The 72,089-nt window shown below is 41.4% G+C and overlaps 1 protein-coding gene across 5 annotated transcripts; it reads left to right on the forward strand.

Annotated features, from left to right (window-relative positions):
* The first annotated feature begins 19,950 nt into the window (after positions 1–19,950).
* MXRA5 (matrix remodeling associated 5) lies at positions 19,951–51,017 on the forward strand. 5 transcript variants are annotated; one of them, XM_019485413.2, is made up of 8 exons: positions 19,952–20,622; positions 24,998–25,186; positions 26,438–26,656; positions 32,568–32,697; positions 32,932–33,322; positions 36,237–41,345; positions 42,874–43,774; positions 48,410–51,017. In XM_019485413.2, exons 3-8 carry the CDS (start codon positions 26,469–26,471, stop codon positions 50,319–50,321), a joined length of 8,631 nt encoding a protein of 2,876 aa, XP_019340958.1. In that variant the 5' UTR covers positions 19,952–20,622; positions 24,998–25,186; positions 26,438–26,468; the 3' UTR covers positions 50,322–51,017. The 5 variants fall into 5 exon arrangements, with proteins under 5 accessions (XP_006277618.1, XP_019340958.1, XP_019340957.1 ...); XM_006277556.4 differs by lacking the exon at positions 24,998–25,186 and having other exon boundaries at positions 19,951–20,622; positions 48,413–51,017; XM_019485412.2 differs by lacking the exon at positions 24,998–25,186.
* The last annotated feature ends 21,072 nt before the right edge of the window (positions 51,018–72,089 follow it).

Genomic DNA, 72,089 nt, shown 5'->3' on the forward strand with positions numbered 1-72,089 from the left:
AAACTGTGAAATAATGAAATCGGCCCTCCTTTGTTCTATGAATAAAAAATCCTAAAAGTTTATTTAATCTGATCATAGCTAGAAGAAGAAATTATCATACTTAAAAAGCAGGTTTATCTTATGATATAAGTGACTCATACACTTAATTAAATCAAATATATCCAGTAAAAACAGTGTTATAAGACAAATTTGAACTATAGAAGCCAATTAATTTTTGCACAGTATTCTGTTGATGGCTGTCGCAGGGCACCTCGGTGCCCCTGCTCCTAGAGTGGAGAAACTGCCAGGGAGCAAGTGAGCGCGCCCTGGCCTGACATAACGAGCCCAGCTGAGGCTTGCTCAGGTAATGAGCGCAGCTGCGGGTTGCCGGAGCAACCAAGGGGAACCAGCTGCCTGTAGGAGGCAGGGCCTGGCCCTTATAAAGCTCAGGGCTGAGGCCAGGCTGGCAGTTCTCTGCTAGTAGCCTGGGAGGCAGGAGCTCCCTCAGCCAAGATATGGGGAGAAGCCCGATGGGCAAGTACAGCTCATGATAGCCCTGAGAGGATTGGGCACTATGGTTTAGCCAGAGGGCTTTATGTTTGTGTTATAGCCAGGAGGTTCTAGTTTACGTTTGGCTCTGTTGTTACACCCAGAGGCTTGGGTGAGGCTGTAGGGGTTGGAGGAGGCTTCAATTACTCGCACGCCAGTGCGTGAGCAGCTGGCAGTGAGGAGCGCGGCCAGTGGGTCGCGGGCGCAACCCATAGGTTGCGGATGGGGACCGAGACCCCGGATTGCGTGTGGAGGAACATAGCCCCCGGCCCCAGGAAAAGGGCGGTATTATTGAGTAGCCCAGTGCAGGCACGGCGAGCCCCAGAGAGGGGGGAACGCCCTTGTACAATATTGAGTAGCCCTGTGTGGGCACAGCGAGCCCCGGAGAGGGGGAACGTCATTGTGTATTATCAAGTAGCCCAGTGTGGGCGCGGCGAGCCCCAGAGAGGGGGAACGTCATTGTGCTTTGCTGAGTAGCCCAGTGTGGGTGCACGGGCATAGCGAGCCCGGCCGCAGGCTAGTGCGGCAATACCCCTCAGACCAAGGCAGGGCGCTGCGGTTGCCCCTGAGAAGACAGGGAGTAGCAGCGCAGTGAGCCAGAGTCAGGGAGGGTATCCGTGCGGTTGGCCCATAGGACCGGAGGCCCGCTAGAGAGTCCCGGAGCGGAACCATACCAGCAGGGAAGGCCCAGAGTGGGCCAGACGAGAGTCCCAGCAAGAGGCTGGGCATGAGAGAGGAGGCCCGGGAAGCGGGCGTATAGACCGAACAACGTCCATTACATCTGCGAGGCTTGGGGCGTGGTATCAGGGGAGGTAGGAGCCACGCATAGCCCATAAGGCTAGGGCGCTTGGGTAGCGCCCGTTGCACGGGGAGACCCACGAGGGGTCCAGGAGCTGACAGGCCTGAGGAAACACAAGGCAGCCTCCCTACTACATATTCAATCAAGACGTGGCGGGTGAGAATGGAGGGTGCTCTTGGGCCGGAGTAGCGCAGTGAGAGGGCCTTGAGGAAATCACGGCCCTCCGCGAGGCCCCCGCTGTGACAATGGCATTCCTATTAAAGTCATAAAGTCAAGTATCTCAAATGTTGTTAAACCATATAAAATGAAGAGCAAAACTTTCAAATGTGGCATCATAGTTATGTTTCTAAATCAGTTTTTAGGGACCTAAGGTAACATGGCCTTATTTTTCAAAAGTATTGAAGTCCAGTAAACCTTAGAGACCTTAAAGGATTGGATGTATGAAGAACCTCAGTAGGGTACAAAAGTTTTACTTTGGTGCCTAACTATGAATGTGAACGTTTTGGCAAAGTGATTTGACTGCGAATAGGTATTGTCATATGCTTAGGTGAAAATGGCAATATTTAAGAAGATCGTGTTATGTCTGTGGTAGAACTTTCACAGAATATCTTCTGGATTTTTTACTTCTAGTTTATTCAAGTTTTACAACATAAATTGGTATCTGTATGCTCACATATATATATTTTGATCTCCTTTTCTTTTCCCAGTGACAGTTTAAAATTATTTGTATATTGAGGGGAAAAAAAGATGTTCCAAAGTATTTTTAAAATCCCCAGATTTTAGTAATGGAAAATCAAAATGTTGCAACCAACTGCCTTACTTGTATGGCTCCCTATGACTCCTGGCCCTGTTCAATATTTATATGCAAGACCTAGGAAAAATGGTGAGATTTAATGTACTCAAATATTTCCAGATGCTATAGTATTTTACAAACTATAATAGCAGCACTGTCATCCTCTTATTCCAATGTCTAGTCAAGACCAGCACATGAGTGAAAAAGATCTGGCTGGAGATAAACCCAGTTGCATTGACATTTTCTAATGCTGGAATAAAGAATGTAGGACAAAGCTTTCTTGAGGACTAGCCCACCTCTAGAGCTAATTCCCACAAATCTTCACAGCTTCCCAGTCCAAATGTGAAGTACATTTTTGTGGTCCTGTGTTTCCATAAAACAACACCTAGCACATCCATTTCTGGCTATGGGACAAACATTCTCACAGTTTTTTCTACTGGAAGAAGAAACAGAAGGAAAGTTGTTTTGAGAGGCCTTGATCTTTTTGAAGTTTTATTTTGGTTTGATTTGTTTTTTTTTGTTTTGAAAAGATGCTTGGATACCCAGGAGAAGCATGTGGTATAAGATTTGTCTAGAAAAGAATGGAAAGAAGAATTTGTGTTATTGTAGACTGTGGTGGGTGTGGAGAGATTTAATTCCAGCACTTTTATTTGTCCAATCTGAGCGCTGTACAAACACATAAAGTAATGTAAGGAATGCAGCTTTCTGCCATGACTTATGATTAGTGCTGTCATCACCTCTTGCCAGAAAGGCAGGAGCCAGAATTCAGGTATTGACAGGTAAAATACCATTCAGATTACTTTTAAGATCTGATGTTGCTTCTAATCAGATTTTACTTAGATCTGTCTGTATTCTTGGAGACAGCAACCCCTTCTCACCATTACCATCCTAGGCAAGAACCTAACTTAGAGCAGCTACTAGTCCTGCAAAAAGAAGCAATATCTTATCTTCCTGTACTTTAAGATGATATCAGGTAAGAAGCAGCCGTTTATCATAACACAAATCTTGTAACGGAAGTACCTGTATAAACAAACTTGTCTTCCTTTCCCTTTGCAACTGGCTTGCTCACTTGACACACAAAGTACAGCTGCACTTTGAAACATTTCAACTGTTACATCTGTCCTACTGTTGGTCTCTAACAGATACTCACCAAGCCCATGGTGAGCCTGTCAGTAGGTATATTGCACCCATGCTGCTGTGGCATTTACAAGTGGGAGGGTGTAACAGAATTTATCCTGTGCTCCTCATTCACATGGTGCCATGAAAACTGGCACATTCAAAGCATCAATTTTACAAACCAAAAATTGAATAATGGCAAATACACATGATAAACTATAGCTATTAAACAACCCCTCCAGGCACATGTGCAAGGAAGTATGGGATATGTGTGACAATATACAAGTCATACAAATCTTGGGTACACATCTAAATGTTCTTGCAGATTTCTGAAGATATGAAGATACCTAAGTGCTATTGATTAATGATAACTAGATGCCTAAGGGCCTTTTTACACATTACATTGTAATCTGCTCAAATGTTGATGGGTGTTAGCACTAGCTTGAGTTTGGAGCAGTCACATGTTCAGGCCAGCAGGGGCCTGGAGAGCTGAAAGGTCAGAATCCCCATTCCCCAATCACAATCCCAGCTTTCTGCCTGCCCTCTGTCCCCCAGGGCTTCCCCAGCACCCCCACCACTGGGCCTACCCCCCTGTCTCCTGGGGATCCCCCTGTCCCTCCCCACTTACTTGTGGCTACCTGTGCAGCCTGTCCCATGGGAACAGGCAGGGAAGGGTTAACCTGCTGCCCGGTCCCCACCACCACCACTGTTGGGCTACTTTTCTCTGGGCTGAGCACACCCAGACAGCAGCAACGCTGGTGGTGGAGACCAGGCAGGCAGTTTTAAACATTCCCTGCCTGCTCCTCTGAGATAAACAGTGCAAGCAGTCACAAGTAAGAGCAGTGGGGGCAAGGCAGTGAATGGAGATCTGGAGTGTTAGGGAGAGCAGGTGGGACAGTGGCCCTGATCTGGGCCAGTGGGAGAGGGTGGGTGGTGTATTAACATTAAGGTATAGCGTAGAGTGGCTACACCTTAGCGTAACGCCAGCTGGTTAACATGGATCAAAGATAATTCTGACCTGGAGTGCAATAATTTTGAGCCACATAAGTAGCGCTTAAAATTAGTTTCATGTGTTAATGTGAGGATAATGCAAGTGTTAAGAGCTCCAGGAGGTGTCCAAAATTACCATGTAAGAACTTAAGCCCTAAGTACTTTTAGAGGTCTGATTTTACCTAACACATGATGTTTGGTCTGGACTGGAAGCAATGATACATTTTTCAAACGTAGAGAAGGATTGAGACTAAATATACAGGGAGTCCTAAAAGACTTATTATAAGTGAATCCCCATATTGTCTGCCCTTAACTGTTGTCCAGAGAAACCCTGATTTTTTTTTTTTCTTTTCTTCTCTGATGTCATATGGCAAGAAGAGGAGCTCAAAACTCACTTTAGAATCCCTGAAAAGCTTCAGATTTTTGTATTTAACAATGGTATCCATATTGGATATTATTGCTAAATACTGGTGTGAGGTTGAGATGCACTTTATGAATGTAGGTCTCAGTAACTAAAAGGTATCTGCCAGAATTTGAAACAAAACTGCTTTTATTTGCTTATAAACAATCAGGGATTGACACTCTCAAAATCAGAAAGTGTGAGCCTCACAATGAGAAGAAAAGCATTTTTCTACTGATGAGTCAGTCCCTGTGGGAATTTATACACGTACCTTTTTATCCCATGACGTGCTGGGGATCTGTCGCTTCGGATGCGAGCTGATATGAAATGCAGTGCACAAGGCAGTTGTATAAGAGACGAAATGCGCATCGGCACTGAGAAAATGGCAGTGGTGTGCTTTTGAACTAAAGCACCTCCAATGTGTTTTAGTTCAAAAGCACACCGCCACCACTTACTCAGCGCTGATGAGCATTTCACCACTTATACAACTGCATGCGCCACAGTGCTGGGCACTTTTCAAAATGTCCTCCAATGCAGCATGTGTATAAATGCCCTATAAACGATGGAATATACTAATACCAGAAAACACCTTCTTTGCTCTGTATGTGCCAATCAATTCACAAGCCAAGTGAGTCCCACCTTCCATCTTATCCACCCAACTTAATTACTTCTATTAAGAAGAGTGAATATGATTAAATGCATCCAACTTCATAAGCACCTTAGGGCTAATTCTGACCCAATGGCAGTTGGCCAATGCAAGGCTCTCTGTTTTCTGTAAGCTCCATGAAGAAACATGCTTTCATACTTTCATGGCAGGAAATTAATGATTCCCCATGCAGGCCAAAAAATAGCTTCACAGTGGTGGAGAAGAATGCTGGTGCTGCCTATATCTTCTAAAAGGCAGAATGCAACATCCCACTTTATAATTTGGATAGGTTGCATCATAGCTTTGTAATTTGGTCACATATATGGGGTGGATTCTGCTAGTCATGTGCTTCCTGTTTAGAGACTTATATGAAACATATTTGCCTGAGCTTTATGCAGAAAAGATCGAATGTGACTTTTAGTACAAACCTGTTTTGAAGTGGTTATGATCCTGTTATTCAGAAAAAAAGGTGACATTATTTATTAGTTGGTCTATGGCCTTCTACAAAACACCATGCTGTCAATACATATCAGAGATCATTTTCTGCCAGAATCTTCTCTTTGACACATGAAGATATTTAGGTTTTAAAGCATGTAAAATTTACAGCGAAATTCTCTGGACAGACCTATAATTCAAAAGCCAAGCTTACCGTAGTTGAAATCATGTATAAAATAATAAATGCTCCTAAATCTTTATATTCCAAATTGTATTTGGGAACCAATTTTTATAACTAAATTCTAAACTCTGATAAGGGTTTATCATTCAAACAATTGCAAAAGTCAGGCGATTCCTATAACACCATTAAATGAATTTAGGGCTAGAATGGGGCTCCCACCCTCAGGGGTGCAGTTAGGAGCCCCATCAGCTGATCCAGGCTCCCAGCCCTGGGGACATACCATGCAACCCCCAGGCTGGGAACCATCAGCTGATCTAGGTGTGCCCCCATCAGGGCTCCTAGATTTGGAGGCTCCTGCAGCTGGGAATCCAGATCAGAGAATAGGAGTGCATATGCACCCCAGTAGCTGGGAGTCCCATCAGCTGACAGCTACTTGTCAATGCAGACAGAGTCCAGGATCATGATCCTGAGCTCCTCCCATACCCATAATAAACTGTGATGGGATCTGATTCTCAATCCCACCATCATACCTCCTGCCATGCAGATGTGGCATGGAACAGGAAGTGTGATTGTAGGGATTGCACATCAGATCCGATCACACCTTTAATTGCACATCTGCCAGGGGCCCATACACATATCTCTAATCAGCTCTTCAGGACTGCAGATGAGCTCTAGTAGACAAGCATCACCCTTCATAGTAAAATCTGCTGCAAACAGCTAAACAGCTTATCTTTAATTTAGCAACTCACTGTGGATTAAGCAGGGTGTGAACTACTCAATACATGTGATCCAGGTTCTACTCAGTTATAGTGCCTCTCCATTAGTTTGGGGGAAAGAAATATTAACCTATTTGCTGTGAACTAAAAATCTACCCTGGGATGAGCATGGACAAAGTATACTTTCCTTGGTGTTATTTTTCCCCCACAGTAATTCTATACAAACTTGAGGAAATTATTACTCTGAGTAATTCTATACAAACTTGAGCAAAAAAAAATTTATACCAGTGTAAAGGCTAATTACACTCTGTGTGTGTGTGTGTGTGTGTGTGTGTGTGTGTGTGTGTGTGCGTGCGCGCCAATGCCCTAACAGAATAAGGGATCCAGTCACTAAAGTAAAAAAATCATTGGCAATCCCTTGCAGTTAAGGATGATTGTCTTCCATGATTGCTTAATTTGTGGGTCCAAAGATGGCTGATAAGGCCAATTTGGGATTAACAGATTACATTACAACTCAGGCATGTATGTCCATGTGGGGTGGGTGGCTCTGAGTTCTTGATATGGTTCATGAGATGCTGTTTCTACCTCTCCTGGTTTTCCATGTCTTTGTGTCATAAGGTTTCAAAATACTGAGATCCTTGCAACAGACTCTTCCTCCATTTGGGTTTGTTCTGGGACATTGTCACCCACAAGTTGATGTTGCTGTTGCATTTTTTCAAGTTGGCCTTAAAGATGTCCTTGAAGTGCTTTCTTTGCCCTTCTCTTGAGCATATGCGTTGACTGAACTGGAAGAATAAAACTTGCTTTGGGAGTCTGGAATCAGACATCCAGATGATGTGGCTGGTGCAGCGAAGTTGACGTTGGAGGATCATTATCTTGATACTTGTGGTGTTTGCTTGAGAGAAGATGCTAATGTTGGTGTATCTGTCTTCCCACTCTATTCGAAGAATCTTCTGCGGGCAGCATGGATAGTACTTCTCCAGTGACTTGAGATGTCTCATACTGTCATGGAGCAGGTAAAGAATGGTGACAAATTTCACTACACATCTGTACTTCAAAAGGATCCACCACAGAACTTCTTGGTTGACAGAGTCAAAGGCTTTTGTGAGGTCAAAGAAAGCCATGTAGAGATGTTTGTTTCTCCTGGAATTATGCCTGCAGCTGGTGAGCTGTGAAGATCCTATCAGTTGTGCCTCTTGATGTCCTAAACACACACTGATATTCTGGGACAAACACTTCAACAAGTAGAAGGAGATGGTTCAGAAGGGTTCTCACAGTGATCTTTCCTGTGGTGGACAGCAACATGATCCCTCTGTAATTTCCAGTCTGACCCGTCTCCTTTCTTGAAGTTTGTCATGATCACGGTATTCCTAAGGTCATCTGGGATTTCCAAATCCTTAAGATGGAGGAATGGAGTTGTGATGTGAGCTCCTCTTCCCCTGATTAAAGATTTCAGTGGGGATTCCATCAGCTCCAGATGCCCTATCATTTTTTATCTATCTGCTTGATGGCTTTCCTTACCTCCTCAAAGACTGGAGGGATTCCAATATCACCTCTGACTCAGTGTTGTGGAATGGAATTGAGAGCACTCTCATCAAGAACAGAGTCTTGATTAAGAAGGTCTCAAAATCCTCTTTCCCACAGGCATTGATGGCTACCCTTTCCTTGATCAGGTCTCCTCCATCCTTGGGTCCCAAGGGGGTTGCTCTTTGAGTGCTTCGACCACAGATGGCTTTGGTGGCACTGAAAAATACACACATCATGGATGTCAGTGATATGTTGAATCTCCTTTGCTTTGTCTTCCCACCATCTGTTCTTCATATCATGTATCCTCCTTTGGGCCTGTCTTGGCTTGTTGGTGATTCAGTTTCTTTTACTTGTAATTGAAGTTGTTCTGTCAAACACAAAAGGCCTTGCACTTGCAGTTGATTAAGTCTTGGATGTCCTGGTCATTCTCTTCAAACCAGTCTTGATGTTTTCTGGTAGAGAATTCAAGTGTCTCTTCATGGTCACTGATAACAGTAGATTTGAAGGCACTCCAAGTGCTTTGACTAAGATTATGTGTACACTGATAGTTGTAGTCAGTCTTAGTCACACTAAATCCTGTACCTGCCAACCATCCAAGATGTAAACTACTAAGCTTGACCCCAGGTTGCACTCCAACCTCGGCCTGGAAGTTGAACATCCAACTCTGACAGTGACCCTACTTACCTGCTAGCCCATCTTTCTCTACAATGTTTGGAACTGTTGAAGGGTCCGGATAACATCATAGAGGACTATAAGGCCTTGGGACACCAACTGAAGAGGACAAGAGCGCAGGTGGTATTTTCCTCCATTCTCCCGGTAAGTGGATGGGGTAGGCGTCATGAGGCCTGCATTGACATGGTTAACCGGTGGCTTTGGAGCTGGTGCCATGAGGCAGGCTTTGGGTTTTTTGACAACGACCCATGTTTTTGTAAGAAGGGCGTGCTGGGGTGGGATGGGCTTCACCTCTCCCCTAATGGCAGACATATCTTTTCCTCTAGGTTGGCTGATCTCGTATGGCGGGCTTTAAACTAGCTTCGCCGGGGGAAGGGGCTGCTTCGAGTGGAGAGGATGCTTCACCAGCACACAGGGTGACGAGGAAGGGAAGCACAGGTAAGTATCAACGTCCAAGGAGCAGGGGGCCACAACTGTCCTGGGAGTGGGAGGAAGGCACGAACACCCTCAGGAGGCCTCAGGTGCCTCTACACTAATGCTCATAGTATGGGGTGTAAGCAGGAGGAACTATGCCTCCTGATTGCAAGTAAGAACCCAGACTTAGTAGGGCTCACAGAAACCTGGTGGGACCCTACTTACAACTGGGCGGTAGGCATTCAGGGGTACACCCTATATAGAAAAGACAGGACAGAGAGGAAAGGTGTGGGGGTTGCACTCTGTCAAAGAGCACCTCACATCATCAAGGATTAGCTTTGGGTTAGAGGAGGGTCGGGCAGAGACACTATGGGTCAAACTACAAGGGGAGCGTGGCGAAAGGGACCTTGCGATGGGTGTCTACTACAGACCACCCAACCAGGGGGAAGAGCTAGACCAGGACTTCTCCAGTCAGCTTATGGAGGCGGATAGGTCAAGGGATGTTACTGTCATGGGTGACCTAAACTACCCAGACATTTACTGGGAGGAGCAGACAACCAGGTCTGACCACTTGCATAGGTTCCTGGCTGTATTACAGGACCTTCACCTTATCCAGGAAGTGCACAGCCCCACTAGGGGTAACGCCTTTCTGGACCTGGTCCTGGCCATGGGGGATGACCTGGTGAGGGGACTGCAGGTCCTTGACCACCTGGGCAATAGCGATCACCACCTGCTGGATTTCACTATCCAACACAGGGTGTCTAGGGCTCACACCAAGGCTAAAGCCCTTGACTTCAGAAGAGCCAACTTCAATGAGCTTAGGAGACTAGTGGGAGAGGCACTAAGGGCCCAGAAAGTACAGGAGATGGGAGCTCACGAGGGATGGTCATACCTTAAGGGGGTGATCCTCCAGGCCCAAAGGATAACAGTCCCTGAAAGAAGCAAGGGGGATAAGAGTGCTCAGAGACCCCCTTGGCTTAACAAGGGCATTCAGCAATGCCTGAGGACTAAAAGGGAGGCATACAACTAGTGGAAGGGAGGAGCTATCACCAAGGAGGAGTACTCCTCCTCAGCCTGGGAGTGTAGGAGGACTATTAGGAAGGCCAAGGCAGAGATGGAACTCAGGCTAGCATCCAGGATTAAGGACAACAAAAAGTCCTTTTTCAAGTACATTGGGAGCAAGAAGAGGGCACCAGGCAATGTAGGGCCCCTGCAAGACACAAACAGTAATCTGGTGGCCATGCCAGACAAGAAAGCTGATATTTTTAACAGTTTCTTTGCCTCTGTTTTCCTGAACAGGGACTGGGATATCCCACCTACCAGAGGTAGGGACAATCTTGGGGATAGCTCTATCAAGCCTTCAGTCAGTGCAGATGCAGTTCAGGATCTTCTGGAAGGGCTAGACATTTTTAAATCTGCAGGTCCAGATGCCCTCCACCCAAGGGTGTTGAGGGAGCTGGCAGGGGTCATCGCGGAGCCTTTGGCCCGGCTGTATGAGCATTCGTGGCCAGGTGCCAGGGGATTGGAAACTGGCTAATGTGGTCCCTATTTTTAAGAAGGGGAGGAAGGAGGACCCAAGTAATTATAGGCCTGTATGCCTCACCTCGGTGCTCGGGAAGCTCTTGGAGGGGATCATCAAGGAGCATATCTGTGTGGGGCCTGCAGGGGAGATCATGCTCAGGGGCAATCAGCATGGGTTCACCAAAGGCAGGTCCTGCCAGACCAACCTGATTGCCTTTCACGACCAAGTACCTAAATCCTTGGATGATGATGTCACTGTGGACATAGTCTTTCTAGACTTTGAGAAGGCCTTTGACACTGTCTCTCACCCCATCCTCATAAATAAATTAAGTGACTGCAGCATTGATGCCTGCACAGTTGGATGGGTAAAAAATTGACTGATGGGGCACACCCAGAGAGTAGTGGTGGATGGGTTGTACTCAACCTGGCGAGATGTGAGCAGTGGGGTACCCCAGGGCTCAGTCCTTGGGCCTGCACTGTTTAACATCTTCATCAGCGACTTGGACGAGGGGTTGGAAAGCACTCTGTCCAAGTTTGCTGATGACACTAAGATGTGGGGTGAGGTGGACACACTTGAAGGGAGAGAGGCTGCAACTAGATTTAGACAGACTACAAAAGTGGGCAGACGAGAATAGGATGGGGTTCAACGTAGACAAATGCAGGGTGCTGCACCTTGGGAGAAGGAATCCACAGCATACATACAGGCTGGGGAGTTCCCTTCTTGAAAGCACAGAGGCGGAAAGAGATCTTGGAGTCATTATTGACTCCAAGATGAACATGAGCTACGAATGCCAGACCGCAGCCAGCAAGGCCAACTATACCTTGTCATGCATCCAAAGGTGCATCTCAAGCTGGTCCAGAGAAGTGATACTCCCCCTCTATGCGACTTTGGTCAGGCCACAGTTGGAGTACTGCATCCAGTACTGGGCACCGCACTTCAAAAGGGATGTGGCCAGCCTGGAGAGGGTCCAGAGGAGGGCCACCCGCTTGGTGAGAGGGCAGCAGGACAGGCCCTACGAGGAGAGACTAAAGGACCTGAACCTGTTCAGCCTCAGCAAGAGGAGGCTGAGGGGGAACGTGGTGGCTGCCTACAAGCTCATCAAGGGGGATCAACAGCAAATAGGCAGAGCTCTTTTCTCCCTAGCACCACCTGGGGTGATGAGGAACAATGGTCATAAGCTGATGGAGAATAAGTTTAGGTTGAAGATCAGAAGGCAATATTTTACAGTTAGGGTGTCCAAAATCTGGAACCAACTTCCCAGGGAAGTGGTCCTCACCCCTACCTTGGGCATATTCAAGAGGAGGTTGGATGATCACCTGTCTGGGGTCTTGTGAACCCAGAACTCATTCCTGCCTGTGGCAGGGGGTCAGGCTAGATGATCTGTTCAGGTCCCTCCTGACCCTAGCTACTATGAAACTATTAAACTATAATAGTACCCGAAAGCTTTCAAAGAAGAATTTTTCCAACTATTTGAGTTGATCTAATAAAAGATGTCGGATTTATCCAAAGAACCTTGTCTGCTTATGTCCTTTGACCAACATGGCTACAACCTACACCCCTGGAATTTATCCTCACACTCCAGGGGGCTGAGCAGTAACCCCATAATTCCCCATCCCTGACTTTTAGCCCTCCTGCACTCCCTCCTCCACCTCTTTTCTCTCTTTTGCCCATGACTTGAGCCAAACACAGCAGGAAAGAAATGTCATTTGCAGACCAATTCCTAGAAGAACTGTACTTTACGGACACCTTTCGTGCAGGTTGCCATGACTCATCTGGCCCTCTGACTTCTATTCTATCCTGCTTATCCATGTGAGTATTAATGATGCCAGGAGCAATTCTGAGCAGATCAAAAGTAACTTTATGGCTCTGGGCACAAGGTTGAAGGGGACGGGGGTCGAGGTGGTCTTTGACCTTTGAAGTCAAGAGTTAGCCTCAGAAAGAGGCAAACACCTCCTAGAGATCAACACATAGCTGTGTAGATAGTGCTGCCAGCAGAGCTTTGGCTTCTTTGACCATAGGGTGGCAGTCCAGAAAGATGGACTGCTGGGAAAAGATGAGGCTCACCTGATGAAGAGAGGCAAGACTGTCTTCTCACACACAGGCTTGCTAAAGAAGTGAAGAGGGCTTTAAGCTAGATTTACAAAACCCCAGAGATAAGTAAAGAGCATGGAGACTTAGAAAAATCTTAGTAAGTGAATGCAGTAATGGAAACCTTAGCAACATTCTCAGGGAGAGGATAGGGTAGTCATATACCTGAAATGTTTATACAGTAATGCAAGAAGTATGGGAAGCAAACAGGACTATTGACTGTCCTAGTACAATCACAGTATTATGATGTAATTGATGTAATTACAGAGACATGGTTGGATAGTTCATATGACTGGAATATGGATATAGATGGGTATCATTTTTTAGGAAAGATAGGCAGGGGAGAAAAGGAGGATGTGTTGCCCTATATATAAAAGTGATGTACACATGATCTGAGGTGCAGTACAAAGTGGAAGGCACACCTGTTGAAAGCCTCTGGGTAAAGGTCGGATGAGAGAGCAGCAGTGGGGAATGCCAGGGTGTGTGGATGATACAGGCCTCCAAACTAAGAGGATGAAATACATGAAATATTCTTTAAACAAGTGATGAAAGGTCCCAAATCACAGGACTTGGTTCTCATGGAGGACTCTGGGACATCTGCTGGGAGGAAAAAACAGCAGTGCACAAGCAGTCGATCAAGTTCCTGGCATGTGTTGGGGATAACTTTGTGATTCAGAGTTTAAAAAAACTGAGGGGGGAGCCTTCTTGACTCTCTACTCATAAACAGGAAGGGATTGGTTGAGAATGTGAAGGTGGAAAGTAACTTGGGTGACAGTGGCCATGAAATGAAAGAGTTCAAGATCCTAAAGGGAAAAAGAAAGGAGAGCAGCAGAATAAGGACATTGGACTTCAAGAAATCAGAATTTTACAAACTCGGGATGCTTTGGGAGACAAGTCTGAGAGGAAAAGGAGTCCAGAAGATCTGGCTTTGCTTTAAAAAGGCTCACTTAAGGGTGCAGGAATAAGCTGTCCCAATGAGGCATAAAAATGGGAAGTGCAACAAGAGACCAGCCTGGTTAGACAGCAATCTCTTCATGGAGTTGAAACTCAAAAATGAATCCTATAAAAATGGGAAACTTTGTCATGTATTAGGGAAAAGCATAAAAATATAGCACAGGCATGCAAGGAGAAAATTAGGAAAGCCAAAGCATAATTTGAGATGGCATACAGAAGGCAATCCAGTTACAGATGATGCAGAGAAGGCTGAAGTATTCAATGCCTTTTTCACTTCAGTTTTCATAAATAAGGGCAGCTACAAGATGATAAATGCACTTGGCAACAGAGTTAGGGAAGAAGATGAAGTGCCCGTTTTTAAGGAAAAGATGAACGAGGATCTGGAGGACTGCAGGACAGTAAGCCTGACCTTTATACCTGGAAAGATCATGGAAAAGGTCCTCAAGGAGCCCATTATAAAACACCTAGAGAAGAACAAGGTGATTAGGAACAGTTAGCATGGATTCACCAAGGACAAGTCATGCCTGACCAACCTGATATCTTCCAAGATAAAGTGACAGGCTCTGTGGATGAAGAGAGAGAACAGTGGACATGGCATATTTTACTTGACCAAGGCTTTTGACACCGTCTCCCACAACATTCTTATTAACAAGCTAAGGAAATACAGACTATATAAAAGTTCTGTAACACAGATACATAACTGGTTGGATCATCATACACAGTGAGCAGTCCTCAATGACTCAATGTGTGGCTAGAAGGAGGCATCAAGTGGGGTCCTCCAGGGGGCTGCCCTGGACCCAGTATTGTTCAACATCTTCATTAATTATTTGAAAGATGGGATTGGATTGAGTGCACACTTATCAAATGTGTAGATGACATCAAATTGGGAGGAATTGCTGATACTCTGGAGGACAGAAATAGGCTCCAAAATGACCTGGATATCCTGGAGGAATGGTTCACAATCAGTCAGACGAGATCCAACAAGCAGAAATATGAAGTCCTATATTTGGGATGGAATAACCTCATGTACAAATACGGACTAGGGAATGACTATCTAGGATGCAGTCTTCAGAGAAAGACCTGAAGGTTATGATGGACTATAAGTTGAATATCAGCCAACCATGGGCTGCTGTTGTAAAAAATAGTCAACAGCATCCTGGGTTGTTTAAACAGGAGTGTCACTAGCAGATCAAGGGAAGTGATTCTTCTGCTCTCTGAGCACTGGTATGGAGTACTAGAGTCTATTTTTGTTAACCTGGACTCTTTCTAAATTGTTCACATCCTTATTGAAGTGTGGGGCCCAAAATGATCAGAGGCCTGGGAGATCAGACTTATGAGGAAAGGCTGACAGAACTAGGGCTATTTAGTCCAGAAGAGAACAATGAGGGGGGATTTGATAAGAGTCTTCAAATACCTGAAGAGCAATTATAGAACAGATGGAGATAAGCTTTTCTCTGTGGCTGTAGGGGATAGGATTAAGAGCAAGCACCTCATGCTTTGGTAGGGGAAATTTACGTTGGAGATTAGGAGTAACTTTCTGACTACAGTATTAGTCAAGCGTTGGAACAGGCTACCTAGAGAAGTTGTGGAATATTTCAAAAGCAAGTTAGACATGGCAGGGATGGTTTATTCAGAGATGAATCAACCTTATAAAGAATCAGCTCATAATTCATATAACCATGATACTTCCCTGATTTAAGCAGATACATAAATCCTCTTTCTTTTTATAATCTTTTGCCAGAATTTAGGGTATGACTATGCCCATCCCTAGTAATATAACTGTTCACATTACTTCACAACCTTAGATATAGCATCTAACCAAATAGGTTGTTGCCTATGAAACTCATGCTTCTCTGAACCAGTTAGTTCCACCTTTCAGTTCTTTCTGCTGGTCTTAGGGCATTATTCCTTTGTTTCAGGTGTGGAAAGTGATTCTTCAAAATCTCCAAGACCACCTGTTATGTCATTAAATTGCAGCTTCCTTATACAAACACATTCCATTCCCATTTAATTAAAGCTAGGCATACACACCCAATTTCCCTAGTCCATCATTGTCCCATGCTCCCATTTCTCCCAAAGATTTTGGTTTCCTCTTTGCCTGATACTTGCTGTTTCATTTCTCACTTTGACTGTGACCTGACCACTTGAACCAAACTCTCAAATCCCACTTAAACTGAAGAGGTATGGTTCCACTAGAAAAAGCAGAATCTAATCCATTAATGGAAATAGAATGTTAACAATGCCATATTGGTGGAACATGGTTCCTGTTGTGTCCAGGCTAATTTTGATTTGTGGATCTCTGAATTCTGCTATCTAAAGAGGAGATGGAAAAGGCTTGACCCTAATGTTTACAAGAACAAAAGAACCACAAAACTTGTACAATATTCGTTCCAGAGAACTTACTAGTTTCAGCAATTTTTTAGACTTTACATACTATTGCATAGACTATAATACATCAGTTTCAATACACCAAAAATCTGTATACTTATTAATTCCAGAAAGTCTACTACAAACTCCTATCTCTGATGCCTGCGTGTTGCCTAACCTAGTAGTTTTGGACTCTCAATTCCAAACTGCATAATCTGAAGCAGAGATGGGGTAAATGTTTGACTCATATAAATTAGCATCATTCAACTGATTTCAGTAAGCTATAGTGATTTACACTAACTGTAGATGTCACAATTTATAGTATAGCCTGTTAGACAGCATCCCAAAATCCAGACCTGATGAACAATCATATAAGTATAACCCTATCCAGTATTCAGATCTTGCTAGAAACTGTCTTATTTTTCTTTTTCCTCTTAACTTCCTAATTGTCTGGATCTATAGCTATCACCATACAACCACATCTTGCATTTTGACCTATTTATATTCAGCCAAATTTAATCATAAATCCTTGCAAAATGTTGTAATAAGTAAAATTAGTATTCTGAAGTCAGATGGAAAGTTTATTGTCAAATCAGATATTGCTCAGCTCATGAACTAATAATGTACTTTATGTGATGTATATGTTAATGGCTGGTAGTGAAAGTTGTTCAAATGAAATGCTGTTTATGATTAACATAATCTTAATAGTTATTTTAATTGTTTAAACACTGTTGATTTAAACTGCTGTTTTCATACTTTAAAATTCCTTCCAATATATAATCTAGCCCAAAATCTAGTGATTGAGCTACAGCACTTTTTAAAATAAATCCAGTCCCAAATTAAAAACTCTAAGTAACAGTTTGCAACATTCTTTTACAATCTGTTCCAGAGTTTCTGAATCTTATTTCCAATTTGAACCCTGTTGACTTAATTTCCAGTGAATAGATCCTGTTATGTAAATGAGTTTTGAGTTTCAGTATGAAAAGGACAATCTATTTACTTTAAACAGTAAAGTTAAGCTTGCCTTTTCCATGTACCATTAGAAAATTAGCTTCTCACTTTTGTGGGACAGCAGTTGTGATTTCGCAGTACATCATTTTAATTTAGGGAAAGGAAATACTAAAAGTAAAAATTGCTTCTGTATGTGCATCAGTAACAGAAGAAGCAGGGAAAAGTGTTGAAGTGTTGTTATTTGATTACAAGTAGTAGAAAATGGTTTACCTGATGAATAATAAGGACATTCCAAGTGGTACCTTAGGAATCAGTAGCACATCCACTTGGTACAAGCAGCATAGACTTATAGGTAATTGTGTAACCTTTGCATGGGCCTACATGTGCTTTTTATTTTCAAACAGTTTACCAAAAACCCTGAGCAAGTGATTAGTTGAAAACAAATCCTGCATTTATTGTAAAAAATAAACTAATAAAAAATGCTACTCATTCAAAATTACTTCTCGTGCCAATATTACTTTTTGTCATTGCAGTTTGAAAATATATGATTTGGGGCCTTCATATAGATCAAAATGCCAAATCTTTTCCCTATAAATTTATTAGATTCAGATTTTATTGACACACCAAAATTGACTATAAACAGTAGAATTTGGAGGGGCAGGAAAATTTGATAAAATGTAGTATAGTAGCAAGCTCTAGTAAAAATCAGATTCTGCATATAGTCTTTTCTATTACTTTTGAAAAAGGCTGAATAATATCAATTGTTCTCCACAGTGACTATAATTTTTACCTAGATTTTCAAAAGATTTCAGCTCCAGTATAGGCACTGAAAATATATGGCAAGATTTTTTTTTAAAGTTCCACAGTTGAAAATGTGGCTCTGACCTCATATTGAAATTTAGCTCATTTGTCTGTTTGGAACACATGGTTTTGGGCTCTGAATCAAAAGTTGTCTAGATCCAGATGCTATAGACAGGTTTTTTGCTATGCTGTTGCAGTGGAGTGAGTTGGGGGACCAGATTTTTTTCTGCATGTTTGCAAGAGCCACATCTGTTGTATATTTGTAAAATATGATTATAAAGCCAAAAATTGGTTCATACAGTAAGATTCAGGTGTCAGAGATTATTCTTTTTGTGGCATTCTTCAACAGGTTAAGTTAGGGTCTAGATTTTTATGAGGTAATGGCAATGACTATAATTTCTTTTTAAGCATTAGAATTTGAGAATTCAGAGCCAAAAACTTGTCTGGATTCAAATGGCTCAAGATGTTGCAGATACTTCTGCAATTCTCTTATGTTTAATATACCAATATCTGTGTTTTTTCTTGTGTGATAGTATCAGCTACATTTGATATCTGTAAAGGAGAAGGCTGGGATTTATCTGACATATATCACCTGAAATCAAATAGATGATGATATTGATTATGATGATGATGATGATGGTGATGCAAATGGGATTTTCTGGTGCAGCTGAGCCATGACATATGATGATCTGGAGTGTCTGACAAGATTGACACGGGCTGTTGTCATTGGGCACATTCCAGATGAGCGCGCATGTGTGGTTTACTGTGCCTTAAAGCAGTTTAAGGTGCTGCAAACCTCATGCAGTGCACATGCATCCACTTGCCATGTTTTTTGATCCCAGTGTAAAAAAAAACAAAAACAAAAAACCACTACTAAAAAAAAGTGTCAAGGCACACGCAGCAGCAGCATGTACCGCCAGCATGCATCACGAGAAAGGCAGCTTGGCTGGCCAGAACCAGCCAGCCTCCAAGCAGCCTGCTCAGCACCGTTGCTATCTGGGGAGGTGCTGGCCCCAGCTTCGCTTGCCCACTCTGGGTCACTTTGCTGAGCGCCTGAGTGCAAGTGCAGGAGTGTTCCTGGGAACAAAAAGCTGCCACACAAATATGTGCCACGGTTATTCGTCCAGCAGGAAATGTGCACCACTGCATGTATGCATTTGTCAAGATGCACCCATTGTGTATTTAAATGGCAGGATATGGCTGAATCCATATATTTTGGATAGGGTTTTGGGGAGGCTCTGGATTTTTCCAGTAAGACTGATGTGACTATGTTTGTCTATGTCTGTGTTAGAGACTAGAGATTCAACTCCAAACACTGGCTGGTTCAACAGTAGATGGTTCCTAGTGCCAACTTTTTTTTCCCCTAAGCTGTTACCACAACATGATTCCATTACCAGACATTTCTGGCTACTGTGCTGTCTATTTCTATGGTTATTTCTCTGGCTTTGTGGAGGAGTTCAAATCCCTATAGATTTAACTAGATTGAGTAGGAGCTATACATTGGATAGAGTTCCCTGTAATGAGTCAAACTAAATTGGGTTTGGATGTCTGGTAGGGTTCTGTATACCTAGTTAAATAACTAGGTATATAGAAATAAGAGTCAGACAAATTTCAGCTCTCTCTGCAGATTTTGGTGTACATTTGACAGTTGCTTGTGCTAGGAGGAGCTGAAAACCGGATTCCACCCCTCCCCCTGCTTCCTTTTTTAGGTGTAATGGCAACAACTATTTGTTTTGCCTAAATAGAGGGTGTGATTTAGCATCCTAAGGTCAACAGTTAGTTGGATTCAGCACGAGGTGCAACGTTTTGCATCAGAGTCCCACTACAAAAGTTGGGGTCTGTAAGAAACTGGTGTAAGGACTGGAATGCAGAGGGCAGGGGTTGAGTTTTTTTTACTCTAGGCATCCGCCTCGCCCCAGATGAGTGGGGCTACCCAGCAAGAGCTCAATTCGCTCTGCAGCTCTCTCGCTCAGCTCCCTCCCCACCAGCTCCTCTCTAAAGAGCCGCCCACCGAGAAAGAAGAGAAGATCAGCTACTCCCCCCTACTTCAAACCGCGCCGCACAAGCAGCCAGGAGGTGGAGCCGCAGCCGGAGCAGGGCATTGCCTGCCCAGTGCTCCGGGCGCTTTCTCCACATGCTGGCTTTGCAGAGTGACTTGATTGCTTGAGCTCGATCTGAAAGAGGGGGGAGGCCTCGTCAATTTCATCCTCGTCCATTTCACCCTGTCAGTTTCCCAAGTGCCTGAGAGCACCAGAGTGTGTGAAGTGACTGGGCGGCCTGAAGCGACTTGTATTGTCCCATCTTTTCCTCTAGAAGCAAGAGATCCCTGGATTAATTCTACTACATAGATACACATATAATAGCGTATGTGATATATATTCTATACAGAATATATTGCATATATTCTCTATATATACCTCTAGCAGTTCTATGGAGGGACTCGTTCTTCCGGAGCCATGGATGATGTCCCACCTGCAAACTGACAAGGCATGAAGAGTCCCAAACCGGGCTTCTTGGGGCTGGGGTGAGCTCCTGGATCTTGGGTACCACGGAGTGAACCCGAGAGCACGGGGAAGGAAAGCGGCTGGAGGGGAGGGGGGTTGCTCTGAGACAAACCCCGCCGAGCCCGTGCAGGCTGTGGAAAGCCTTCTCCCCTGCTGGCAGCCTGTGAGGAGGATGGGCGCTGCGGACACGGCGCTGTGAGCCCGTTTGGTGAGCACAGGTACGTGTGTTGCATCGCGTCTGCCCTTGAATGGAGGGGAGTGAGGGTGGAGATGGGAGGGATCAGATGGAGGGGGCAAAAAGGGATGGTTCCCTAGCATGGTGGTTCTCAACTTTTTTTGTAACCAGGACTCATGTGTACATACCAATGGCCAGTCCGGACCCAGTGCCCCTTACTCCCGACCCACTACCCTCAGGCCCCCAGTGTGTGGGGGTGGGGGTAAGTGGGGCCCAAGCAGCTCCTTGCAGACTGGAACTGGTTGCAAGGGAAAAGCCACAATTTCCCACACTTTTCTCCTTTAAAGGAGAATCCATTTTTAAAGTTTGCTCCGGACGCTTTCGTGAATTCTTGTGACCCACTTTTGGGTTGTGACCCACGGGTCGAGAAGCACTGCCCTAGCTCGTTTGCAAAGCAAAGGGAGGGGGCTGGAAAACAGCCTGGTTTGAAAGCGATCAGGGTCCTTTTTTTTTTTTTTTTAACTTTTTTTTTGCTGGGGGCTGTTTCCAAAAGCCTGGCGCTGTGGAGGTGAAGTGCTGACTCAGCTCCTCCGGGAGAGGCTGGCTGCGGGAGGCGGGGGGTTGCTGTGTGGCTTGCACTCGGGCGCGCCCGTGCAGTCGCTCCCGTTGGGAAGGAGGGACATTTCTCCCCTAATGGAAAGCATCTGCCTTGCAGCACAGTGGAGAGCAGAAGGCAGCCCCCCGGCCGCCGCTGCAGGAAAGCCGGCTGCTGCTGCGGCGAATGGAGCTGGGGAAGTCATCAGCAGCATCCCCCTTCCCGGCTCCCTACTGCTCAGCAAGCTTGGGGCCCCGCAGGGACAAGCGCTGGGTTGGGCTCCTATGGGGAAAACCTCGCCAGAAAGCATGTGAAGGGCAGGGCGGGAGGGCAGCAGCCCGGGCAGCCGGAGGAGGGGGGCTCAGCGCAGCCCGCCCCGAGCAGCGGTGGCCGCGGAGCGTCCCACGGCGCTGCCCCTACCCCGTGCATTGTCCCTGCTCCCAGAGGGCCTGGAGGCGGGGCGGAGCACCTGGAGAGAGAAGCCGATTGGTTGCCTCCCAGCTCCCAGTGGCGGGAAGCAGCCAATCGCAGCCCCCGGCCGGAGCCGCGCTGCCCGCCGACACAGGAGCCTGCCCCGGGGGCTGGAGCGTCCCTGTCCCGGAGGAGGGAGCTCTGTGCCCTCGGGGCGGGCAGCCTCCGGGCCTCTCCCTGGGCATCTCTTGTGCTGTGTGACTAGTGTATGCTAATCCATGAAGCGATAGCAATAGGAATAGCAATAGCGATAGCAATAGCTGTCTGACTGGGAGGGGAGGGGGTGGCTGCACATCTCAGCAGGGAGTTTAGGGTTGTTGGTTGCAGCCCTGTTGGTCTGAGGGCATAGGCAAACAAGGTAGATCATATCTGTGGGTAGATGGGATATCTTTTTATTAGACCAACTCAATTCTTGCAAAAAAATTGTTCTTTGCAAACTTTCGGGGCACAAACATCCTTCTTCAGGCACCAGGAGACTCTCCATATGCCTGAAAAAGGGCGTTTGTGCCTGAAAGCTTGCAAAGGACAATTTTTTTTTCCAACTATTTAGTTGGTCCAATAAAAATTATCACATTTATCCAAAGAACCTTGTCAGCGGGGATCTTGCCTCCTGGCCCCCTGCTCTCTCCTGCTTGCCAAGAGTGATAGCAAGTGCTCCAAGGGCAAGGAATAGGGAAGAGAGGCTGCATTTGAAGGGGACTGAGTATAGTTGTTGTTCTTTTTTTGAGGGGGAAATAGCATTTTTCTCTCTGATTGTTCTCTCCCCTCCCTTATACCCTGTCTCTTTCCTCTTGCTTCCATGAGCATGCTTCCCCATTGGCACCATCCTTCTCTTCTGCTATACGTCCTTCTTTCACACTGTCTACACTCCACTGGCCCTGCTGCCTGGTGAACAGGCTTAGAGTCAAAGGAAAGCAGGGCTGGAAGGGACCTCCAGAGGTCATCTAGTCCAGTGGTTCTCAATCTTTTTTGTACCAGGACCAGGGGCAGCACTAGGAGGTTTGTTTGGTTTTTTTTGGGGGGGGGGGTGCTATAGCCACCCCAAAATTTGCCTTAGCCCCTCCATAGCCACCCCTCCCAGTGCTGCCACCACCTACCTACCCTGCACAGCTGAGCTCACTCACCTGCCCTGTGCAGCTGAGTTCACAAAGGTGCTACGCTCCCAGAAGGGGCTGTGCCAGCCTCTTCCCGGTGTGGAGGCTGGGCCAGGGCTGGGCTCAGAGTGGGTGAGAGCAGAGCAGGCTCAGCTGCATGGTGGGGTGGGTGGGTGGCAGTGGTGGAGGTGGGAAGAGTGACTATGGGGGATTAAGGCGAATTTTGGGGTAGCCCCAGCCCAGCCCCCATACCAGGAAGAGGCTGGCACCGCGCCTGACTAGGATCCATTTGTAAACATTGATGGCCAGTCCAAACCCAGTAAGTAGTTTAAGTAGAAAACAGCTCCCTGGCCTTCCCAGTGCCCCACACTCCTGCTGCCCTCCACCTCCCAGGCCCCAGCCCTCCAGTGCGTGGGGCAGAGGGTGGGTATATGTAGGGTATAGTGGGGCCCAAGCAGCTTCTTGCAGGCTGGAACTCTGCCAGCCTACAAGGGAAAAGTCACCATGTCCAACATTTTTCTCCTTTAAAGGAAAATCAGTTTTTAAAGTTTGTTGATCATTTTTAAACTTTGTTCATGAACCTTTCATATATTCTTGTAACCCACTTTTTGAACATGACCCATGAGTTGAGAAATGTTGATAGTTCACATGTAGATGTGGCCAGAGTTGAGGGTACTTTTATGTAGAGTTGAAATGATGGCTGTATGGCATGGTTTGGATACAGATGACCCAAGTACTGAATGCAAACACAAGTACTAAATGACTGTGCAGTAACTGGAGTTATTGCACAGTAGCATCGCTGAATGGCTTTTAGGTGATTCTGCCTGTGCAGTAGCTTGTTACTACTGCACAGTAGCATCGCATCATGCTTCATGCCATGCAACACTACTTACTACACAGTAGCAATGAGCTACTGTACAGTCAGTGTCTCATATAGACGTAGCCCCTGGCAACATCGATTTAACACCCTGCCAAAGCAGGGGAATCATGGCAGCTCCTATGCATGGGTTTTGCTCCTTCTCTTGCTCCTAGGAACATTCTTTGTTGCCTACTGGTTCTCCTGTCACCTTCTGTGTACTGATCTATCCCCTTCTACCCAACTCTCCTGCACATGCTGCTCATGCTCCTGTTCCCCTCAGCATGCTGTTTAGCTGCTTGTTTCTATTTTCTCTGTTCCTCTGAACACTATATTCCTATTATTGACTCCTGCTGGTTAAAGGCAACTCCACACTCATTGGTATTTCCAGTGCCTACTTCTGTTTTCTTTCACACTGTGTAATATTAGAATAATAAAATCCTAGAAGCATAGAAAATTAGGGTTGAAAAGGACCAAAGGAGCTTATCTAGTCCAACCCCCTGCTCAAAGCAGGACTGTCCCCAATAATGTCATGCCAGCCAAGGCTTTGTCTAGCCAGATCTTAAAAACCTTTAAGGATGGAGATTCCACAACCACTCTGGGTAGACTTTTTTAATGCTTTACTACCCTCCTAGTGAGAAAGTTCTTCCTAGTATCTAACCTAATCCTCCAATTTGTCCAATCTTCCAATGTGTTGAGGTCTATCTGAAACTTAGCACTACCCTCCAGTGCATCTACTACTTCCCCAGCTTGGTGTCATCTGCAGACTTGCTGAGGGTGCACTCTATGCCATCTTCCAGGTTGTTCATGAAGTTATTGAACAAAACCAGCCCCAGGACTGACCCCTGGATATAGTATATATATATAGTAGATGCCAGCGGTCAGTCCTAGGGCCAGTTTTGTTCAATGATTTCTTCAACGACTAAGAAACCTACACTATATATGTGTGTGTGTTTGTGTGTGTGTATCTATATCTATATCTATATGTATGTGCGTGTATATCTATCTCTCTCTATATATCTATATCTCTGTATCTATATTCATATCTATATCTATATATATCTAAGTGTAGGTTTACTTAGGAAGGTGCTTCCTCTGCTTGCTCATTTGTTTTGCCTACCATTTGATTCTTAGCAGACATATCAAATCCTTTTTCAGATCATGCAAAAGGAGTGGTGCCTCTTTCAAGACTTTTCTTTCAGTTTCCTAAACTTATGTATCAATTTCCTAAACCAAATATTCTATTTTCAGTTGTAGATTAAATCATGGAAATCTTTTGATTATTTCACTTCTCATAAAAATCATATATGCGAGTTACTGATTTAAACATCATTTAGGGGGCTTAAACACATTGCATAAACCTGAATTAATAAATATTAGGTATGAATTTGGAATTTTTCAGATTTCCATGGGACTGAGAAAACTTTGGATGCTTCAGACATTTCATATTACCTTCCCTTTTTCCCTACATGGGTAAAATATTTGTCCAAGTTTGTTTTGGCATCATAGAGCAATTTTTGATGATGTCACTTCTGCAAGAATCATGAAAAAGGAAAAATAGTGTTAGTATTCTCAGAACTTGATATTTCAGGTTGGTAATTTTCATTAACTGGAATGACACCTAAATATGTACATAGTTTTTACCCACAAAAAGAGTTTTTTGTTTGTTTGTCATTGTTATATAGTCTTTTTTAACTTAACCACAGGCATTTGAGAAAATACTCCATCTTGGTTAATCCTTTCTTTGAGTTTTAATGGTTTGCATATGAAGTTGGTGGAAAAAAGTCCTGAGTCTTATTGCTTGCAGATTTAAGAAAGTTACATTTAAGAAATGTGACTTTTATACTAAGGTAAAAAAATAAAATATTAAACACTAGATTTTAATGTAGTCATAAATATGTCTCAACAGAGTTGCAAACATTGCCCTCATTGTTATGCTATCTTGTATAATAACAGCAGGAGTAATAATTATATACTTTTTGTTACACCTTTCATCAGAAGGCCTCAAAGATCTCCATAAGGTTTTAAAATTTAGGTCCACATTTTTTGTAACTTTTTCTCAGAAACTAGGCCATTTAACTGATACACTTAGCCACTGAATTTACTGAAATTATTTTTGCAAATGCTTGGTACTTAAATCCAGTGACATTCTCAATAGATTTTGTACAATAAGGATACTTATTTGTATGCTTAAATATGAATTTAGGTGCATAATTTTAAAATAAAATTTTGAAACTATTGGTTAAAATTTATTGTAGGTAGAGAGATTATATATGTTTAAGCCAAATTTTCACATTTAGGGGTTTGTTTCCTCCTAGATCCATATTTAGGTTTCAAAATAATGGTCTAGATTTTAGAATTCCTAGTTTTCCATAGCTCCCATTGGTAATTTTGTCTCAAATGATGTTGTACAACAATATCTAGTCTCAAGTTGAAAGTTTATGGTAGGTTATGTCAACAACCACTTATACAGATTTCTAGTTCTCTGAGATAAACTGCCAGAGAATGCCATATCGTGTACATATTATACACATACAAATCCAAAGTAGAAAATGCTTCACCATAGATAATATAATATTGGTATAATACTGGGAAAATAGTTACTGAAGGGAATAAGAAAAACAAATGACTTTGAAATAGAAAATAACCTGAAAGGAAAATACTGTGTTCTATCAGGTTTTTTTAAATTTGCTCTCCAGAATCTATAAATGTGTACAAAGCCTCTTCTTCATCTTTTTTACCCTCTCTGTATTCCATAAAACAACCAGGAAGTCTTTTATGTAATTTAAGTGATCGTGGTAAATAACTGTGTTTTGACAACACTTTTCTTTTATGAATAAAGCAGGTAAAACAAAGAGAAGAAAGCTGACAAGATGCAAAAGAGGGCAAATTTTGTGGCACTCTCCGTGGTGCTGATTCTGTCTCTGGGGCTTCCACAAATTGCATTTCCGTGTCCACACTCATGTGCCTGTTATGTTCCCACTGAGGTTCACTGCACATTTCGGTCATTAGCAGCTGTTCCAGGAAGACTTTCTAAACATGTGGAAAGAATCAATTTTGGGTTAGTATTGCAATTTTACTGAATAGTTTTACATTCTTTGTATATAATCCCATATAGATCTGTACATATGTTACATGGTGAGAGATGTGTGTCCTCCTTAGATAGCATTGTAATTGTGAATGATTGTTGATAAGTTGTGGAGTTCAAACTAATATCTCAGTCACTGGTAGAAAAATGTTCTGGCCAATTTTAGTTGTCAAACATAAATGGGCATTTTTTGCCATAGGTGTTATTTTTAAGTCTTGTCACAGTATTTTATAAAGATGGTAAGAGCGAATCTTTGCCTTAGTCAATACAGATTAATAGAATACTTTATATTACATACTGTTGAGAGATTTCCATTAATTTAGTATATGAATATTTGGTACCACATCTGGAATAAATAAGATATATTTTAAAGAATGTTGTACCCAGTGAGAAACTGGTAACTGTGATGGTAGCCAATATGTTTGTAAAATAACTTAGAAACTGGAAAACTGTCTCTGACTTGTGAAGGATAACTCAGGTATTGACTTATTTGCTCAACTAAAGTTAAAAAAAATTCTACATCTTTTAAACCAATCCTGTATAACAAATAATATACCTTTTTAAAAAGGACACATTTCTATACTGCATCATACTATAGTATGCAGTAACTAAAAAGCATTTGTAGCTTTTTAGCCTTCATAGGGTCTCATTTGAAAGCAATGAAACTAACTATGGAGTGACAGATAACTACTATAATTAGCCTGGCTAGATCAGATTTCCAAATTCTTGTCTGGGATATTTCTGATCATCTGCTATCAGCATCATCTTATAGCAGTCTGCATTTAGAAAATAAAATTGTATGCACAAATAAATATGAATGAAATGATAAATCTAACAGATAAGATACTCCAGGAGTCATTTGAGTCTGTTGTCTCAAAGTTATTGCTAATCAAGATGCAATGAATAGAGACCAAACTCTATCTTGACATGTTTGCATTTTTCTAACTGGCCCTACATCTTTTTTTGAAAATAAAAGGTATTGAATATGAATAGGATTCACTATTCTAACTGAAAAAATTGTATAAAAATAAAAACATTATTAAAAGAATATTGATGTTGCATAGTCAAGAACTCAAAATTTAGGGAAAATTCAAAACTAAGGTTGCCAGTGCAAATGTATTTGCCCCTCTTTTGTGTTGCCTAATTAGCCTCATTTTTTGTCCTCTGGAGTCTCTTCAAAGAAGGCCTTAAATACTTATGTGCATGCCTCATGTCCCATTTCCATCCTGCTATTTTGAGACATATACAAATGACATCTGGCCTGATTTAAGTCAATGGCAAAACTCTTGTGACTTAACTGGCCTTAGGGTGTAAAAATAAAAAAATATGCAAGCCAGCATCTTCCTTTGGTCTTCTTATCCTTTTTGGCTGATTTCTTTTAGATTATAAAATGATCTTTATTCATTATTAACCATATATATATGTATATAACCTACCCTTCCAGAAAAGTAATTATAACAACTACTACCCCAGAGGATGCCCATACACAGAAAGACTTCATCTGGAGACTGTTAACTCAGGGTAATGACTGTTTTGTAATAACAAAGGAGTAGAAAGTGGTAAAAGAGCACTAGAGAATCTGGCTTGTTTTTAAATTGCCAGCTGAAGTTAAACTAAAAGAAAGTAAATGTTTGAATAGCTAAATTAATGCCTACAAACAAGATTCATTGTCTTTTTCTTTACGCGTCTGTCTAAGATTATTTAATGACCTACATTCATCAGTAGAGTCTTACTGTTTATATTGATGTAATAATTTGAATTAGTCCTGAATCTAGATTAACTAAATGGTATAGAAGGCGTTAAGCTGTTCCACATCAGGATGTCTGACCTTGATGTCATTTTTGTACTAGTTTTATGCTACTGTAACTTCATTTCATGGTGTAAAAATAATGCTAAAGCCCACTAATTCATTTCTAACTTGTGTATCTATCGCTCTCCAAATAGAATATAAAATTTTGGTTTAGCTTGCTTTTCTTTCCAGAGAATGATATGTATTCATTTATGACAAAAAAGATCAGCCAACTGTAATTTGCCGCCCATTTGCAGTATTCCTTGATTTAACCACCCAAATATCAAGCTATGTGTACATTTAAAATGTGTATGCCCTGCCTCACTCTTTATACCCTTCTCCACTAGTGGCTAGGCTTAATTCTGGTATTCTCTCCATTTTTCTGTACTTTTTAAATTTTGTTTTTGGGGTTTTTTAATCCATTTTAATCATTTATCCTTTATCTTTCCTTTTTTCTTTATAGCCAGGACAGATTGCAAGCATAAATGAAAAACTGTTCAGACACATTCTTGCTGTGTTCTTTATGTCTGACACCGGCTACTTAGGAAAATGGATGTCTCACATAAAATTACTCGTTCCATGCAGACATTAAGCAATTCTCTTCAGGGGTTCTCAGTGTTAGTTATGGCAAGTTACTAGGCTACCACTAAATCCAAGGCATTTTTGGTAGAATTTCAGTAGTTCCATCCATGAGATCACTGAATGTTTTTCCACTTCTCTGACCACATAGCCACCTCTTGCTTTCATCCCCGTGATGCATATACATCTCTTAATCAAGTTAATCTTCAAACGTGTGTTTACATGTGCATTTACACTGTCTTAAATTTACTGTGCAGTAAGTTAGTGCACAGTAAGCAGGAATAAGCTGGCATCTATACATGCAGGCATTACAATGCATTAACACTGTGTGTGGACTGACTTGGGACTATTGTTAGTCCTAAGGAAGTCCATGCACATGGTGTTACTGCACAGTAAGGTGTCTACACATGCATTACTCTACAGTAAGTAATTGGGTGTAAATTTGATACCTGCATGATGCAGGTATCAAATTTATTCTCAAGTCAGTATAAGTCACCATATTTACTGTGCACTACTGGCATGTGCATGTAGACACATGCCTGTACTTCACAATAATTTTGGTTACTCCACAGTAAATGTGCACATGTACACACCCACTGATGAGGTACTACATGACTCTGATGCAGCCTATTGGTCACTATGTCTCAATGTACCCCTCACCCTGATTAATGGCTAACTCTTGTTTTAATATTCCTTTGTCATCTTTTCTCACTCAGGCTTTCTCCCTTTCTCTTTACAGACAGAATTACATTAATTTCCATGTACCGTTTTTTTCAAAGCCTTTCTGAAACGTTCTTTCCATTACCTTTCCACAGCCATGCCATTACCTCACTTTTGACCTATCTTATTCTCAATTGCAGTTGCCTGATTTTTCAAGGAACATATGGAATATGTACTCCCCTTCTCTCAGTCTGTTCATTTCTCACCCACCCGCTTCCCTTTACTTCTCAATAGTCATGTCTACATGTGCATTAAGGCACTTTTTCTAATGCACATTAAATTTAGTACCTCCAATATGAGTTACTAAAAAAATATGTATTATGCTGCCTTATGTGCAGTAACAAATGTGCATGGTTTTTAAATGATGCTTAATGCGCAGTTGCCTATTTTATTGTACATTAGTATAATTGAATACTTTTTATGTGATGTTTTAATAAGCAGTAAAATAGGTTATTGTCTATATATAGTAGCCCAATATTTCTCTGTGAAATTTAGATGTTAAATTATTTGGAACACAGAACATGTCATTTTGTTAACTGTGATGCAGATGCCCTGTCTGACAAATATTAAATCATAATTATATTTTGGCAATGCCCTCATTTTAAAGGCATTTTCTATTAAAAACCACTGCCAGGAAACACTGTGTTAAATGCTCAATAGTTGGCACATAATTTGAGTTTGCGGACAATACACCCATTACATGATTGAATTGTGCATGTAGAAGAAATAGTCACAAAATAAACATAAAATAAAAAAAAATGTTTATGTAAAGGGGACTTCAATGTAAAAATATTTTTATATAAGCAATTCTCTTTCATGTCTACAAAATATGTGCTCCTTTTATATCATTTGTATTTAGGCAGCCATTTTTTGTGAGTAAAACTTGTGCTGTCATGCTGTATGATTTGGTCCTATAAACCAGAGAGAGCATTTCTAGAGGCTGCTACATGATTTATAGGACATAAGACCCATTTAAAAAAAAGTCTTAGACCTTTAGATCTTATATTCAATTTTGATATTGATTTCAATAGAAGTGAGGCAATAAACATGCTTTTGTTGAACATCCTAGAAAAGTACCTACCTGCCTAACTACCTCTGAAATTATAGACTTAAGGTACTTTTGAAAACAGGATGTAGACCCCTAAATCACGTTGCTGTTTTTGAACATACTACCCTACGGGTGTGTCTACATGTTGCCATACAGCGATGTTGCTATGCACCGTGCTTTAGTACTTCCTTTTGGAAGTACTAAAGCATGGCACAGTAACCGCCCATACTGCACCATGTGTGCCATGTATGATTAGATTTCGCCTCCATGTTACTATAGCGGTGCGCTATGCTGGGGGAGTGTGCCACTATGGCAGTGCAGCTGCTGATCATGTAGACCCACATGATCACTATGTCACTGTAGTGTACTGTACGGCAATGTAGCACATTGCTATGCTGCCATTGGGCGACGTGTAGATGCACCCCGAGAGTTTTTTTTTTCTTATAAAAAAAATCCTTATTTAATAATGTAGGCATTACACGGTTCCACCTACTTTGCTTTAAAATTATTTTTCCATTGGCATAAAAGACGTTTTTGTAGGATATACAAATCGTGTTTCTTTGCTGTCACATTTGCTTTCAGACTAGAAATACATACTAGAATTTATTCATAATAGGCACAAAAAAGCAATGGAATTATATAGAGCAGGCTGTTTTCTTACTGAAAATGATTCTGAAATAATGAAAGAGAGGGTGTAAAAAGAGATAATTTATGGGTGTTCCTTAAGCCCAAGCGGCTCTATGATAGGATTAAAATAGCGTTAAGAAACAAGAACAGCAAGAAACAGCGACCAGAAATCTTTAGTAAACTCCAAACCCTTCAAGAACACCATATACTGTAAAATCCAAATTCATCTTCTTCGTGCATGGGGCAAGGATATGGGTTAGATTGCCTCTCAGACCCCTTCGAGACTCAGTGTTCTATGATTCTCTACTGATGGTTTAAAACTCACCCTGAAAAATAATATTTTAAATGTATATGTAATTCACAGTTGCTAGAGGTCAAATCAGCATGTACATTTGTCCTTTGTGCCTATGTGCTGGGTGTCCAAATGCAGAATTGGGCATCCAAACTTAAGGCTTCTATGTTCACAGATGGATCTTGACAAGCCAGTCGAGAAAGCAGAAATAGCAAATAGCCTTTCTGTCCTTTCTGTCTCAAAATAAATTTCTAGACTCAAATTTTATAACTAGAAGGTCATTTCCTACATTGTATGTCATTCATTCAATGCCCAATTTCACATCATGAGAATAAGAGAAGCATTTAAGCTAATAAATGGTTTTCTGAATCAAGCATTGCTTGGCAAACATTTGTTTTTAAAGTTTTCTCCACAAATCTTTATTCATTTAATGTTAGTGGCTTTGCTGGCAACATTATTCATCCTCTAGGTTGCCAGTCTCCATGCCATCATAGATTGGCTTCATGCCATTCCTTGTACCATTCCCACAAAAGTTAGCTTTATGGAAAAGTATACTAACCAACAGCTCTTAAAATTTAAATTCTCATTTATTGCTTCTACTTTTAAATTATGGCCAAACTATCATAAATCAAGGTAAAATAACATTAATGTAAGTATGAGCTAAGTACACTTGCCTTGTAAAAATGTATAGTAAGTTTTGGTCCTTCAGCTATACATATTAGGATTCATCTGAAGTTTCTTTAAAATGTAGATTTTATTAATTTATATTTAGCTTTTCATAAGAGTTTGTCATGAAAGAAATATAACCGAATGTTATCATTTTTTCCAGGTTTAACAGCATACAATCTATATCTGAAAACTCATTTGCAGGGCTTACAAAACTGGAATTGCTCATGATTCATGGAAATGACATCCAAAATATACCCAATGGGGCTTTAAAAGATCTTGTGTCTCTACAGGTAATGCTCAGGTATTTCTAAATATTATAAATTGCAAGTTATTCACTGAAAAAAACACAAGTAGGATTCTTTTTTATTGTCCAGTGGGATGACCATTATTCTTTCAAATATATTAAAAGATTTTGAACCACACTAATGTCATGATAATTTCTATTAACGACCATTTAAAAAAAAATCTTTCTGCACTGTTTTCCTGTTATGAATAAGAAGTTATTTCTTTCTTGGCCTTTTTAGGTTTTCAAGATTAGTTACAATAAACTGAAAGTCATTACAGGCCAAACCCTTCAAGGACTTTCAAGCCTAATGAGACTGCACATGGACCATAACAGAATTGAATTCATTCACCCATATGCTTTTAATGGATTAACTTCCCTGAGATTGCTCCATTTAGAAGGAAACTTAATTCAGCAGCTGCATCCCAACACATTTTCAACATTTATCGTTCTTGATTATTTCAAACTGTCAACAGTAAGACACCTCTACCTGTCTGAAAATGCCATTAGGACACTGCCTGAAAGGATGTTTCAGAGAATGCCACTCCTGGAAAATCTTTATCTTCATGGGAATCCCTGGTCCTGTGACTGCAACTTGAAATGGTTTCTTGACTGGAATGAAATGTCAGTAGGTAAGGAAAAAAAAAGAGTGATTTATTATGCTCAAGACTGTGGCAATGTCTCATTAATTTGACATGCCTCTGCTGTCCATATGAAACCCTTCAGTATCCTCTGGGCTGTACTGCTTATATCTTGTAACTATCCTAAGAGCTGTTGTGTTTTTTTTTCACTATCCCAAAAACAAGCATCTTGATTAAATTATAACCATGAATTTAATCAAGAAGCAATTATTAATCTTTAGCTAAATTCAGTATTCTATCACAGACTGAATCATGAATCCTTACATTAAAAAATGCAATAAAAAATGGAAACAAAAAAGGTCGGTGGAGTCATAAGATATATCCATGGTGCAAGAGCCAAAATACTGGCTTTTTTTGTTATAAATCCAAATGAAAGTTACCCAAGGCATGTCTACATGTGCATTAGTATGCAGTGGTTACTGTGCATTTAGTTAGTACCTGTTATTACCAGCACTACTGAACAGTAGCAATGGCACACACCTTTTAGGTGATGCTACTACGCAATATAATAATTCTACATTAGCATGGTTTTTGCCAGCCATACTGACAGGCAGTAGAATAAGTTTACTGCACTTGTAGTATCTCATGTAGATGCGCCCCCAGAGAATTAAAAGCTGTTTCTGGGAAGACATTTGGAGAACTGGAAGCAATACATTCAACTGTAGAACAGAGAGGGAGAAAAAAAAGAAAAGGGGGTTAGGACTAGGAGATGCATCTGGAAGGTTGCAACAATTGGGAAAGGACATATGTGATTATGGTTTGCCATGGTTAATATATGAAGATCCATATCTTTTAAGTCAGGATGTTTAGAGCACACGCACACATTTGCAGGACCCAATCTACAATGACACAGCTTACTTTAAGCCATCTGATCATATATCTGGTCGCGTTTGTACACACATTTGCTGGTGCCAGTAGCTGTGGCAGGAACACACTCTCAATCATTCTGGGTGGGAGAGGGGAGGACAGGTTCAAGAGAGGGCTAGCAGGTCTGTGGGAGGTTTTGATGAGTCTGTGAGGTTTTGGCGTGATCATGGGGGGGGGGGTCTGTGCAGGAGGAGTAGTAGGACTATGTGGGTGTTTGGTAGGGCTAAAAATAGCCTAAGCAGAACAGATGTGGGGGACAGGGGAGAAATGTGTAGGCCCAGGACTGGGATGAGCATCTGGGCTTTCCCAGGCCTGGGCTTGTGCTCTGAATATGTATACATCCTTAGTTAAATTGGGCACAGGTTAGTCTGATCTACATAGTGCACCACCTTAGTTGAACTAATTTAGACTGGGCCAGCCATTTATTGCCTGTTTTAAACTTCCTGAATATCTGTATAGTTCAGCACTTAAATCAACCTAACACTAACTAGATTGATCTGAGAATAACATGTGCACATACCCTCAGTTATGTTCAGGAATAGCAATGAAGATAACCTTGAAATGTTCAAATGATGAAATGATCTTTATATTCAGTTATTTTTATAGGACTCCTTCATCCATTTTATAACAAGCTCCGTACATGATAGGGTATGACCATAAGTACTGTTTTTAACAATGATTAGTCAAGACTGTTTCTCTTTGTGAGACAGTTCTCTACTGAGTAAGCCCTGAGGCTGATAACATTTCATTTTACTTTAAAACATCATACATTGACTATCTAGAATTTGATCAATTCATTTAATTAAATATTCCAAATCTCAATGAAGACAAAAATTCCTACAGGGAAGAAGGGGTGTCAAACTGACAAGTAATATTTTAATTATAAATGAAATTCTAACAACAAATATTTTGGTAAAATGGAAATGCTTCATTTTGATATTCTATATTATATAATAAAATTTTAATACCAAGTATAAAGGAAAAGTTTTTCAAATGAAACAATCAAAATGCTTTGTTTTGAAAATGGCAAAGTAGATTTTTTATATTATGAAGGTGCTTTGTTTCAATTTAATCAGTATAAAAATGACATTAAAATCAATGTGTTCTCTTATGGGTCCTATCCCAATAGTCTAATGGATAAAGCACAGGTATTTGGAGCTAACAATCATGAATTCAAGTCCCATCTTTGGTGAAACCATCAACTGTTTCCACTGATTGTAAAAATTACTTATGTTTTAAGGCCTCCCATATAGTCTAGTAGTTAGGTATGGGAAGTTTCATTTTTAGGATGTTAGTGACAGCAGTGGGCATAGCTGTCTTCTAAGCAGTTGATCTGAGTTTGATTCCCAGACAATGAAACTCAAGTCTTTGAGTTCAGGGGTCTGGACAAGGTGATCCTTTGAGTCCTTTCCAACCTTATGATTTTATGACATTTCAGTTTTGATGAAAATATGTTTGCTGATGGAAAAATGTCATCAGAAAAATGTTGAAAAGATCTAATACTTACTCTTTTGATGCCACAGTGATAGAAATGTACCTTTTCAAACACTGAAGTCTATATCGCTTCATCATTTTTGCACATACTTTATTTTGCAAACGAAAAGGTAACTCTTCAAGCAAATAGGAACATATCTGCGCATCATAAATAAAGGCCTATTTCTCTGTATGTTTATATTCATTTTATGGGTAGAGCAGAGATATGTGTCTGAATAAAATGGGCTGGACAATACAGGTGATGGTTTAAAAAGTGGTCTTCCATGCCTATACTTCTTGAGGTCCAGTCTGTGAAATGGTGGGTCTGATTTTCAGAAGTGTTGAACATTGAAACCTCCTATTGAAGTCAGTGGTAGCTGTTGCTGCTCAGCACCTGCCTCAACTGGAGATCTGGAATGGAAAAGGAAGCACATAAGTCACTTCTGAAAATCTGACCTATGATATGTGTGTTGCTAAAGCATTTATTAAGATGTCTGGATAATGTCAGACTTCTGTGCCATAATTTTGTACAGCTTCCTAGAATGTATGTTTTTTGTGTCTCTAGGTGTCTTAAAGTGCAAAAAGGATAAAGCCTATGAAGGAGGACAGCTCTGCTCTAAGTGCTCCAGTCCCAAGCATCTGGAGAAACAAGATATTCAAAATGTAAAGGATATATCATGTAGAAAACCCATTGTACAGTCCTCACTGAAACAGAACAGCAGCATTAATGAGGAGGAAGGAGGTGATAGTTATGAGTTTCCTGTGGAGGACTTTCAGTCATCCACATGGAACATTACTCTGAATATGACTGATGAGCATGGAAACATAGTGAACCTGAACTGTGAAATCAAGAAGCCAGCAGACTCTACCAAAATTCAGTGGAACCAAATTTCTCCGCAGGAAATTGAAATTAATGCTACAATTTCACTGGATTTTGAATGCCCAATGAACCGAGAAAACTATGAAAAACTATGGAAGCTTATAGCTTATTACAGTGAGGTGCCTGTTAAATTAGAAAGAGAAATCATGCTTAGCAAAGAACCTAAAATAAGCTATCGATACAGGCAAGGCTCAGATTATGATGCCTTTTATTACACAGGTGTCAAAGCTCAAATACTTGCTGAACCTGCTTGGGTGATGCAACCTCTGATAAACATCCAATTAAACAGGCGCCAAAGCACAGGGAAAAAAGTAGTGCTGTCTTTTTTTACTCACTTTTCTCAGGCCATTCAGACCAAAGACACAAAACCTCAGAGAAGCAGTTGGGTAATGATAGAGCAAAGTCAGAACATAAGGACAGCCCAGAGTGTAATTGAAGGCTCAGACTGTCAGCTGAGCTGCAATGTGAAAGCATCGGAGAGTCCCTCCATTCAGTGGGTGTTTCCAGATGGGAAAAAACTGAAAGCTCCTTTCAATGAGAAAGAAAGCAGGTTTTCCATCCTCAGCAGTGGCCAGTTAATAATCAAAAAAGTAGACTATGTTGATTCTGGATTGTACCACTGTGTTGCTCAGGTGCGAGATGAAGTAGACCGAATGGCCTATCGAGTTTTAGTGCAACCTCCAGTGATTCAGCCAGCTGACCCTGATGTCATGAGGGTTGAAAAAAATGTTAGAGAGCCAATAGTCATGCCTTGCAGGGCAGTTGCTGTACCAGATGCAGAGCTGAGCTGGATCCTTCCAAATGGCCATGTGCTTAATCATTTATCAAACTCATCAAAAGGATACATGTTAGACAATGCCACGTTGTTCATTCCAAACAGCCATACCAGTGATAGTGGCTATTATAGGTGTGTAGCAGTGAATCAGTGGGGATCAGATCAGTTTGCTGTTAGGGTTACAATAAGTAAGATGGTATCTGACAGATCCTTTAAAAAGGTAAAACTGAGGAAGCGTCCAATTTCAAAAAGCTCCACCAAGAGAAGAGGGGGTATAACAGAAGATGAGGGAGGGTCAGGTGCAGAAGAGACCAATGAGCCCCCGCACAAAAAGAACCACCTGAAAGACCGGGAAGTATCGATTAAACAAAAGAATGACCTGGTACCTGAGGCTCAACTTAAAAAAGGTAAAAAAGGCAGGAGAAAAATGAAATTCTGGAAAGCTACAGATAAAACCCAAGAGAGCAACGTGGCAGAAGGCCGTAGAGTATTTGAATCTCGAAGGAGAATTAATATGGCAAACAAACAGATCAATCCACAGCATTGGGCTGACATTTTGGCAAAGGTTCGTGGAAGAAATCTGCCTAAAACAACAGTAGCACCCACCCTTTCTTTAAGAACTGCGTTGTCCTTAGTTATGCAGAAGGCCACAACAGCTCCTTCTCTAGTGGCCAACCCCCCCCTGAAACCAGCGCTGGAGATAGAAGCTGATATAGAAGAGTCTTCAGCAGAGGCATCCCACGTGGGTGAGAATGAGCTGCCCTCAGCCACAATTGCCCCCACTGTTATAGGACAGGATTATAGTCAAGATCACAGACCTTCAGGTCAACCCACATTAATGAGCACAGAGACAGGGCCTTCCACTGAATACAAGCATTTTCAATCACCTACAAGTATATACACTGTAGAAAACCCTTTTGTGTGGGAGACATATGTTTCAACAGCCTCTTCAACCTTAATAACACAAGATCAGCAGCACGGTAGTCAAAAAAGGGATTATTTTTTGACATCCAAAACAAGCAGGAGTACTTCCACAAAAGAGCTTCTTAATAAAAAAATGATAACTAGCATGCCTCATACTCAAAGTAATTTGTTCATAGCAGAAAATGCAGAGGCAACACCTCCTTATTCAGCAGAGGAAACATCTGCTTCTGCAGAGCTACCAGAGGATGCTGCTTTCCCTACTGCATCCCAACCTATAGATTTCCTAACCAATGTGGAGACAACTTCACAGAGCACTGAAGTGAACCATGTGCATGCTGACTCTGTACATTCTCAGAAGAATGAGATCAGCTACATAGATGTAATATCCACTCCTACTATTTATTCATCCTCTACTCCATTTAAAGGCTTTGGCATTGGAGCCAGCAGTTTCATAACGCATCAGCATACAGGGGTACCAACAGGTCAAACTAAAATTGCAGATGTTGAGTTAAGCAGAAATAATCAAGTTTTCACATCAGGTAGTGGCAAAACCGGTGAAGAGCCACAGGTTAGCAAGGACATAGAGACTCACATAAGAATGTCTAGTAGCAGTCAGGAGAGTTTCAAGGGAGATGCACATAAAAATGTGCCTGTTTCAAACCTCTACCCTGCATCTACATTGGCAAGTACTATCACTCCTCTTAGAACAACAGAGCTGAGTATAACTGCTGCTTCATTTGGCAAGCTGACCACTATGGCAATGGTGACAACTCCCTATAGAAAAACTACTTCTGCTAACTCATTGGTTACCCAGCATCCCAGAAAAAGACCTTATGGGAGGAGAAGATTAAGACTCAACAGATTTCGGCAAAGACCAAAGCCTATTCCTTCTACTGCTTTTACCACAGAGGGAACACCCATTGTTCAAAAAACCCCTAAACCAGAATCCATTATTCAAAGTACACCTGGAACTCTGATAGGGGAGGATCAGAAAAATGAGGCTAAGAAACAAGTTGAGAAAGATAAGCAGTTAGAGATGATTACTTCTTTAGTTACAGATGCAAATGTTTTAGAGAAGTCAACTACATTCAAAGACACAGATTTAGCCTCTTTACATTGGCCTACTTCTTCTCCACCTGAAACAACATATGTGACACTTTCTACTACTTCTGAAACCCTGGTAGTTCCTGTGACTGCTATCACAAATACATCAGAATATGATGGACTTAACAGAGCTTCTGTTACAATGTTAAATGTGTCCCCTGAAGCAGACCAGGAGACATCAACATACCATACTTTAGGTATTGTACCTGAAGCAGATATAACTGAAACAGGTTATGAAGTTACAAATGGTAAAGCACAGGAAACAAGCACTGCAGTGTCCTCTGAGCATATCTATAGCTTGGTATCATCAGCCAGGCCTAGATACTCAGCCATTCCAGAATTTCAAGAAGAATCTCTTTCCCTTGGCTCAAAAAATGAAGAGAATGGAATCAGTCCTAGCATATTCCAGTCCACACCTCCCACTGTGCTTTATTCAAGTACTCCTGGTGATTTCATGGAAGATTTTAAGGATCTGTCAACTCCAGATAAACTGCAGGAGTCTTTAAAACCTTTAAAGACAACAATGGTTACTACACCACTGCATCAAAGTGAAGCAACAACCTTATCTTCTTCCTACAGCACAACAGAATCTCAGTCTCTTACTTCTACAGAAACAAAGACATCTGTTACTATACCGGTACAAACTGAGATAAAATCTTTTCTGTGGAGCAGGAAAGAAGACACATCACATGCATTTGATAATGAACCTATTCCTGTACATACAACTACAAGTCTTGGCTCTCCAGCTACATCTGTTACCCCTTTCTCATTTACAAAACCTACTGCTCCTCCTTCATCTATTTCAAGCAACTTACATGTGTCTGTTCATTCTCCTACAAAAGAAAATAACATATTTAATCAAATAGGCTTGCCAGAGACCAAGAGAGTTGAAACTGACAGTGTAAGAATTATACTTAGCTCAAGGCAAAATGTTTTTTCCACTCCATATTCAAACCAAAACAGAATTAATGCACAACCCAAAGAAGAACAATTTAAAAGGACCTATACTAGCAAATCAAACAATAGTTTACTGCTGAATGCAAACTTTCCCCGTCAGCCAGCAGGGAAGATACCAGTCTTAAACCAGCGACCAGTTATTGTGCCTCCAAAGCAGATTCCATCAAGGGGCACAGTGAGGTCCCCATATCTAATCACACAGGGCTCATTTCAGCATTTTGTAACTCACCAGCCCCTCCACTATACTAATAAACCAGAGATAACAGCTTATGCAGCACACACAACACAGGATAAAAATGCCCCTCATGCAGAACTGACCACCACAACAGTAGCCACTCCATTGTACAGACCTAATTCCCTCACTCCAAGCAGGTTTAGCAATCAAGGTCAAAACAGATACAATATCAACTCCAGAATTTTTGGCAATAACTATATTCCTGATAACAGAGGCACATCTGGGAAACTTCCAAGTCAAGGAATCCCATATTATCCTAGTCTCAGAATTCCATTCATCTTTAATAGAACCAGGATATTCCCACATATAGGAATGAATCCTAAAGCTGTAGTGCCTAGTCCATTTGCTCCAGAAAATACAAATGAGAAGAAAGTTGTCCAGCTTTCACCTACCAAGAGTACAGTAAAGAATGCTGCCTCGGAGTCTCCAGTGTTTCCAGTACCTCCACAATCCCACATCTCCAGCACCATACCACCTGCCACAACTACTTTGAAGATCACCTCTCCAGCACTTCTCTCTCAAAGCAACAGACCTCAAATAACTTCTACCATTCAGTCCTTCAGAAGCATCCATTATAATAATAAAAAAGTTCCACTTGTGCCGAAACTAGGAGGAATTCTGACACACAATTCCAGCGTAATTCAGGTTTCAACCAATTTCCGAGGACTTGGAGAAAGACCTAAAATCACCACAAAAGGTTCTCACAGCTTATCTAGCCTTGCTGAAACAGATGCTATTATTCCATGTGAAGCAGTGGGAGAACCAAAACCTTTAGTGACTTGGACAAAAATCTCCACAGGTGAGTTACTCAAACATTTATTCTACTCTATGCAATAATTTCCATATACGAATACAGTAGAATTAAATTGTATTGCACAACAAATATCTAAAACACCAAATTACACCTTTGTCCCTCTTAGTCATGGGATCACTAGGCTTTATAAAGCTTTATAAAGACTGCCAATGGATTAGAGAAAAACCTCCAAAGTTTTATTACTGAGAGATACAAATAATTTTTCAGTCTTTTGTAAATGTGTATGCTAAGGGTCTGATCCAAAGCTCATTGAAATAAATGGAGAGACTTCATAGTTTTCACTAGATTTTAGGTCAGGCCAAAGTGTAACTTATTGTTAATATTAAAAGTCATCTCCAGGGAAAATTATGAATTGTAGTATTTTTGTAGCAGAAGAGACACCCCTTTTATTCTCCTAGACTGCAAAGCCTCCAAGAATGAGCTCTTGCCTGGATAAAAATTTATGGTGAAGCTCCCTATGCTGAGGATGGTGCTCTAGAGTTCTTTACATTGTATGTCCAAATACATCAGTTCCTGAAAATCATGCAGTCGAAGACTTCAAGTGTAAAGACAGCTTTACATTCTGAAAAAGTTTTCCCTCTATTTTTAAGTATTAACAAGGGAGATATAAAAGTCAAATTCTTCAATTAGAGCAGGGGTTGGCAAAATATGGGCTGCAGGCTTGATCTGGCCCACCAAATGATTCTATCTGCTTTGCAGTTGGTCCTCTGAAGGAGAATTGTATCTGGCCCATGTCTACCCTGGTTTTCAGCGCCTTCCACCCTTTTCCCTTACTTGTGCCATAGCTGGTTACAGCAGCAGAAGCAGCTCTAGTGGTCAGGCAGCTACTCCCCTCCCTGGCTCAGCCCTCCCTGCCCACCTCCCCGACCCCCAGCACCTGGTGTATGCTCCAAGGCAGGGGGCGCTGAGCTCTTGACCATGCTTCTCCCCTGAGAGTCTATCTTTGTACAGCTCTGACCCTGTGGCCATTTGCAGACCAGACAGCTCAGCCTCCAGAGAGAGTCAAAGCTCAGGTCTGGTTCTCCCTGCTGGCAGAGGAGGAGTTTCAGGGGGAAGAGGGCCGGGAGCCATGAGTTATTCAGGCCCAGCTGGACTGGTCCAGGGCCTGGTAGAGGTGTGGGTGCTACTGACATGGTGCTGCACTTGGGGCAGGAGAGGGGTGCAGGGAGAGCTGCTAGGAGCTGGTGTGTGTTTGTGTGTGTTTGTTTCTGGATGTGTGAATGCATGTGTTTGCATGCATGAAGCCCTCAACAGATCAACAAAACTTGTTAAGTGGCCATCCAGCTCAAATAATTGCTTACTCCTTGACTAGAGTCAAAGGCATTATTTGGCTCATATGGATTATTCCTAACTGAGAGTCTTCTCTTCATCCATATCCACTTTTAGATTCTGTTTGGTTTATAAGCATTTGGTGTTGAATAAACACAAAGTTATAAAGTTCTATAAGTGCCTTTATCTGTAATTATATATGACTTAAAAACCAACCCTTCCGCTTTCTTTCACCTCTTCCCAGGAGCTCTGATGACAGCCAACACAAGGATACAACGGTTTGAAGTCTTGAAAAATGGCACGTTCATTATCCGAAATGTTCAGCTTCAGGACCGTGGACAGTATTTGTGCACTGCCCAGAACCTGCATGGTGTTGATAAAATGATTGTCTTGTTGACAGTAATCGCCCAGCAGCCCAAAATACTAGTTTCCCGCTACCGAGATATCACAGTTTATTTTGGAGAGACAGTGGTCATGGAATGCCAGGCCAATGGGATCCCAAGCCCACATATTTCATGGATTTTTCCTGATAGGAAGATATTACAGAAAGTGACTACTACTGAAAGCAGGATAATGCTGCATGAAAATCAAACTATGACCATCAAGGAAGCTACCTTTACAGACCGAGGAGTGTACAAGTGCATAGCTAGCAATGCGGCAGGAGCTGACAGTGTAGTAGTGAGGCTTCACATTGCAGCCTTACCTCCTATAATCCATCAGGAAAAACAAGAAAACTTTTCTTTGCCTCTGGGACACAGCATTAACATTCACTGCAGTGCCAAAGCAGCACCCCTTCCTAGCATTCGCTGGGTGCTCTTTGATGGCACCCAGATCCGACCATCTCAGTTTGTTAATGGGAATTTCTTTGTTTTCCCCAATGGAACCCTTTACATACGCAATGTCTCCCCGAAGGACAGTGGGAACTATGAATGCATTGCAGCGAACATGGTGGGTGCAGCCAGGAGAGTAGTACAACTCTATGTGAAGAAGCAGTCATCTAATGCCAAGATCACTGGGAGCTCTCCCCAGAGAACAGATATAACATATGGTAGCACCCTACGACTCGACTGCAGTGCTTCTGGGGACCCCTGGCCCCGGATATTATGGAGGCTGCCTTCAAAGAGGATGATTGATTCTTTGCACAGGTAATTTCCTATGTATAGTATCATATACAAACTACTTGAGCAATAGGAGTCTTTTCTTGATTTCTCTGGGCTTTGAATGGGGCCTTAAATCTTTAGAAGGAGAATTTAATCTGATAGAAGATTCCAAAGTTAAATCTACTTTAAATAATAATAATAATGAAAAAATGATAGATTGTTACTACTTGTCTATTAAAGCTACTCTCCAGGTATGCTAAAGAGCCTAGTGGCAAAAAAGTAATGATATATGACTCTCATTTCAGAAAAGCATTTTTATGGCCCCTAATTGCATAATATGTGTAGTACAGGAAAGAGACCTGCTTATAAAATAAAGTTTTTCCTCTGAGGAAATGAGACTGATCTGAGCAGGATTTATAGAATGACTTGGATATTTGCATCCCTATTGTGCAAAACTACAAAACACAATGAAGCATTGCCAACTCTTGAATAAAAAGTATCTCTCTTTCCCAACTAGTACATATAACAGTACTAGTAATGAAGGAGAAAATATGTGGATTAAAAATATATATATATGTTTACAGATTTATGAACCTAGGGAATTTTTCCCCAATATGTGATGATATATACATATACAGTAAAACCTTGTTAGTTTGATATTGGGTAGTTCAAAGTATCAGATACACTGAAGCTATTGTCATTCCACAGCCAAACAGATAGGCTTTTGTATGCTTTAGGATTTTTTATCTTTATTTTTATTTATTTTTTATTTTTAGCATGCAAACTTAGAAATTGGATCAGGAAAACCTTACTTTGAAATTTGAAGTCCTTTGATAGTACCTTGAACCAATACAAGATTGCTAGCTATGTCATCTATCATTAAACTGCTGTCAGAAACAGCATGGGCTCACTTAAGAGAACCAACTACCTAGTTGGTTGAATACAGCCCATACTGAGCATGGCCATAGAACACGTAGCACAATGCCAAGGTTTACGTTTATTGTCATTTGAAGTATACCATAAAGGTAAATGAGTGCAGCTCATCTGAATAAGACATAGTACTTACTGTGCTCCATTCCCCTCAGCACTGACCCTTTTTCAAATCATGGTGAACCACTTCATCAACTAAATTTCACCTTCCTCTTTACTCCCATGCTGAGTGCCTTTTTTCTCAGTTCCAATTATTCCTATTTCTTTAGTAGCCTTGAATGTCCAACAAACTTCACTAAACATCTACAGAGATGAGAGGCTCTGTCACTACCCTCTCTCAGCCTGCAAGATATGATTAGTGTGGCCCTACCCTCCATGAGGTGCAGCCAAACCAGGGGACCCCATGCCTCACCTGTTTAAAAAGAATGTGGAGCGTCGCAGAACTTGTGATGAGAACACCCTATTCCAGTAATAAGTGAGGGGCTCATTAGAAAGTGAATCCTTGGGGAAGGGGTATCTGAAGTATACACATATGCTGACCAGTTTTAGGCTGTGGGGTAACCATAGCTTGAAACACTGTTAATTCTTCCAGGGGCCCAGCCCCATGCACCGTGTTATAAATCACAAGCCTTTTGGCTTTGAACTAACATCTACTAACATGGGCTGTATTCAACCAACTAGGTAGTTGGTTCTCTTAAGTGAGCCCATGCTGTTTCTGACAGCAGTTTAATGATAGATGACATAGCTAGCAATCTTGTATTGGTTCAAGATACTATGTACCACCCAGTTGTGGGACGAATCCCACCAGGTTTCTGTTAGCCCTACTAAGTCATAGGTGTTTTCTGCAAGCAGGAGCGCTAGTTCATCCTGCTTGTTCCCCATGCTCCTAGCATTAGTATATAGGCACTTGAGCCCTGCAACTGGTGCCTTTGCTGCCCCCCCCCCCCCGCTCCGAATCCCAAGGGGTCCCTTATTTCTTACCTTCTCGTTGCTTACCTGTGCTGTAGTGCTGCTTATTTTAAAGTTGCTATTTTTTGGTGTCCTGAGCTTTGAATTAATGAGGTTTTCTTAGCTAGATAGATAGAGATCTCTCTCTCTTTCTATATATACATATATATGTGTGTGTATGTGTGTGTGTGTGTAATGTTTTGAAATATATAATGTAACGATTTCATAGATTTCATAGACATTAGGGCTGGAAGGGACCGTGGAAAATCATCGAATCCAGCCCCCCGCCCAAAGGGCAGGAAGTCATCTGGGGTCATAGGATCCCAGCAAGATAAGCATCCAATTTACTCTTGAAGGTGTTCAATGTAGGTGCTTGAACCACCTCCAATGGCAGGCTATTCCAGACCTTGGGGGCTCGGACAGTAAAGAAATTCTTCCTTATGTCCAGCCTGAAACGGTCTTGCAGTAGTTTATGACTGTTTTACCTTGTAAACCCTTGGGGCACTCTGGTGAACAAACGTTCCCCCAGATACTGGTGGTTACCCCGATAAACTTATAGGTGGCCATCAGATCACCCCCGAGCCTGTGCTTTTCTAGGCTAAAGAGCCCCATGGCACTCAGCCTGTCATCATAAGGTCTGTTTTCCTGACCTCTGATCATGTGCGTGGCTCTTCTCTGGACTCTCTCAAGCTTCTCCACATCCTTTTTGAATTGTGGAGCCCAAAACTGGACGCAGTACTCCAGCTGCGGCCTCACCAAGGCTGAGTACAAGGGGAGAATGACGTCCCAGGATTTGCTTGAGAAGCATCTATGGATGCAAGCCAGTGTTTTGGTTGCTTTACTAGCCGCAGAATCCCACTGCAGGCTCATGTTCATCTTGTGGTCAATGATGACCCCCAAGTCTCTTTCTTCCATAGTGCTAGCGAGTGGAGCACTGCCGAGCCTATAAGCATGCTGCGGGTTTTTCCTTCCAGGGTGGAGAACCTTGCATTTTTCAGTGTTAAACACCATCAGGTTCTCATCTGCCCATTTGCTGAGCCTGCCCAGATAGAGTTGGGATCTTAACTGATAGAGTTAAAAATCTCTTTGATTCAGTTGGGATCTATGTGAGCATGCATAACTACAGCCAAACGGAGTTTCGGATGTTCTAAACTTAAGTAAATCAGACCCTTTTTGTATATCCATCACTGTAACTCATTTTTACACATACAACTTTCCTTCCTAATGAGAGAAAATTGAACATCATAATGGAATGCATATAGCTTGTCTTATTTACCTCATTTCTCCCTTCACTCTTAATTCTTTGTACTGTGGAATGATTGGGGATCCCAGCTGAGGTGGGTTAATCTATGAATTTTGTTCCTTCACAGACCTATTTGATATATAATACCTTTCTGTTATATCACTATGGGACAAATACAACTATAGCCCTATAATTGTTTATTTCAAATAAAGATAGGCATTTTAATATGAATAATGTATTGCATCTAGATCAGCAGAATTTAAGGAGATAGTTAAGAGGAATCAATTCATAATATTTGCATGATTAAGACACACTACAATTATAAGAATCCTTCTCATGAAATATAATACAGTACTTACTACTAGTTTTTTTACTTATAGTTTATTACTACCCACAACTCCTGCTTCTGCCCCCTTCTCCCAAAACACTGACAATTAAAGATCTATAAATTGTCCTTCACTCACTGAGAAATAAGAGGTGTATTGGCATAAAAATCCTTAGTTCCTGGTAATAATTGTCACTATTTTGCTGAGAGCATTCTTGATTGTTGAACAAGCTCATTATGGTTTAAACTCCATTGAAATATTAGATATTTATGCAGACTTTGGGCAATATTGTATCCACATGTTTATAGCTTTCAGCAACAGCAACAAAATAGCTATTCATATGGTTTGTGTTACTGATAGTTTTTTTTTTCTTTCTCATCTCTCAAAAGCTGTGCAAACTATACTATATGCATAGCAAATCAATGTTTATTTCTGAGGGAACTCTATGGGAGTGAAGAGAAAAGAAGCTTTGAACCCAATGTCTGGCGTTTACTTAATGAACTGGATGGAAATAATAGTTTTACAATCTTTTGAACACTGTTCAACACTTGAACCATCATAGGCATGCCCTGGCCAAGATGTTCCCAAGCACACCCTGCTCATTCATTCCCACACCCTTACAACCAGGAAAAGCACCAGAGAGACCACTCCAGGGCTGTTGCCACTGGCCAGTTTTAAGCATACTAAATCCCACTGGCACATTTTCAGGTTTGGAGCATGTCATCAGGAGTGGGTGGGCACCACATGCTTGGAAATAGTCTGTCCTGGGCATGCTGGTTCTGCTGCAGTATTGACATGTACCATGACATACATTGAAAGATGACTCAGTTTGGAAACTATACAAAACCTTTATACTTGTTCTTTGGAATTGCTCTGGAGGTTTTAAAATTTTTGGTTATCAATCCCTAAGAAATAGCTTATTTTGATTTGTAAGTGCTGTGAGTAAAGTTTCTACCTCCTCACAACTATGGTGTACATCGGAATGTATATAATTTGTTACCATGTTTAAACATTACTGAGAGCTGCAAAATAGATTAAAATGGTATAAGTTCAGGATAGAATAGCCTGGAATGATCATCATCATCTCCTCTATTTCCTTTTGGCTATAAATACTAAACATTTCTATGACAGTATAATTATGTAATAGTAGTGATTCCAGTATTTTTTTCATGGAGGTTTTCTTTAAGCTGATATTTTGTGTCTCACATTATTTTCTGTTTTCTTTCCTGACAGTAGCTGGGAGACCAGAATCAAGGTGTTTGGCAATGGGACTTTGCTTGTCAACTCAGTCACCAATAAGGATGCAGGCGATTATCTTTGTGTGGCCCGCAATAAGGTTGGGGATGACTATGTGGTTCTTAAAGTGAATGTGATGATGACACCAGCCAAGATAGAACATAAAAATGTGCATAATCACAAGGTTAAATATGGGGGGGATCTGAAAGTTGATTGTGTAGCCACAGGTGTGCCAAACCCAGAAATCTCCTGGGGCCTCCCAGATGGTAGCATGATAAACACCTTCATGCAATCAGATGACAGTGGAAGTCGAGCAAAGAGATATGTGGTTTTCAACAATGGAACACTGTATTTCAATGACGTAGGCCTGAGAGAGGAGGGGGACTACACGTGTTATGCTGAGAACCAGATTGGAAAGGATGAGATGAGAGTGCGGGTCAAAGTACTAGCTGAGCCTGCAACTATCAGGAACAAAACCTACTCTGTTATTAATGTTCCCTATGGAGATGTTGTCACTGTTACATGTGAAGCCAAAGGTGAGCCAACCCCCAAAGTGACGTGGCTTTCTCCAACAAATAGACCTATTCCTGTCCTATCCGATAAATATCAGGTGTACAGGGATGGCACCCTCCTCATTCAAAAGGCCCAAAGATCAGACAGTGGCAACTACACTTGTCTGGTACGAAACAGTGCTGGAGAAGACAGAAAAATAGTCTGGATCCTTGTCAATGTTCAGCCCCCCAAAATTAATGGGCATCTCAATGCAATAACTTCTGTAAAGGAGACAGCCATGAGAGACAGCCGTAAACTTATTGATTGTAGAGCTGAAGGTATCCCAGCTCCACGGGTTCTGTGGGCTTTCCCAGAAGGGGTGATCCTGCCTGCTCCCTACTATGGGAACAGAATCACTGTGCACCGCAATGGCACCTTAGACATCAGAGGTGTGAGACAAACAGACTCAGTGCAGCTTGTGTGCATTGGGAGAAATGAAGGTGGGGAGGCTAGGCTGATTGTGCAGCTTCTGGTCACAGATCATTTGGAGAAACCATCATTTAGGGACCCAGTCAGTGAGAGGATAACTGCAATAGCTGGGCACAGCATCAATCTGAACTGCTCAGTGCAAGGTAACCCTGAACCCAGCACAACATGGATCCTGCCCAATGGCACAGAACTGCAGAGTGGCAGTCACGTGCAAAGGTTCTACCACAAAAGGGATGGGATCTTGCACATCAGTGGCCTCTCTGCAGGGGACGCAGGGACTTACCGGTGCACAGCCAGGAATTCAGGTGGCTATGCAGAGAGAACTGTCTTCCTAAAGGTGGGACTCAGGCCAGAAATCAGCAACCAGTACAACAATCTTGTGAGCATCATCAATGGGGAAACTTTACAGCTCCACTGCATTACTCAGCCCAACCAGCGGTCACATACCTCCTGGACACTGCCCAATGGGATTATACTAGATAGTCCCCAAACCTTAGGCCGCTTCTCCCTTCTGGAAAATGGTTCACTTACTGTACGTGATGCCTCTGTATTTGACAGGGGCACATATTTGTGCAAAGTGTCGACTGAGTATGGCATATCTGTTATGAACGTGCCAGTCATAGTGATAGCCTACCCACCACGGATCACCAGTGAGCCAGCACCTGTTATCTACACCAGGCCTGGAAATGCGATTAAACTGAACTGCATGGCCATTGGGATTCCTAAAGCAGAAATAACATGGGAGCTCCCAGACAAATCACATCTGACAACAGGAGCTCAGTCCCGTCTGTATGGAAATAAATTCCTTCACCCTCAGGGGTCGTTAATCATCCAGCAATCTACACAAAGGGATGCAGGCTTCTACAAATGCACTGCTAAAAATATCCTAGGCAGCGATTCAAAAACAACTTATATCCACATATTCTAACATTTAAGCAAGCTCCTCTGATTAGACACTAATGCCCAGTTTACTGCCTAGCAAGTACAACACAGAAAGTACTGTTTGTAAACAGTCAAACCTATTGAGGGCAGAAAAGTGAATTGTACATCTCATTTTCATTAGCAGTACATCATTGCCTTCAGATTGACCTTTAACAGTCCAAAGCCTCTTGTTATTCCAAAGCTACTCTTTGGTTTAAGAAGCACCTTAAAAGATACCAAAGAAGTATTCACTGTAATAATACTATTATTACAGTTATGGTGATAAAATGTTTCATTATTTTGTTGGAGAGACAATATTTTTATCCCTTGCAGTGCTTCTGCATAATCTAGCCTTATAGAATATGATTGCTAACCTTTCTGTTAATTCTTCTATCACCTCTTCAAAATCCAAAGATTAATTCAGCAAATAAGAGTGATCTATTTTTTAATAAAAGACATTCAGACATTAGTTACTTTAATCTGTGAACAACCCTTTTTCAACTTCTAAGGATGTTCCTGTTGAATTCAATCATTATATATTTTATATATTTTTAAATTAGACTATGAGGCTAGAAAAACTTATAATGATTTTGGTCTCATTTTATAAATTATTGGTCTTTACAAGACTCTGATATGTTACTGTGTTTTATAATGTTAAGGTCAGTATACTGTACGTTTTATAATAAAAATATTTTCCAAACAACTTTTTCACAGTGTTTTCCATGATAAATTTTGGACATATTTCAGTCAAAACACTAGTAATGTGAAATAACAAAATAACAATGCTTTTTATATACCAAATCAAGTAAGTTTTCTTTGAATAACTAAGCTGGAATTAATTTTACATACATTTTAAAATAAATTCTCAGATTAAAACCCTTTTGCTCATGATCAAGTATGAGTTAATTGAACGTTTTGGTGTCATCAGTACTTGACTGGGCCCAGATTTTGAGCCAACAAGCCACAATCAGAGTATAAAATAAAAGGTTGATTTAGCTTTAGATGTGTCATACTAAGTTCATACTGTAGTCTTAAGGTGATGGATATTTGTCAGCTACACAAACAAAACCTAAAATTTGTTATTTAAACTGTTAAGGAGAATAAGTAATTTTCTTGATTTCTATTACATATACTAGTCAAAATCTTAGGAAAATTAAGCAAAATTTTGTTTAGAAATTCCCTTTTTTGTCAAAAGTACAAATGAATCCTGCATTTTTTATCAGATAATATTAAGCTATACAGTTGATTTCATAAAAAATATCACAAAATCCTGGGCTCTTGGACATTTCTTGGGCCAGCACAGCTACAGCACACCAGTCCTACTACTGACAGGTTTAAAGTAAGGAATATATGTAGGTATCTTGCCTTCCTTATCTATGAGGGAGGGAATTGGTGCTAATGGTGTTTATCTTTATTGCTTAAACAGTTAACACTTTTGAATCTTGCTTTTTTTTAAAGATTTTAGTTGATAGCTGAAAAGTTATTATTCTAATCTGCAGCACTTTCTTAGAAAATAAATATATCAGACATTTCTTTACTTTTTATTCCTTAGCTTATTTTTTGCCACTTTTTATTATTGTATTTCTGGGCAAATGTTCGTACTCATTTTAATACAAATACAACTTTGAAAAGGATATGAAGTTAATATTAGAGCCTTGAAATAGGAAGTAGGCATTTTATCAATTTTAGCTTTCCAGTCTCCAGTTAAGACTCATTGGATATTGAATGAGTCTCATATTTTTCTATTGGGCAGCACAAGCTCACTCAGAATAAGATAAAATAAAACAAAATCAAATATATCTGAACTGTATAGATCAAACAGATACCTGATTATGTATTATGTATACATCCAACATTCCCAGTGATAGAAATAGGAGTTTTTGATGGACAAACTTGGAAGATTTGGCTCCAAATATTTTTTGTGAATGACCTTAAGATATACAGGCTTGTGAAATTCCTAGAAAATCTGACTTAAATTATGTATTATGATCTTCAGGTCATTATCTTTATCCCTTCGTAACAGAATGCCACAAAAGATCTATAATACCTGTATTTCTCTTGTATGTATACAGGTATGACAAAATTAATGTAGATTAAAAAAACACATACAAACTTTTGCAATTAATAAGCATAAGGACATCATTGTTACTCTTTTGCCATTCTTGGAATCCTTCCTCATGTGACTACAGAGGTTGAGAAGGGGGCCAAGCTTTTGCAGGATTAGATTTCTTAAATCCAAATCCTACTGCCTAAATCCCAAAGTACTCTATCTACTGAATCCCTCAACCAGCCCATGAAGAAGCAGTTAAAAGTTTGTAGCTTTTGATTATGAACACTTTATTTGCATTTTTCTCTGCAGGTTGCCTAGCACATTTTGGACATAAGATACAACATACATATTAACAACAGTGCTTCTTCAAGAAAAATTGTGAGAAAAAATAAGTTTTAAAATATTGATTACCTCTCGATTATAGCTATTAGCTTCTTCATCAAGAAGGTGGAGGGCCCATACCTGCAGTCTTCACTCAAGGCCAAAAAGTGACTAATCTATAAACCTGGATCAGGAAAAAGAAGCTCTGCTCTACAGGTTTGGAGAAGAGTCTCTTATAAGGACACCATCCCATCCTCAATGACCAAAAGAGAAATTTATAGACACCCTTTCCACTGAGCTGTTCAGGGAAAGAATAGAAATTCAAAAAGCAAATTCCTCTTGTAGCTACTTATGCAATTATGTACCTTTGTCCTATTATCTTCATTGCCTAAATGCCACAGTTTGATTAACAGTAGGATTTTCATTCAGTACTGAAGAGCTTTGTTTGCATTCACAGTATTACCATTACAGTGATGAAGTCTCTGCAAAACAATAATGGACAAAAAAACTCCAAGGAAAAAAAGGTATTTCAGATTCTGTAGTGAGACTTTCAGTACACCTCAGCTTCACCTGTTCACTCAAGGAAACGTGAAAAAAATGTATTAATTCTTTTTTCTCTTGATTTGGGAAGTTTTCAGGATTTTAACTTGATGAATGAAATAAGGCCCTGGCTAGTTTCCAAGCTAAACATAGCTTGTCAAACTAAGAAAGCTAAGAAAAACAGACTTGCTTGACAGCTTTCATACAAAAAAGGCATCTAAGCTCAGCTATTCTGCTCACAAGTTGCCAAATTTATCTGTCTTTTTTCCTTCAGGCTTCACAATAAAAAGGTTAATTATGACCAGATGCTTAACACAATTACCATTAACAAAAAAGGGATAAGGAGGGAGGCCAGAATGGGGAAATAAAAGAATAAAAAATATTTAGATAAGGCTGCTAACAGATGTTTATTTAAAGGTATGATGGAATCTGATGCATGATCGCAACAGTTGTGCCTCCTGCCTTGACAGATGTACAGGATGAATGATTTTGAGATTAGGCATTAGATTCTAATCACACCATACTTGCTAGTAGAGAGAGAGCCTGGGATCATGATCCTGGGCTCCCCCTGCACCAAGTTGATAGTCGAGTGTCCACAATCAGCTGATTGTCATCTGGGCTAGGGACAGACATTCAAAAAGCCTGAGCCTAAATTGATTTAATATTTGCAGGTTAGTCTAACATTGCTAGGCTGAACTGGTTTGTAACAGACAGACATTCTTTCTGGACTAAGGAAATCCAAGCTCGTGCCTGCAGTGGGGCAGGCTAGAAGCTGGAGGGGGGTTAGGTGCTAGAGCAACCCTCCCTTCCCTTAAATAGCACTGAGCTAAGGGGGGGGGGGGGCATGGCCAGGCCCTGGAAGAACCTCTGCCTGCACCATCCCAGGTTGCTCCAGGGGTAGGAGTGTTGCCAGACCCCATACCCATGCTAGCACTCTGAGGCAAGGGGGGTTGTGCAGTGCATGGATTTGTTGATAATACAGAGCTTTTCAATCTCCCTCCCTGCTTTTTTATACTGTCTGCAGCAAACTGACAGGCAAGCAAGCCAGCAGGGAGCTGATAACAGTGGTTATCATCTCATCAGCAAACAATATCCTCTCTCCATTAGTTAAAACTCTTCTTAAACAGCTGACGTGTTGATTAGGTCTGAAATGCCCTAAGCGGTCACTGTTCTGTCTGCTTGTCACAAAAATTGGAAGTTGGAGATGCACACAGACACCTCAGACACAGGCATTATTTAGCATACCATATGCCTAGGGTCCATAGGGCTAGGGTGTGTGCTTAGGGAGATGGGAAGGAGGGAGGGGGTGGTTCCTGCTTAACCAGCAACCAGTAGGTGGGGGGACAGGGGTAGGGCAGGGGGAAGCCAGGCGGACCCTGCTGTGCCTGCATCTGTATCAGAGCTCCAGCGAGGCAGCAGAGGGGAGGGGCCAGACCTCCTGTGGAGCAGACAACCCCACCCAGCCCAGAGAGCATGCCAGGATGCTGGGGGAATCTGTTTTTACTTAATCCAGCAAGGGGCCTGAGACAGACATTGCATAAACTGGCTTGACACAAATCAGTTAAGTCTGATACTACATTCAACCAGGTTTATCTCAAACCAGTTCCAGCCATTTATGTGCACTGAACATCTGTTCTGTTACAGGTTTAAACCAGTTTCTGATCACTTAAACCAGTTTATGTGCGATGTCTGTCCCTAGCCCTGGGGCTGGAGTTTAGAAGCAGCCCCAGTCTGGTCTCTGGCCCTAACCAACAATCAGCTGGTTGTCAAAATCCCAGTGAGAGGTCACATGCAGCTTTTACTCATCTCAGGCCATGGGGACCCCATGATCAGGCTGCACTACCCCAATCCTCAGGTCTCCATGCCCAGGGATGAGTAAAAATAGCATGCCCTCCACAGCTGCATAGCACATATGCTTTCTACAGGTCTCAGCACATGTGAACTCCAGAATTGTTCTGCCGCAGTCCCCGTGCCTGGGCATTAGTAAAAACCACATATGACACCCAGCTGGGTGGCACACATGATTTAATAGGTCTCAGCACAAGGGGACCCTGGGATTGGACTGCAGCAATCCATTCCAAGGGTCCTTTTGCCTGGGGATGAGTAAAAACCATGCATGCCCACAGCTGGGTAGCACATAGGGTTTTTTACAGGTCTTGTTGCACTAGAACTTTTAAAAAACATGAGGTGAGATGCATACAGGGTTTTTTGACATTCCCAATGCACGGGTACTTCAGGATCAGGGAGAAGCTTGGGCTCCAGGGCATGGGGTCCCTGAGGGCTTGGAATATTAGAAAACCACATCCACAACTCAGCTGCATGCAGATGTTTTTTAAAGGCCAAGGTTGCAGTGAGTCTGTGATCAGGGAGATGCTCTCCAACATTGTGCTTACCGCACCCCCTATCTGCCTCCAGGCATTGGGCGGGGGTTTAGGGACTGGTTGTGCCTCCAGCCCAATATGGTAGGGGAAAGCTTGGTCCTGAACTCTGGGCTTGCACCATACAGGATCTTGACACACAGCTGAGTGTCAGGATTTGTCATGGGCCAGCTCCAACCAGCCACATGGTTACATTTTATATGCGGAATAACTTTGTGGCTCATTTACTGTATTACCATGCCTGAAAACTGACTTGAACTTGTGGCCAAGTTACTATTTAAGATTCAATTAACCTGTTCATTATGTCTTAAATGTAATGAGTGTTAGGAGCTTCTGTAACACGCATTCAAATAAACTGGGCTTGTTGGAATTTACCCTAGCGTGCTTAAGCTGAAGCAATCTGTGAACTATTATTTTTCATCTTTAAGAATTGTTGGAGAGCCAATGAGTTTTGAAAGGACTAGGGAAGGCCAAGCACAGTTCCAGCCTTTAAAAATGAGAAAAAAGAGGACCTGTGAATTATAGACGAGCCAACCTAACTTGGATGCCTGGAATTATTCTGGGATTTTCATAAATTTATTGACAGTTTGTAAGTTATTAACAAGCAATTTCTAAGGCTGATCTAGAGGCTAATAAGGTGATAAGAAACAGCTAGTCTGTATTTTTCAGAACTATATCTAGTCTCATTCCTTATAAGTGGCTTAGGTGACAAGGGGAGCTATATATATATATGATATATTTTGTCTTTAGAAGGTCTTTTGACTTCATCCCACATGGCAGCCTGATAAAATATAGAAATATTGTATAGAGTAAATTGCTATAATGCTATCAATATTTCACTGACAAAGTGGCAAAGTGTATTAAGTGGCATTCCACAGGGTCTGTCCTCTATCTAGGACAATTTGATATTTTCATTAACAGTTTTTGTAATGAAATACAGCATACCCTTATACAATTTGCTGATGTTGCCAAGCAGATGAGAAACAGGATAACAGTTCAACAATTTCATGAAACACAAGAAATGGTCTAAAATCAATAAGGTGATATTTAGTAAAGAAAAGAATGCAAAGGCCTATGTTTAGGAAGTAGAATAAAATTCACAAATACAAAATAGATATTGCCTAGTGAGGCAGTGGTACTCCAGAAAAGGATCTGCGCTTAATAATGGACAAAAACCTGAATGAGTCAGTAATGTGATATGACTGCACAGAAGGCAAATGTTCTGAAATGTATTATCAGGAGAGCTAAAAGTAAGGTATGAGAGAATCATTCTTCTCCACTCTGTACAGCTGAAACCTCAGCTTAAGTAATATATCCAGTTCAGGGAAGACAAGGTAGAGTTGTGAGAAGAACACCAAAAGTTAGAATTCCAGTATGATCTCTAAAGGAAGTCTGAATGAATTTTTTGTGGGTTTTTTTTTAATGTTTAGAAGAAAAGTGAATGGGGCTATATATGTCTTCAAATATGTAAAAAAAAAAAAAAAAAAAAAAAAAAAGAGTACAGTTATAAAGAGTACAGTGATCAGCTAACCACCATGTTCATTTGAGGGACAACAAGAAGTAATCAGGTAAATTCTCAGCAGAGGTGGTTTGAGTTAGGTAGGGAAAAAAACCTGTAATGCAGTTAAACACTGGAATAGATTACCTAGGAATGTTATAGAATTCTCGTTCTTAGTGGTTTTGAAGAATAGGATAGAAAAATATCACTCAGGGATAGAGGTGGTATACTTGACTCTCCTTCACAGAAGAACAATAAAAAAGACAAAATCTGAAGGTCCTTCCAATGTCACATTTCTATGCTTCTTTGATTTTAGTGTAAAATTTTGCCTGTGTACATGGTGTACAATTACCTGTCAAATATAGTAAACGCTAGTTCCACACACCAGCAACAGAAACACTAGGGTTATTTTTACACATGCAAGTGCTGCAGTGCCAGGTGCTTTGAAAAGCACCTGGCACTGCAATGCTTGCAGTTGAATAAGTGGTGAAATGAGCGTCAATGCTGAGAAAATGGAAGCAGCACACTTTTAAAGTAAAACACGTAGAAGGTGCTTTAGTTTAAAAAGCACACCACCGCCATTTTCTGAGCACTGATATGCATTTTGCCACTTATACAAGTGCAGACAACACAGCGCAGTGTGTGTCAGCTTGCATGCAGAGCAGACTCAATTAATCAAGGCTGCTCTGGAGTAGTGGATCTCCGGTGTGTTGCGGGACCAAAAAGTATGTATATAAATGCCCTAGGATTGCTAAATTTAGGCCATGTAATATTTTATGTTAGTTTCAGATGATTTATAAGAAAGATGCTTATTGGTTCATAGCTACGAGTACACAGACATAATAATTTTATAAAAGACATCATGTAAAATCATACTCCAACAAGGCTGGATTTTCACATGCATCTAAATGGCTTAGACCCGTTAGTTCCCAAAAGTGTATGCTTACCTGAATACCCTTAGGATTGCACAGAGAAGAAATGAAGTGTGATCTAGTCTTCTGAGTTGTATTTTCTCTGACCTTTTCTTTAGGTATCCCTATATGTGATTCACATTTTCAAATAGGTATGCACAAAAATGTGCATTTATTTGGGAACATATTCAACTTCTATGCAGACATCTCTCAGAGAACAGAGCTGTATTATGCATATAAGCTGTGGAGTCATAACTTTTAATTTGTTAACAAATTTGCAGCATTGCAAAAAGTACACTGGATAATTGAACATAGATAGTTCAGTTGTAACAGAATAATTAAAACATCTTAAAACAGACAAAAGGAAACATTTCCAAAACAGCATGAAGTATCAGCAGTAGAGATTCCAGTATCCACAATGCCAAACACATAAAAGGCCATGTAAGATTGAAAAGAAATACTATGTATTATCCATACTACCAAGGGCAAAGGAAATTCATAAGCAAGCATAATATACATTGATATACTATATTTTACCATATAGCACTAAAAAACTATATAACTACTTCTGCTTTTTGGATAGGATGTTGACCATTTTGGAATGTTAAAACAATTAATCATATTACTCTTCAGAAAACACTTCTACATCAATTTCTGTATATGCTTGGATTAGAAACTCAAATGACATGAATGTATATGATCACTGGTATTATACCACTGTGTATTTGCTAAGGGTCCAACCCATGGGCTATGTAATTTTTTTCCAACTTGGTACATGACTTTTCAAAGAATTTTAGCTTTCTGAATATTTGAAAAAAATAGTTTTGCCTACTATTATATAGCACATTTAAGACAAATAGATCTTAGAGGAGGGTTGTTTTTCAAACTATCATTTTTAATTATGTACCAGTTAAAAACACCTTCAAAAATTGTATTTATTTTTTCACATTAAAAGAAACTGAGCACTGACATCTTTAGGTGGTTTAGGTGCTATTTGTCATGTTAAGGAATAGAATTTTCTTAGGGATAGGGATTTATTATTTGCTCTCTCTCACAATACAAGAACTAGGGAGTCATTAATTTAATATAGAAGGCTGTAAGTTTAAAACTAACACAAGGAAGTTCTTTTTCACACAGTATTGTGGAAGCTACTGGCTTAACCATATTCAAAAAGGGGTTGGACACATTCTTGGAGGAAAAGTGCACCAGTAGCTATTGAGCATGAGAGTTAAGGGTACAGCCTCTGAATCAGAATGTCATAGACCTTAAATGCTGGAGATTGCAAATGAGAGAGAACAGTGGAAAAAAACCCTGGGCATACCCTGTTCACTCTCCCTTTCAGCATCTACACTCTGTCTCCATGTGACACAGGATACTGGGTAAGATAAACTTATGGTCTGACCCAGTAAATGGCAGTTCTTATGTTCTGAAGGCTCATGTTGTACTCTTCAATGGAACACTTAAATAGGTTATTTGCCTTTTCATCTTAGCACCACAGGAGGAAGAGAAGACCCTTTACAACAATTTTCATATTTTCCACAAAAAATGTTTTAAATTATGCATTCCATGGGCTCTAGAGGAGAAACATTTTGGACTAAACTTGAAGTGAGTTTGAACAGGAGGGAGAAGCTGTGCAAATTTGAGCCTGAATTCTGAAAGGCTTGACCTCACACAAACAGCATCCCACTCAGTTCTCAGAAACTGGCAGGACAAAAGAAACATTAATCTGCACTCCAGTCATCTCAGTACACTGACCATGCAATTACATTAAATCATGGCCACAGAACTAACAGTAATGGGAAAAGCAAGTGTCTGAATAAAACCTCCTTTTCCCCTCATTACCAAGTACTTTGAGTGCCTTGGAAAGTAGTGTAAAGTGCACAAATACAAGAAAAGACCACTTCCCCCATGCCTGAACTTGTTTTGTGTATCCTGCTGTGACCTAATCATAGTGTTGTACCTTAAATTAAGTGGCTCTTCCAGCTCTGACATCACAGACACAATAATGGGTTAAAAGAAGACGAAGGAATGTGTGTATGTCTTGACATGTCACATCACAATGCACTATTAAAGACTTAGGAGATATATTTTTTAGAATGTTTTGTGTGTGAACTCTCTCAGTGTTTCCAGACACACTGTGTGGTTTTGAGAGAGCGTCATACACTAGCTTTAAAATAAAAACAATGTTTTAGACAACAGTGGTACTTATCCAGCTTAATTTGTACACAGCTTTTAGGTCTAGCATGGTATTCTATTGATGAGTCACACAGTAAATCAGAGGGAGATTCCCAAGCAATGAAAAAAATCCCAAATCAGAAACAAGTTCATCTTTAAATAAACTTATTCACAAGTATTGTATGATGAAAGGTGAGATTTTGGTTTGTTCAAATGGAACAGAGAAATCTTCATTTTGCTTTTCTGACTAACACTATTTTGTGTCAATAGTGATCACCTTATGTACAACCTTACAATAAGCAAATTTAACTAATGTAAAACACATATTTATTAGTAGGCGAATATCCAGCTTGATGCTCCCCAATATAATAAATTCTTCATGTTGGCTAGAATTTGCTGTCAGTTATGCCTCTGTTGCAGAAAACTGAGTTTACCTGTCTCTGAAGTTATGCAGCATAATAGGGCCCTTTAAGTGGGGCAGTCAGCCTGGGGGTAGGAGCCCAGCTGTGAGTGATTAGCTGGCAGGCGAAAGCCCAATCAGGGAAAGAGCAAGGAGCCTGAGCTGGGGAAGGAGCAGTTTGTGGGCAGGAAACAGACTGAACCTAGGGGAATTGACCTCTGAGAAGAGCCAGAGCTAAGAGGTGCTCTCGTACCACCTGAAGAAAAGCTACACATTTTCTTTCCTTGTTTATTTGTTTGTTTGGATTTTTTGTGTACAGGGACTGGATGAGGAGTTACTAAGGGAGCTGAGGGGTACCCAGATTTTTCAGAGCTGGGGAAGGCTGAATTACAGAATGTAAGAGCATTGCTGGGCACGTCTACATGTGCATTAACACACTGTAGTTAATGCACATTAAATCTACTACCTCCATTGTGAAGTACTAGGAAAATGTGCATTAGCCTGTCTTAATGCACATTAACTAAAGAGCATGGGACACTTATAGGTGTCCTCAGAGGGTTGGCACTTTAATTTAGAGTGGATCTGAGAGCCGCTCTAATGAAAGTACCACCACATCTCCTGTCCACACACTTAAAAATGGCAGCTAGAGCACTTGAACTGAAGCTCATTTGACAAACTTTAGTTCAAGCACATTTTTAAGCACAGGGACACTAATATACAAGACACAGGAGACTGCTGAAGCATGGCAATTGCCACACTCCTGCAGAGTTGCTTAACATATTAATCAAGTCTGCTCTGAGGCACTGTAATTCTAGCACGTCGGAGCAGCCTCCATGCTTGTGTATAGGCGGTGCCTATGGTTTTTCAGTGTTGCTTAATGCACATTAAAATAAGCTAATGTGCATTAAAGCACACATGTAGATGCACCCCGAGAGCAGAATTTAGACCACAAAAAAACTCAATGGGACAAATGCAGGACTAAATTTTACCAACTATATTCATGCTAACTATTATCATACTTCGTAAATAGTCCCAAAAGTACCAGAGGCTGCTTATAAGGTCCTCTTAAACATTGTTGTTCTGAGGCACAGGGGGTGTTTTCTTGGCTGGTGTCACTGCTGTTGCTTTTGATATACAGACTGCTGGGATGTGTGTATTCTGGAAGGCAGATGCCAGCAAGGAGTCTTCCAGATTCCAAAGGCAACACAGAAAAAAAAAACTACTCCAACTTGGGTTTGGTGGTGAAAGCTCAGAAAAACGTAATTGTCCACAGACAATATACCAGCTGGTCTGATTAACAGTCAGTCTAACTTAAGTGAAGCTTGCTCTTGACAGGTAGCAAGGTAGTATGTGATTAGTACTACCTGAGGTCACTATGAAAGACAAGCCTTGTAACTCCTGTATTTATATGCAAGTGCCCTAGTGTCATGCCAATTTTTATCTCACTTTTTGTCAGGATGTCTATTTTTACTTGTTTCTTTTACAAAGTTTACACACCTGCACTGCAGTTCTTGTTTTTTCTGCCTCATTAGTGAGTTCCTACTTTTTATATTCATTCTCAAATATTTAGTTACTGATTTATTCCTCCTTTCTTTGAATGAGTGTCTTTGTTCATTATTTTGTTTATTTTGTTTCTTTCTCATCAGCTAATCCAGTGGCCGTGAGATATGTCTCTCCCAAACTCTTTTTCTGCTCCTCAGCTTACTATATAGCTTATCATCATAACTATGACTTAGCATAATCAGAACTACTGCAAATATAAATTAAGAGTTAGAATTTAGTGCTAAGTATTTGGTAGTGATATCTGGCACTAAAAATTTCAATAGACGATGCCAGGACATGTTTCATAATCACTGAAGCCCAGCTAGTGTCTACTACCCCAGCTCCTACTATTTAGGATCCAGTTCTGTTAACTTACATTAGTTAGAAGTTTTACCCACTGTATCATTTCAAAGTCAATATTGTAATCTAATACTCTGCTGTATTTGAGCTTAGGGACTTATTGGTATCATGACTGTGATGTCCAATGTTCTATATCTGTTTCCATGTATGTATAGAGAAACGAGATTAGAGTCACAGGGACCCAATAGCTGACTTTACACTCACTTAGGGCTGTGTAACTTGTGAGTGGCTAGAGAGCATATCCTAGGATCATAGGAAGGAGAGCTGGAAGGGACCTCATTTAGTCCAGCCCTCTTGCTCAAGGCAGGGGCACCCCTGATTAAACCATCCTAGCCAAGCGTCTGGCTGCTCCTGAAAACTTCCAAGCATGGAAATTCCACAGTTTCTCTAAGTAGCCTGCTCCAATGCTTCTCATAGTCTGAAAGTTCCTCCTAATCTCTAACTTCAATTTCTCCTGCTGCAACTTGAGGCCATTGTTCCTAGTAAGGAGGACTTTGAACTAGGTTCCACAGGGGATGGTGATCAAAAACCTCCAGCAGCAAAGTGCAGAATCCAGAGGGGAAAGGACTCCAAGAAGCAACGGCGCTCTGAAAAGGGGCCACAGAGCTACAGGACTGTAACAAGTGTCTGGACCTTCACACCACCGGGCTTTCAGTGACTCTGAGAGGTTGCGGACTTGCAGGCTCTCACAAAGCCACATGCAGGCGCACACAGGTACAGACTCCATCTTCTTCTCCCTCCCCAGCTTCTAGGAAGAGCCAGAGTTCTCAGGAAAAGCATCCTTCTGGCACCATCTAATTAGTGAGGACACACCCAGCCCCCTGCAATCTCTACATTAACACTTTCCCTGCCAGACCAAACCCATAAAAAGAAACCCTTTCAACATATAACATCCAAACAATACAACCACATAATTGTCACAATAACCCAGTATGCTATTAGCATTTTTTAACAACAAGAGCACACTGTTGGCTCATATTCAGCTTATGGTCTGTTGCATGTAATTCCCACAGCTTTCTCTGCAGTACTGCAGCCTATCCAGTCATTTCCAATTCTGTATTTGTACATGAAATTATTCTAGCTCAAGTGCAGAATTTTTCACTTGTCCCTGCTAGTCTCATATTATTTATAGACTGGAGAAATTGTTTATAATCCAGGCCATTCTGGATCCTAGTTCTACCCTGCAAAGTATCTACAACTCCAGCTTGGTGTTGTTTGCAAATTTGCTAAGTGTGCACTCATCCAAATCATTAATGAAGATAATACTCGACCTAGGGGAGATCCCTGGAGAACTTCTCCCAGCTACACATTGAGTCACTGATGACTACTCATTGGTCATGTCTACACAAGATGCTGACTGCGCAGTTGTTACTCAAGTACTTGCATAGTCAAGTACTAAGAGACTGCACAATAGCATCACATCATGGCAGTGGCGACGTGTAGGGGCTGCACGGGGCTGCATGTGCACCCCCTGAGAGTGCTGGTGTACCCCCTGACAGGCCGCGCTCCTTGCTTAGGTAACAGGCTGGGGGGGCAGGCAGAAGCGCCGGTGCCCCTCCCCTCCCCCGCGAGTGCTGGCTGGGGAGTGGGAATGTCTGGATGAAGCAACACAGCCAGTTCTGGGAGCGGCTCCCCGGTGGGTGTAATCAGCCATGGGGGGACTCTCCCCCAGCCAGCGACATCGGTCACAGGGCACCCCCCCAGTTGGTGAGATTGGCTGTGGGGGGGACTCCCCCCCCAGTCACTGACTGGTCGCTGGGGGGCACGTGGCCCCCCTAACTAAGGTGGCACCCATCACCCATGCATCATGGTTTGTGCCCCATGATGCTACTGTACAGTACTAATGAGCTACTGCACCATAGTAACAAGCTACTGTGCAACAAGCATCTTGTGTAGACTCAGCCATTGAGTACAATGATCCTACTAGTTATGTATCTTATCTTACAGTACTTTCATCTAATCTGTATTTCTTTAGTTTGTTAATTGAAGACTGTCAAAAACCTTACTAAAGTCAAGATATATTACATGCACTACTCTTCTCTCATCCATAGAGTCTGTCACCTTATCATAAAAGGAAATCAGGTTGATCAGGCATGACTTGCTCTTGTTGAATCTATGCTGACAGTTCCTGATCACCTTGTTCTTCTCTAAGTGCTGCACAGTGGATTCCCTAAGGACCTGCTCCATGATCTGTCCAAGTACTGAGGTCAGGCTGGCTATTATATCATTCTCCAGATTCCTTCTTCTTTCCTTTCTTAAAGTTAGGCGCTATATTTGCATTTTTTTTCAATCATAGAATCATAGAATCATAGAAGTAGGGTTGGAAGGGACCTTGTAGATCTTCAAGTCTGACCCCCTTCCTGGGCAGGAGGGAAACTGGGCTCAAGTGACCCCTGCCAGGTAGGCATCGAGCCGCTTCTTAAAGACCCCCAGGGTAGGAGCCAGCACCACTTCCCTTGGAAGTTGGTTCCAGATCCTAGCCGCCCTAACTGTGAAGTAGTTCCTACAGATGACTAATCTGAACCTACTCTCCAACAACTTGTGGTCGTTATTCCTTGTTATCCCGGGGGACGCTAGGGGAAACAAGGTCTATATATATATATATATACTCTATTGATAGAAGTTGGCTTCTGCTGGCAGGGGTTCTATCATTCAGGGGAGCTGCTTTAACTTTGATAACAAAGTACCCTGCCATGACAGTTGAACTAGTCCTCATAGTATAGCTCAGCTGGGTATTCTAGCTGTACTCTCCTGCTGGGCCAGCAAGGCTGTATTTGGAAGGTCATGGCCCAGCTGTAGATTCCTTGGTGAAGCAGTAGATCCCACAGCACTGGGCTCTTCCTCATTCTAAACACAGTTTCCAATTCTGGAGATCTTTCTTCTGTTTTTCTGCTACTAGGAGGACCCAGGAAAAGGTTCCAGGCTAAGCATCTACCGCTAAGTGAATGAGATCTAAAGATTACATAAAATGACTGTAGCTAAAGTGTACAGGGAAAGGTTTTTGTTTTTTCTGTGATATCTTCGATTGGACTAACTGTATAGTTCAGTTAAAATTAGAGATAAAATGAGATATTCAAAAACACTTGCTCTGATCCTTGACCTTGACTGTGTTCATGAAGAATGAGACTGAGATGGAAAAATTTACACTGTGCAGTCTAAAGCTGATTTCACTAAACAAAGACAGATTGTAAAATAAGTTAATAAAGTTTATATTTCTATGTGCTCTGGTGGCAAACCCCAACTTCTGTTATGAATACAAAACTACTCAGAAAGAATTGCCCATGCTGCCAAAACCTAGCTTTAACGCAGTCAGGGTGACACCGACTGTCAAGATCATACATGTCTGGCTGACTTGTAATGTTTATATAGCATGTTCAGTTTAACATTTTCCTCTAAACTAATCTTCAAGAGTTCCTGGAAAAGGCAACAAGGAAGATTACAAGAGACAAAAAGTAAGGCACTAGTAACTTATTAAAAGAATTATTACTAGTAAGGCTGTTGATGGAGGACATAGACAAGTGGCCAAACTCTGTTCTGATGTATACTGATGAAATCCCAATAACTTTAATAGGATAAAGAAGATAAGAACATAAGCAAAGACTTAGTCTGGAAGGTGTTAATTGATGTGCAGCTGACAGACAAACTGCCACACCTTGCAATGAAACAATTTTAAAGCAAGACCAGGGCTCTGCAGTGGAAAAGAAAAGGAGGATATAGCAATCTAAGTGTCTCATCTAAAATATATCAAGGTACTGATTATTCAAAGTTCTTTTCTTTTTTTAATATGCTGATTTTAGTGCCAGAAATTTCCCTCTATTTTACCATCAGAGCAACTGGAAACACAAAATATTCATCATATTTTTCACACACTATTTTCAGATCAGTGCATGGTAGCTGGCAGACTTCAGTACATGAATAATACAGAAAACTGCACCCCAAAATTGTTCAAATATATTTGTAAAAGAAAAGAATGAAGAAGTATATATGAACCTCTAGGACACTACCAGAAGTGAGGTAAATTCATCAAATAAAAATGAGAAAACCTAAACTCGAACACTGATTTACCTTTTAATATGGAAAAAGGGATAATTCTGTTCCAGTCAGGTTGGCAGTTTAAACTTGCTGGTATCTGACTGTTTTATTTGCACTTGCTCCTTTTAATAATATTCTTCTATTGAATTTTTATTTTAAATAAACATACCAAGAAAGTGCAAACAAGTAACCTAGTAACCACAGTTTTTATATAATTTATTTCTATACCAACTATGTGATAGGCAAAACTGGTAGCTAGACCTGTAATTAAGTTTGCCTAACATTTTTTCCATTGTCAGTCCCAATTTTTAGTTATTTATAACTGTACCAAAGTAATTGTTTGGACCAAAACTCTCCATATTTGCTCTTTGATGCTGGCTTCCTTAAAAAAAAATAGTTTCAGTAATGGCTGGTTCAGCTGTATCTAAGAATGGACATAGGGAAAAATTAGTCATTTTTCCTGTGTTAAAATTTTACAAACTGTTTTATTGAGGCACTCTAGCATTGCTGTATTTTGAAGCAGTAGTTTGATGTTCATAAGCCACATAATCTTGGGATCAGAGAGGTGTCTGTAAGATGAATGCTTTTGATCCCTTCAGAGACACCTAAATGTCCCCTTTTGCATTGTAAAAGGAACCCAGATACCCCTTTAAACCTTTTGGATTCCATACCAGTACAGACCAGTGTCTAGAAGTGGGACATTGAAATGTGTTTGCTTTGTGCCTAAATGTTAGTGCTCTGGCTCCAGAATGGAATCCAGAACACTGTGTTTAAGTACCTAGCCTTCATATATGGTACATGGGCAGAATTGGAAACCTCAAAACAGCATACAAAATAGCCAGCTGGAAGAGCAGGCAGCTGATTTAAGGTAACCAATACAATATACAAAATATAGTGATGTATCTGAAAACCTGCCCTTTTCCAGAGCATTGGTACCTGATCCAGAGTTGCAAGAATTTGCCCCTATCCAATCATGATCAAGACCGAAGTACATTCTTCTGTGTGTAGGACTACAAGTAGTTTTTCAAAGAATAAGGGTGTTAGTGATGACCTTTTAATACATAATGCAACGTATGAGATCATAGTGGTTACAGTACTTTCCAAAAAGTAACTGTTTCAAATCAGTCTAAGGGGAGTCATACCTGCAACCTCTCATTTCAAGGGAGGACCTTTATTACTGGACTTCAAGCAATATTTTTAGCAAGGATATTCTTCAGCTTTCATGCTAAAGCAATGCCATTTTTCAGGGAGGATTTAAGTATCCATTGGTGATAAAGAAAAAGAAAGAGAGTGTAGGAGGGAGGGCATAATTAGTGTAGCCTAGTGGTTTAGACACTTATCTGGAATAGCTCTGAATTTCAGCCTCTGAACCCACCACTGACTTTGTATTTTACTTCACATGTTCATGCAGCACAATACAGAAACAGTTTCAGGATCATCCACTTCCTGGTAAATGCTCTAAATAATCAGGGAGTAGTAGTTTCATAGTTTCATAGTAGCTAGGGTCAGGAGGGACCTAAACAGATCATCTAGCCTGACCCCCTGCCACAGGCAGGAATGAATGCTGGGTTCACAAGACCCCAGACAGGTGATCATCCAACTTCCTCTTGAAGTTGCCCAAGGTAGGGGCGAGGATGACTTACCTGGGAAGTTGGTTCCAGATTTTGGCCACCCTAACTGTAAAATATTGCCTTCTGATCTCTAACTTAAACCTATTCTGCATCAGTTTATTACAATTGTTCCTTGTCACCCCAGGAGGTTCTGGGGAGAAAAGGCTCTACCTATTTGCTGTTGATCTCCTCTGATGAGTTTGTAGGCAGCCACCAGGTCCCCCCTCAGCTGCCTCTTGCTGAGGCTAAAAAGGTTCAGGTCCCTCAGTCTCTTCTCGTAGGACCTGTCCTGATGCCTTCTCACCAAGTGGGTTACCCTCCTCTGAACCCTATCCAGGCTGGCCACATCCCTTTTGAAGTGTGGCGCCCAGTACTGGATGCAGTACTCCAACTGCGGCCTGACCAAAGTTGCATAGAGGGGGAGTATCATTTCTCTGGACCGGCTTGAGATGCATGTGTACTGTGACACACTTTTTTTTTCTCTTTCCCCCTGAGCTCATTTTGAATGTTCTGCTACTTGGTGGGTGGCATGGCTTCAAAAGAAGGAAAATGCTCCCCTTCATTCAGCTTTTAGCAAAGTGGTTATCATAAGGTATCCAGGTTTTCTGCTTGCCATGGAAAAAATGCAGTAAAACCTGGATTTTATCATTTTAAGGGTGAAAAAACCCAGATTTTCTCCTTTAAAGGAGAAAAATGCAGGAAATGGGTGTGTGTGTGTGTGGGGGGGGGGGGGGGCCTTTGCAGACTGACAGAGTTCCAGCCTGCAAGAGGCTGTGGGGAGCAGGAGGAGGGTGATCAGCAGGGCATGCCATGTGCATGTGTGCATGTATAAATGCACATGGCCACCAGGCAGCCTGGAGAACAGCTCCTTGCAGGTAAGTCTGGCAGCAAGGGGGTCAGGGGGATGGATTGAGGCCCCCATAGGGATGGAGTTGGGCAGGGTTGGGGATGGTGCTGGGGCTCCTGCCCAGCCTGAGCAGTGCATTGGGCTTGGGGCCTTGGGCCAGAATATGCAACCACCGGGCCTGGACAGGAAATAGAATGGGGTTGTGGGTGGCTCACCTAGAGGTGGGTGGGGGCTGGTTCCCTGCTGCTGTGTGCACTCCCAGGTGGGTATGGGGGGACACATGACACCCAGATTTGGGCGTGAGGTGGAAGTGGGCTCCCCACCCTGCTGCCCTCCCCCTGGGGCCTCTGCAGCCCAACAGGTGGGACGCGGCGTGACAGAGTGGGGTGGGGAAGCTCGATACCACCACCACGAGGCCCACACTGCCCTGGTGAGGTGCCTGCCTGGCAGCAGTGGGGTGGCAGCACAAATCTGTGCCTCTCACTACTGCTGGGTGGGCAGGGGGTGCCTCACCATGGCAATTGGAGCTCCCAGTGGCAGCAGTGAGCTTTTCTGTCTGTTTCCACTCTGCCCTGCCATGCCTGGTCTCACCTGCTGGGCCACAGAGGGGGAGAGCAGCAGGGCAGGGAGTCCTGAGCCCACGGTAGTCAGCCCGCATCCATCCTCCCATGGGCTCAGCCCCAGTCATGCTTCCCCTGGGGGAGGGGGAGCTGGGCTTCATGCTCTGCTCTGTCATAGCAGCCACTGCCACCCATGGGTAGCAGTTGGTGCTTAGGCAGTACTGGGGGGGCAGGGGGCTGGGGACCCAGGAAGGCACCAGTATGTCAGGGCTGCTCAGCACCACAAAGCAGTGGATGGGGACAGCCACAGAGGGACCTGCATCCTGATGAGTGAAGGGGGCAGGGGGAGCTCTGATTTTCCATGATAAAAAACCCAAAATCAACACCAAAATGTATAGGTATTTATAATTTATTTTATTATAGTTATTGAAGCATTGGTAGGCTTCCAAATTTTGTTAAAATGATAAATATATCAATGAAATACTGTGCTCAATTGATACCCATATATATAGTGATGCTTCATTTTAATCACAGAACAAAGCAGATTTGAGGGGTTTTAAATCAGATAATTTGGGGGGGGGTATCAGAGAATTTTCCATTTTTAAACAAAGAAGACCATGATCCCTGGTTATTATGCTTTTTGGATCTGTTTTGAATGTGGGAGTCTCAGTACCACTTGCATCCCTTTGTTGGATCTAGCCTTGAGTTCTCATTCAGGCACTCCCAGTAAGTTCCATTGAGGCTTTTTCTGAGGACAAATTGAACCCAGTAACCTCATTTAAAGTAGCCTAAGTATAGACGAAGTTAAATATAGTATGGATTTCTAGGTTTGAAGTTCTTACAGCATATAGTCTTTAAATTAAATAACTCATATTTTCATGGATTTTTCTATCCAATTTTATATACTCACTTGGTACTGCTCATTGAAAAATCATATATATGATATTTATATTTATATTCATATATATATGTGTAAATGTATGTATATATATTTGTGTGTGTGTGTGCACATGTGTGTGTGTGTGCGTAAAAGATATCACAAGGCCATGATCTTTCCACTCTGCCCCACAATTGCTTGGAAATGAGGAGCTCTAGTAATCCAAAAACTCTCCAGGGCTAAAACAGAGATTTAAGTCTGGTGAAGATTTTGAGGAGAAACAAAGACTTGAACTACCCAAAAAGTAAGTACTTAATTGGTTTCTTGTTTTCAAAAAGCCTATGCAAGTACAACCTGTCTGGGAAGACTATTATGTTCTTCTGGCATTTGAACAAATAATTACTTTGACAGAATAGCTGTAACACATGTAACTAGAATAAATAATTTCCCCCTCTCAGCAAAATGCAAACAAAACACCTAGCTCTTTTTTACTTCCCAATTAGATTCCTACTGGGAACTGAGGCCTTGGAAATAAAGCAAAGCTGAGATATTTTTCCTGCTTCCTAAAAGCATTTTCAATTGAAAACATGAGGACATTTTCAGGTATATTCAGCAAAAGAAATGCTACTTTAGAAGTGGGTTTTCTTGTTTTTCCTTCCTTTCTTATTCTAAGGTAAAGTATGGGAACATAGTCAAGAAGAACATCTTCCCACAGGGTAAAGGCTATGAAATTATGGTTTAATCCACAGTAATGACTCGTATACCTATGATTTGATTCCCTTAAACTCAGCAGTGGAAACAATCATATCTATGTACAATGATGATTGACATGATTGATATGCCACGGAAAAGATTGTTACTGGTAGTTAGTACCAGTATCCGGCGGTGAAATGTAGGGTAATTGGAGATACTCCATGCTGTCATAATGGTGTAGCATAGATTTACCATTGTTTACAAAATCCTCAAACTCTGGGAAATAGATTGCCAAAACCAACAGGATTAAAATAAAATGAGTTGGTGTTTTCCTTGAAGCAAGCAGAAAGAATAATGTCTGACATCATCTTCTGGATGCAATGGGTATCAGGGTAGTAAATTAGCAAACACTGTTTTGATGCACATTTCTTGAGCTGTTATAATTATTTTTTTTACTACCTCCGTTTTCTGTGATTACAGCAAAGTACTGGCCACATCTCCTGTTCATTTGGTATCAGCTATAGCCTTCCCAAAATGGGTTTATTCCCAGCTGGCATCTAGTTAAACTATTTCAAGGCAAAATAGTTAAACTGATTTATACTGCACCAATGGGATTGAACAGGCTGTAAAACCCTGCCCTTAGGCAATGGTAGCAATGCAGCTTCTATATGAGAAAACAAGGATTTACATATCACTTTCTATATTTTCTGCAGTAAGAAAAACAGAAATATATATAACTGTACATAAACTAAGAACCCCCTCAAGTTGAACTTTTATTTGCTGAGAGAGCTGTATATTGGGGATACTATATGTAAAGCTAATATTTCTTAACCATGATTATCTTGATATGTTCTTTAGAATGACAAGGTTCCTTTTTATTCTGGAAGCTGTGATTTTTCAGAAATTGTTAGTATCTCAAACCTCCCAAACTTCAGATATAGTTTATGGGCTGATTTTATTTTAAAAAATTGAGTATCCACC

Source organism: Alligator mississippiensis, chromosome 1, assembly GCF_030867095.1.
Source record: "Alligator mississippiensis isolate rAllMis1 chromosome 1, rAllMis1, whole genome shotgun sequence".
NCBI lineage: Eukaryota > Metazoa > Chordata > Crocodylia > Alligatoridae > Alligator > Alligator mississippiensis.

Bases quoted from the DNA above. Each gene is read 5' to 3' on its own strand.
- MXRA5 (XM_019485413.2), top strand. From the start codon at position 26,469: ATGCAAAAGAGGGCAAATTTTGTGGCACTCTCCGTGGTGCTGATTCTG. The intron at 26,657-32,567 runs GTTAGTATTGCA...CATTTTTTCCAG, and splicing joins GTGGAAAGAATCAATTTTGG to GTTTAACAGCATACAATCTA. The intron at 41,346-42,873 runs GTGAGTTACTCA...ACCTCTTCCCAG, and splicing joins TTGGACAAAAATCTCCACAG to GAGCTCTGATGACAGCCAAC.